We start from the raw sequence: 72,089 nt of genomic DNA, 5'->3' as shown, positions 1-72,089 counted from the left end.
AGAAGTGAAGCTTATGAAAATGCTAAACTCTTTAAAGAGAAAGTTAAGAAATGGCATGATAGAAGGATTATCAAAAGAGAATTTAATATTGGGGATAAAGTCCTATTGTATCGGTCTCGTCTCAGATTCTTTGCAGGGAAATTACTCTCGAAATGGGAAGGACCATATGTTGTTGAGGAGGTGTATCGTTCAGGAGCAATTAAAATTAGATCTCTCCAAGGCAATGCCACACAAGTGGTGAATGGACAAAGACTCAAGCATTATATCTCAGGTGATTCTTATAATGTAGATGTTGATATTATTCGAGTGGAAACACCGGAAGCTTTCATCAAAGGTCAAATTGACAGTCCGCCAGAACTCGACTTTGAATAGGTAACAGTACTGGTAATAAAAAGTTCGCGATTTACTTTCCGAACAATGTTTTTGCTGTTTTTGGAAAATATGAAAAATTACGAGATCGAAACGTAGTGGAGGAGACGCACGAGGGCGTGCCCCCATAGGCCGGCGCGGCCAGGCCTTGGCCCGCGCCGCCCTATGAGCTGGCCGCCTCGTCGCCCCTTTCCGACTCTGGTTCGACCTGGTACTTTCCTTTTGACATAAAAATTCCTGCTATATAATCCCCCAGACCCCTGGAGGTTCGTATATCGTTTTCTCGACTAGTTTTGTTTCGAGTTGTTTCTGCCAGGATTTGCTTCTGATCTAGAGGTATCATGTCTTCGTCGGAAACTCCGAAGGACAGCTCCTGCAAGGACGTCGACAACTTGTACATGAACGAGCTGAGGATGCATCCCAAGGAGTTGCTGCTCGTTGATGGGGAGTTGCAGATCAAAGATGTCCAGGGGCCTAAGGGAGAAGGAAGCTTGGAAGATAGGATGGAGAAGCTAGAACAAGAGGTCTTCAACTACAAGAAGATGGCTAAGCGTGAGGTGGATATCTTCCACAAGATTGTGTCTGAACTCATTGCTGAACACGAGAAGGAAACTGCAAAGCTATGGGGTGACATCCTCTCACTTCACGACACCACCAACAAACTCCAAGCTCAAATCTATGACGTTCAGAATCAGAACTGTGAGTATGAAAACAGGTTTAAACACATAAGCCATGCTGCTAGTTTCAGGATTCCCGAGACCAAGATGGCGTTTGTTGATGGAGAGCCTCTTCCTTGGAAGTCTGATGACGGGAATTCATCACCACCATCGCCGAAGGAGTAATTCATCATCGGTATTGGCATCCCCTTGGTTTGTTCCAAGCTTGGGGGAGTGCCGCAGTATCACATCATCACTACCTTTTACTTTTTACTGTCAAGTAGTGTGATATCATGAGTAGGGAAATTATCATATAAGATGGGTTGCAGTGTGGAAGTATCTCTCCTTTAGTTGGTTGTCTATGTATCCCTTGGTGTGAGTTATCGTTATGAAATATTAATGAGAAGTTTTATCATTTACATATTGCACATCTTATTTTAGTTTGCAATCCTTATTATATGATTGATCTTGTTATTAGTATTGGTATCACTTTGGGAGAATTGAATAAATATATTTGGTTTTGGCAAACTTAGCATTGGTCAATAGCAACAAAACTTTGAGGTTTAAGTAGAAAAGAGAAATACATGTAGTTGTTTCATTGTCTTCCTTTCTTGCTAGCTCATAGCTTATTATTCTGAAGTTCAAATCGTTTGTGCTTACAAGAAAGATGCATGATTGTTTCTATCACATGTATATTTGTTTGTTTCCTTCAACTCTTGTGCTTGCTAATTAACCTTGCTAGCCAAAGACCTGCACTGAGAAGGAATGCTTCTCGTGCATCCAAACCTCAACCCAAACCTATGCCATTTGTGTCCACCATATCTACCTACTACATGGTATTTCCTGCCATTCCAAGTAAATACTTCGTGTGCTACCTTTAAATAATTCAAAATTTACTATCTCTTATTTGTGTCAATGTTTTATAGCTCATGAGGAAGTATGTGGTGTTTTATCTTTCAATCTTGTTGGGCAACTTTCACCAATGGACTAGTGGCTTCATCCGCTTATCCAATAATTTTGCAAAAAGAGCTGGCAATGGGATTCCCGGTCCCAAATTAATTAACCTAAATAGACAGTCCTCCATGGTATGTGATTGTTGGACGGCACCCGAAGGATTCGGTTAGCCATGGCTTGAGAAAGCAAGGAGGGGAGGAGTGTCATCATAATAAAACTAAAATAAAAAGGCACTCCTTCATGGTATGAGATTGTTGGCAGGCACCCGAGGATTCGGTTAGCCATGGTTTGTGAAAGCAAAGGTTGGAAGGAGTGCCAACCCAAAATAAAACTTTATGGGAGCCGCTCTTCGAGGGTTTGTCTGGCAAGGGGGTTAGAGTACCCGCTACCAGTCGTTGACAACAACAAACACCTCTCAAAATGTTACTTTCATTCTCCTTATATGATTTCAAAACTGAAAAAGCTCTAGCACATGATTTAATCCCTGCTTCAATCTACGAAGGGCCTGTCTTTTACTTTATGTTGAGTCAGTAAACCTATTTCCCTCCATCTTAAGCAAGCATTTGAGTTGTTGTGATCAAACTACTATATTGTGATTTATCTCATCATGTCTTTTACTTTTCCTTGTTTAGTACAAGTTTTATCTGAATGAATATAGCTTTGAAAGTTATCAATGATCATGAGGAGATTATTATGATTGAGTATGCAAGTTGTGCCATATAAACTTTAACATAAGAGCGCTGCTCGATAGATAAGTATAACCTGTTAACTGTTCTTTGACCAAGAACGAAGTTTGCCATCACCAACTATGATTTCTTATGCACCTTTATTTGTGATTACCTTATACTTGTTTCAAGTTGAGTTATATGAGGAAGTTGTTTACTAGAATGTCTTGTGTGAATGAATATGATGCTTCTTGTCCGTATTTTATTTATCGACTCTTCACTCCATAAACATGTGGTCCTATTTACCGAGTTCAGTTTCGCTTGGGGACAAGCGAAGTCTAAGCTTGGGGGGAGTTGATACGTCCAATTTGCATCACTATTTTATATCATAATTTGCTGTTATTCATTGATATATTTCATATTTGGAGATAATATTTATGTTATTTCATCTATTTTGCATGTTTCATGATTATTGGAGGATCGAGCACCGGAGCCAGGATTCTGCTGGAAAAAGCGCCGTCAGAATGCAATATTTCGGAAGATCGACAGTTGACGGAAATTATATGAAAAATCCTATTTTTCCAGATGACGAAGGGAGACAGAAGGGGGAGCCGAGGGGACCCGAGGTGGGCCCACCTCATAGGCCGGCGCGGCCCAAGGCCTGGCCGCGCCGCCCTGTGAGGAGGGGGCCCACAGCCCCCTCTCGCCTCCTTTTCTTCGCGTATGCCTTCGTCCCGAAAACCTAAGCTCCAGAGGGTACCTCGCAAAGAGACACAGCTGCCTCTGCGGGGCGGAGAACACCAGAGAGAAAAGAGCTCTCCGGCAGGCTGAGATCCGCCGGGGAAATTCCCTCCCGGAGGGGGAATCGACGCCATCGTCACCGTCATCGAGCTGGACATCATCTCCATCACCATCATCATCATATTCATCATCATCACCGCCGTCTCCACCGCTGCACATCGTCATCGCTGTAGCAATTTGGGTTTGATCTTGATTGTTTGATAGGGGAAACTCTCCCGGTGTTGATTTCTACTTGTTATTGATGCTATTGAGTGAAACCGTTGAACCAAGGTTTATGTTCAGATTGTTATTCATCATCATATCACCTCTGATCATGTTCCATATGACGTCTCGTGAGTAGTTCGTTTAGTTCTTGAGGACATGGGTGAAGTGTAAATGTTAGTTGTGAAGTATGGTTGAGTAATATTCAATGTTATGATATTTAAATTGTGGTGTTATTCTTCTAGTGGTGTCGTGTGAACGTCGACTACACGACACTTCACCTTTATGGGCCTAGGGGAATGCATCTTGTACTCGTTTGCCGATTGCGGGGTTGCCAGAGTGACAGAAACCTAAACCCCCGTTGGTATATCGATGCAGGAGGGATAGCAGGATCTCAGAGTTTAAGGTTGTGGTTAGAATTATCTTAATTACTTTCTTGTAGTTGCGGATGCTTGCAAGGGGTATAATCACAAGTATGTATTAGTCCTAGGAAGGGCGGTACATTAGCACAGGTTCACCCACACAACACTTATCAAAACAATGAAGATTAATTAACCGTATGTAGCAAAAGCACTAGACTAAAATCCCGTGTGTCCTCGAGAACGTTTGGTCATTATAAGTAAAGAAACCGGCTTGTCCTTTATGCTAAAAAGGATTGGGCCACTCGCTGCAATTGTTACTCCCGCACTCTACTTACTCGTACTTTATTCATCTGTTACATCAAAACTCCCTGAATACTTGTCTGTGAGCATTTACAGTGAATCCTTCATCGAAACTACTTGTCAACACCTTCTGCTCCTCGTTGGGATCGACATTCTTACTTATCGAAGATACTACGATACACCCCCTATACTTGTGGGTCATCACACTGACCCAAACGGACGTCCGTTTCGGGTCGTTTGGGTCGCCGCGCGGACACGCGGATGTCACCCGGACACCCACACACATCCGGCTACATTTTTAATCCCCAACGCTACATACGACCCAAACCCAAAACTAGAACGGTGAGGTGGGCATGGGCATGGCGAGGCCGGCGAGGGCGTGGGCGCGGCCGGCGCTGCACATGTGCGAGGCGGGCGTGGGCGTGGCGAGGCCGGCGACGGCGTGGGCGCGGCGCGGCCGGCGACGGCGAGCCCCGCGCGAGCCCCTGCTCCGCGAGCGAGTGCAGCGGCGCGGCCGTACGGCGTGGCGGGCGAGGCCGGCGAGTCACGTGCGCAAGCACATGCGAGTCCCTGCGCGGCGTCCGAGCGCAGCGGCCCCGGGCGCGCGAGGCGCGGGCCGTGGCACGCGGCGCGAGATGGCGCTGGCACGGGACGGCGGCGGCCCGAGGCGCGGCACGGGGTGTTGTCGAGGCCAGCGACGGGCGGCGTCGAGGCGCGGCACGGCGCGAGCCTGCGTGGCGTGGCGAGGCCGGCGACGGGGCGAGGCGGCGCGGCCAACCCCGTGCCCGCGCGGCCGGCGCCCGCGGCGGTGTGGCGTGGCGCGGCCGGCCTGGCCCCACGCGGCGTTGGCGAGGCGCGGCCAGCCCGTTCCCGCGCGGCCGGCCCTGGCCCCGCGCGACGTTGGCGAGGCGCGGCCAGCCCCGTGCCCGCACGGCCGGCGCCCGCGGCGGTGTGGCGTGGCGCGGCGGCGTGGCGTGGCGCGCCGAGGCGGGCGTGGGCGTGGTGAGGCGCTCGCGTCGTGGCGAGGCACGGACGGGGCGGCGCTAGGGGCGCGGGCGAGGCGGCGACCTGGCGAGGGCGGCCAGGACGGCGTGGCGGGCGGCTCGGCCATGGCGGGCTCGTCGGCATCCAGTCCGGCGGCACGACGTCCATTTCGGCTCCGGCGACTTCCAGCGGGGATAAAAAAAGGAGGCGGCGGCGTTGAGGATCTCCAGGCGAGGACGACGGTGAAACCTGGCCGAGCGAGCTCAACTGCGGCGAGCAGCCATGGATACTTTCATGGCAAAAAGCAAATAGAGAAGGCAGAGGAGAGAGAAATTGTTGGGGCTTTTTTTGTCACTGACAAATGGGCCATGAACGGATATGTGCGGATGAAAAAGGACGCAACGCTTGTCCGACTCGCCCCAAAAGCCACACAAATTTGATCCGGCTTTGGGTCGTTCCGGACGCGGCAGGTGTCTGTTTTTAGTTTCGGTCCACGCGTTGGGAGCTGGTTTTACCCAAACGGACCAATCTGACGTCCATTTGTCCGTTTGGGTCTCTGCATTGGAGATGCCCTAAGGGCTAGACTGCTCGCAGACAATCAGATTCAAGAATCGCCTATCAACGCTGAAGTTTAATCCGATGACGAAGACCTTCGAGGCAGGTCAGTATCTCAGCCTCTTCAGCACTGCTGTATAAAGGGACAAATTTCCACTCAGCGACTATAACGGTATAACCTGTCTTGCCTGCAGCGTTCCACCATGCTTGCCTGCAGCGTTCCAACCAACGTCGACGTTGGCTTTAATTGTTCCTTCGGAGGGAAACATCTCCACCTATGTTGTACGACAGGTCGACACATGTCAACCACACGGTTTGCGAGACCGCATGAGTACGCACTCTCAATCGCGTCTGCACGGCGCGTACGCCCCGCATGAGTACACGATCGAGTACGCCCGCCCATGCACTAGCTGAATAGCCAGCTCGTGTACTCCCGCACATGCACTAGCTGATTAGCTAGCTCCATCGAATACATCTGCATACATCGATCGGTGCTTAGCTAACTAGCTAGCTCCGGTTCGCTTTTTTCTTAAAAAGTACTACCGAAGCATACCAATCAAAGTACAACCAAAGAGAACAACTACAAACAAATCTGAAATCCAAGTACAAAGCTACGAGTACCCATGAGGAAACAACGCAAGTACGTTGCGTACAAAGCGCAGGTACAGTTACATATAGTGTACGAGTACAAAGAAAAACGAGTACCATTCACTGGATACGCGCGTACAGTTGCCTATGTAGCACGAGCACGTACAGTTACAGTCACGGAAAGCAGTCGAGCAAGTACAGTTGCCTATGTAGTACAAGTACAACTACGCACGAGCAAATACTGTTGCGCACACGAGCAAGTACAACTATGGAGATACAGTCGCGTACACGAGCAAGTACTAGTATAGAAATACAGAAGCGCATACGAGCAAGTACAGGTACATAAACGCACACGAGCAAATACAATTACTGAATAAAGGAAAATTGCACCAAATACAGTAAAAACGGAAGTACTTATCAGTTTCAAGCACAAGTACAATTAGGTACATTGAAAGTACGGAGAAAAATATCTCGAAACCTATCAACATGAGATCTAGTTTTGAAGACCTCGGCGCGAGGATCTCAAAATTGAAAACGGATCGTAATTTGGACTTACGATTCTCAAGCTATTTCATTTTGAAAAAATGAATCTTAGAACAATTCTTAAAATGGAAGGGAAAAATAAGGACATCCTTAATGCTAGGTTGGACATCGGGAAGCATAGCTTGAATGTTCTAAAACATCTACGATTGGAAATTGGAAAAGGAGAAAGGGAAAGTCTACTATGAGTGGCCAGAGGCTCCATATGCTTTTCTCGAGAACTTACGCGTGCATTCTGTCAATTCCTACGGGAGTTGAGGTTTTCAGATGGATATGCTTCGAACTTTGCAAAATGTGTAAATTCTGATGGGACCAAGGTACAAGGCCTAAAAACACATGTTTATCACATTTTTTTGCAAACCATCTTAGCTGCTAGATTGTGAGGACAAGTAAGTAAGGATATATATGATGAAATTGCTCGGTTAGGCAGGTTTTTCAAGGTACTGTACATCAAAACTATAAACAAGACCATGCTGAAAGATCTAGAGGTAGAGATCCCTGAGATCTTGTGCATGCTAGAGTGCATTTTCCCCCAGCTTTCTTTGATGTGATGGTGCACCTAGCAGTACATTTACCTGAAGAGGCACGCCTAAGAGGTCATGTGCATTATGGGTGGATGAACCCAGTTGAAAGGTGGTTGTACACTTTGAAGCGCTATCTGAGGAACAGGGCACAACTAGAAGGTTCTGTTGCTGAGGGATATGTTGCCGATGAATGTCTCACATTTTTTCGAGATACATGGATGATGTCGACACAGTGTATACCAAGGAACCAAGAAATTTAGCTTTTGAAGATCTCGATACCTATGATGTTCAAGTTTTTGGGCACGGAGTTAAATTTATTTCGGCGTGCGATTATGATGGGGAATATGAAGCTAAAAAATGGTGTGGTACGTTTTGCACAACTGTGATGAAACGGTCGAATATAGACGGTATGTTTTCACATATTAGCTTGCCTACTTTTATACATTCATACTTAACTATGTCTGGACAACTGACTTTAAAAAAAACAGTTGATACAGAAATGAATTAACCCAGCAAAGGGTTCGAAACATTGACAGAGCAATGAGAACAGGATTTGCGGACTGGTTCGAGAAAGAAGTTAGTTTTCCCTCTTCGTTCACGTGTTGCTAGATCTATTTTGATACCTATTGTCACCGCAGATTTGTCATATATTTATTTGTTTGTGGTGTTGCAGCTTAAGGAGGAGATGAAAAGAGGAATTAATGTAAATAAGGATCTCTTCGCGTTGGGCTGTTCTCCGGATTTCAGGGTCAAGAGATATACAACGTGCATAGTTAATGTGGTTTGATTTAGCACTACCAGCCCTGATGCGAATAAGAAGACACGGAACAGTGGAATCATGTTACCCAGTGCCGTAAATCCCACAAACAATGATTATAGTGATTACTTTGGAACCCTTAAGGACATTATTTATTTAAAATACCATGATAATAGCCGGTTGTTATTTTTAAAGGTGATTGGTTTATGCAAGGCAAAGATCGGATCAAAAATGATGGGTACTTCAAGAGCATCAATGTGGGAAAGCTTGCTAAGACGAATGATGATTATATTCTGGCTACTCAGGCTAAAAAGGTCTTTTGTTTGACTGACAGAGACCTAGCTAATAAGGGTTAGAAAATTATCCAAACATACGACCATCGCCATCTCTACAATGTTAGTGAAAATGAAGGTGTCAGATATGATGCAGATGCCCATCAAGAGCTGGAACAAGCTGGTCGGCAACAAGGACATGACACATACGCTGTAGGAACAGAACAAGTCGTACCTACTGCAAATTTAAGTAGGGATGGACCCCGCCATATTCCAGCGGCTCTGGTTGAAAACCTGATGAACAATACTGAAGCCCTTGAAAATGACAATGGAGATGAATTTGATGACGCATGTGACAATTACGTAGATGAGCATGATCTTTTTCCAGATATCGACAATGATGAGGAGTAGCTTTTCCCATTGTATAAGTAATCATCTTGTTGCAATATGGCTAAACTTGATTTCTTACTATGTCTAAAACTTATATAATTTCCCTTATGATGCCTGAAGCATGTGAGACTAGATAATTTCATATGCTTATCACACAGTATGATGTCTTGACCTGATGCATTGTCGCATTGAATGATCATCAATGGAGGTTCGAACTTGACAATAGTGGTGAAAAATACTACCCCCGTCCAATTCATAGGGCTTGCATGGACAACAGTTGATTGCTATCATACAGGACCATAATGTTGATATTGCCTAGTGCACGAAAGCTTGACACAATATTGTAGCCATGAGATCTTGAGTACTACTGCCTCCATCCCAAAGCTTAAGGCATTTTAAGTCAAACAAAGTAAAGTTTGACCAAACTTTTGGAAGAATATGTCAACAAATATAATATTTTGTAGATACCATACGAAAATATATTGCATTATCTATCGAATGCTATTGATTTTGTATTTTGCATCTTAATGATTTTTGGTAAAAACATAATCAAACTTGATATAGTTTGATTTTTCTTAAAATAGCTCACCTTTGATTCATATGATAGAAAAATCATTTTGATCATTAGATCACGTGTCCAACAGATGATGTATTTGTCAAAAAACAGTCATATAAATCACATGAACCCAAAAAAAGAGCAAAAGCAGATGATGTAATATACAAAACGTCTCCAAAAAAATTACATTTGCGATGTATAATTTGCACCACGTGATGCAAATATACATCACCTGCAACGCCCAACCACCGGGCCGATTCCGGCTCGCCTCCGCGCCCTGCTGGCAGTCAGTCTGCGTGGCTGACGCGACACCTTCGAGCTTAGTTCTGCCTGCCACGAGCTCCCACGCAACCTGTGTCCGGCCAGCCTGTAGCCGACGAGTTCCAGGCTCCACAGGACGTGTTTGACAAGGGTGTATAATTGCGTAGGAGATGTACATCATCTGAATTCCAAAAACAAAATCAAGCGATGTGAAAGCCGAAAAAATTCCTAAACAGGTGATGTATAATTGCTTTGGTGCTTCTCTGCGCCATCCTCAATGTCTTTTCTTTTAGAGTTTGCCCTTCCATATTTGATGCATATGCTCATTATTAAACGTGTCAAACATGGTTACACATATACGTACGTGACTATTAGTTTTTTATTAAATCCTATCCGAAAATTATAGATCTAATAGTTAAAATAATTCCGATAATATGGATTAACGTGGTGCCTCTATTTTAGACCTCTGTATTGTGTTTTTAGTCTATAACAGATAGATAGATAATAGATAGAAGATTTCAAAGTCAGATGTCATATATTGGAGGCTATGCAAAAATAATTAACTCTTTCAGATTTAATCATTTTTTGCACAGCCTCGATTATAAGGTATTTTGAGTTTAATGTTTTTATGTTTACATAGCACAATATTTTCAACACCTAGATTTATTTTCATATCTATTTAAAACTTTAACGTACCAATTTTAATTTTTTTCAAAAAATAAGTTACATATAGCTCGGGCTAAACTTGTGGTTTCCGGGTCTTAAAGCCAAAAGATCGCCAACAGCTCGTTATTAGGTGCATGTTCGTCACGAGGAAACTTTTGTCCTCTTATAAACATTCTTGTTCTTGTTTGTTAGAGATCGGAAAGTTACTAATCACAGCCATATAGTTATTATTTTTCTCATTTCTCTATGATATCTAAGTTGTTGATCCGAATTTGGCAACCACATGCAGTAATTTCTTTTATATGAAACTGGTATAAGAATGGTTAAAAAAATATTAAAGGGAGGTTAAGGTAAGGAAACTAGCTATTATATGAAGGGTTCCCGGATGAGAGAGAATTGACGTGTGCATCTACCAAATTTAACTCTTTGTGGAAAATACTAGTCTTTCACCCAACAAGTATTTATCAATCTGAACCATCGGATCTGCCAGGCTGAATGATTGACATCTATCCATCGCTACCGTAAAAGCCTCAAAAAAATTACCCAAAATTATGGTTAAACTTGACCTAGTATCCCTTGTGTAGCAGTACTCATCCCTTTTGCAGCAGTACGCATCCCTTGGGGAGAAATGCACATCCCTTATTCTCTTGTGTAGCAGTACAACACAAACAGTTAGACTGCTTTTTATATAGAATCAACTGTTGCGATTTTTATTTAAGCCTCCATAGAGATTAAAAGAGTCCTTCCGCAGATATTGAACAGCTATGTCCTCCTTTTGTTATCGACTTGGACATTGCCGTCGATCAATGCGTGGGCAATTTTTGCACAGGAAGAATACCTCACCCATCTACAGTTTTGTTCCTCCTAGAAACCAGAACTCCAACTAAATAACCCAATTGTACATTTTGCACTTAACGATGAAATGATCCTGTAGAAGCTTGTCATCAAGCTTTCATCTCTGCATGAAGTGTGGGTGTATTAGGACTTTTGCCATCTAGAAATTGTACTTTGGCAACTAACCGCATCATGGAATATTGTGCAGGCGATGTGTGATGTCGTCTCCATTAACAGGATTTGCCAGGAGAGGTTTGGGAGCTAGGATTCACAAAAGAAAAGGTGGTTGAGAAAAGAAAATGGTGCGGATTGGAGGTACATAACTACAACAGAGTAGAACGTAGTGTTATGTTGCATAAATGATGGTAGCAACAAATCTAGCAAATCTGTTCCTAACCACCGGATTCATATCCAATGGCTCAGTGCCAGATAACACGATCGGATATCTCATATCCACCCACCGATATAAAACTCAGGACAGTGGCAAACGAAAACGGCATTAAGAACACCCTAGTTTCAGTACAACCTGCCAACACTTCACAGCAGCATCCATCGGATCACATAACATCAGTACACATAATCAGCGCAGGTCAAGTAGTTCAGATGAGACTAGCTCCAGCAAAATGCACTAGGCAAAATCATTTCCCGTTGGCCGCTAACAAAATCAACATGTCCCAAAAAAATCTACTCCCATCATCATTTCATCTCAAGCCTTCAAGGTCCCAGAGGCCGGCCTCCTGGAAAAAAGAATGAGAGAATTGCTTTAGCAAATTAAGTCGGCAAAGTTATGAACAGCTTGGTAATAGAAAGAAATCTAATGAGTGAATGCAATCTCATGATTTCAAGAAATTTAGAGAAAAATTTGGCAAGTTTCTGTGTCATTTATTGTCTGAACTTCTATTTTTATACCATGTGTAGAAGTCAACCATATACCAAGCTTAGATAATTGTAGTAGTACTAAACAACAAGAAACGGGGTACACATGACAGAGCGGTGCTATTAAACAGCAGTGGTTCTTACATTCAACATACTCCCTAATTGAACTAAATCTCCAACATTTATTATGAATCGGAGGGAGTACTAATCATAGATCATTGTGGTGCTACTAAAACAGCAAGAAACAGCGGTGCTGCTAAACAATACTTGTGATTACATTCAACACACTACTTATACCATGGCAGTGCTACTAAAACAGGAAGAAACAGCAATGGTACATACTGAACCTTCAATCAGAAATTGGACAGTATTCAAAAAACAAGTATTGGTATCATGGATGGTATCAGCAACACTAACTATTCAGTGTTACTATTTACTACACAAAAATCCACATAATCAAATGTACAGTATTACACCAAAATACATACTGTGTGATACAAGATTTACACCATCTAAGAGTACAGTATTACCCTGGTTTTGGGGTAGGTACAAGATGGATGGTATGACGAGGAAGGTGATTCAAGAGACCCCATTTTTAACCTTAAAACACTATGATGTCCTTATACTACATAATACAAACCAAGTGATTCATGGCGGTATCTTCTGATATTAATATATTCTCTTTATCGAAAAAAAATGATTCATGGCAAGTCCTATTTTACGGCACTACAGCAATCAACAGAAACGAAATACGGAAAGCAAAAAACGGCCAGGATGCCAAATGGAACAAGCAATGCACAGGCAAGGCTACTATCCATGTCGCACCTGCAGAGGTATTTTTGGCGAAAATCTCCAGGCAAATTTGGCACGGGCTAAATTGACACCAACAACCATTTGAAATTTGGAATAACAATAACATGTCTAACAAAGCTTAGTTTTTTATCGAGCGATATGCTTGATGAGCAACTCAAAACAACAAACAAAGCTTAGTTTTCCACCATTGTAAAGATGGAGAAGCCCATACACATTACACGGACAGATCCACTAGAGAGGGCATGTGCTGCTAATTGTAGGATACCCACAGACTAACCTTCAGGTGGATTTTGAGAACTTTTTGCTTGGCTCCTCTTTGCAAACCTTGCACAGGTGGAGGTCAGGTGCCTCCGCGGTAAACTTCAGGCAGTGGGCACACAGGCAGCGGTGGGAGCCCTTGGGCTTCAGAGACGTTGTGGCTTCATTGCCTTCGCAAATGAGGCAAGCAATGGCTCCTGGGGAGAGGGGGGACTTCGGGGCAGAAGATTCAGGAACCGGCTGGCGGTTGTGCCTGAGACCCTGCAGCACGGCGTCCGCCGTGATTCCGCGATCAAGTGCAGACCACGCAGCTCTAAGGCTGAAACCTAAATCTAACGGTGGCTCGGGAGCTGTGTAAGAATGGCAATCAATTAGATTTAGGTACGTCCTGTTAGTGTGTAGATAAAAGGGACGGTGATTACCTTCAACACTGTCTGCGACGAAACCCCCAGTAGACCCCTTCCTCTTCGGGTTCTCCCCAGCTGCAAAGCAAACCAATTTCTCTGAATCTCTGATACCCAATGGGCGATCTAGTAAAAAAAAAAAAACTAGACATGTATATACTACCTAAGCGAGGCAGCTTTGGAGCACTCCCTCCTGATGATTCCTCCGCCTCTCTCTTCACTGTTGGCGCTGGAGGTGGTGCGATTCCCGATTGAACTGAAAAGGATTAACGAACGGATTTACTCCATTAATCAATCCCGGACTCCCGCTACAAAGAACTCCAAGAAAAAAAGAGCCTTTTTTTGAAGCATCCTGCGTACCTGATTCCTCACCATCAACGATGTCGAATCCCTTGTTGACCACTCCTTCAGCATGCTCATCCTTCTTCTCCTGGAGCAAGCCTGCCGAAGGAACAAGGGATTTCTATTTTCGTGCCCCCGCTTCGTTAGTTGTACTCAGTTTTTCGCAGCCCCTTAGTTTTTCCTCAGTTTTCCCCAAGCCTATGTCTGAAACCCGCAGAAGGAGCTCAGACGGAAGGAATCCGTCTATTTGGACGTTCTGTGCTGACGTGTTGCGCCACGTCGTCTGTGGGGCCGCGTGGGGCCGCGTCGCGTGGGGCTGGTAGAAAGGGACCGCGTGGGACAGGACGAGAAGCGTTTGGTTGCACGTGAGCAGGAGCTGGGTTTTGTCTCTCGGTCCAAATTGGCATTTTTAAGAGCACCTTTTCCCCTCTTTCTCTCTCTCTGTATTTTTCACTAAATTAGTATCAAATCTAGAGAAACTTCTATTTCTGTCTTTCTTCAATATGGTAGCAAATCTAGTAGCAAATCTCTGGGGTTATTTATGCCTTTTGGCCCTCGTTTTTTGCCCAATATGGCAGCAAATCTAGAAGCTAGTATATGATAAATTCACAACAGCATAATCAGAAAACTAAGTATAATACATAAACTGCATACAGCAGCCAAAAGCAGCCAATAACGTTGTTAATGCTAACGACAAACTAAACTGAAAAATATACAAGACGCACGCAATGTATGGACAACAAGAAGATTAGGATAGGGACCCCAGGATGAATGAATTTGTTCTTCATTCCTCCCCATATATTTCTTCCTCCCTCCATTCGTGCATTACCACAAGGAAATATGCATTGAACTCCTTCCGTCTGCAGTGTGAGGCCAATACATCCTCCAAACGGTATGGCCTGTGTTCATTTCTCAAACCGTAGAGTCCTATTCTATCCACACGTAGTGGCCACTCATCCCAGGCATTTGTATCATGAGAGTACTCTCTGATATAACCCAAATCCGTGTAGTAGATGCTGCCAGGTTGAAGTGTCGGGTACACTCTGGTGTCGACGGAGATACACCGGATATAATTCATGAAGAAGGCATTACTGCCAATGTTACTGACCGGATGGAGAGAGCGGCTCTGAGTGTCCACACGGTACACCAATGGTTTGCCCGCCAAAGCCTCGCTGACCAACAACACAAGCAGCAGATCACCATCCGACTTCACAAGGTAGAACTTCTGACGTTCAAGTTCTGGAAATGAAATTAGTGTCTCCATCTTGACGGTCGCGCGCTGCTGCTGTACATTGGTGCACACTATTCTTCCGATCTCAAAATTGTCATGACTCTGCATACAGTTCACCATTGAACGGGGTAATGCAACGCAAACAATGGTTCTTGATCGAAAATCTTCCTTCTCCCCAATCTTCATTTATATCCTTAGTTGGAGTGCTCTCATCGCCCCAACCAATTTCCAGTGGGTAATTTGCGGCAACGAAGACCATAGTCGGGGATTTGATAACAGCGACTGATTTCAGAAAAACAGATGGCATCTGCGCCTCAAACATAGTGTTCGATTTCTTTGTGAGTGGGTTCAGCAGCCGTATCTTGTGCGGCGGGTTCTTCTGGGCAAGCACGATGATGCCACGGCAAAAGCCGACGAAGTAGTATCTAAAATATATTGATGAAGATAACATTCAGCACTAAGATGTTTAAGATTGAAAATAAAAAGGTAGATATGGAGGAATTTGAACCTTGTATGAACTTCCGATAGATCTATGGTGGCGTAGCGTGATGTGCCGAGTTGGAGTGCGGTGACCCAGCATACCACTGCATGTTGTAGTATACAAGTCGTTGATATGATCTTTGCGAAGGGACTTCTTCACAATTTGCCATATCCCTCAGAGTGGTACAACAGAAACATTGCAGGTCATAACACTCCATACTTTATTACAAACATTGCCTTAACAAGTTGGTATTCTCACAGGTCCTATGAGAACACCCTAAGATACTACTTAAGTACGATTACAACTCATAACCAATATAAAGAGCTCAACAACTTATTTAGGTAAGTTCTACGTTGCTCGGCTCTATGATGCTAGGGTATGTCACTACTCCTCCACCTCCGTGTTATCTGGTCCGTAGACTATCCCATAGTCTACGCCTTCCACTCCGCCTGTAAGATCAGGTTCTTCGTAGACCAGCTCGTAGCTTCCTTCTGGTGCTCCATCGTTGATAGCCTCCACTTCCGGATCACAGTCTAGCAAGGGTGTCGAAAGAAAGTGAGTACAGAGGTACTCAGCAAGTTCTAAAAGAATAAAAGGTGTTTGATGCACTAGCTACGACCATTGATCAGGAAATCGCAGGTCAATGCATGTTTTGAAAACATTTCTTCAAAAGGTTGCTTTTATTATGAAAACTATGCCCGTCAGTCTTCACAGGTTGACCAGAACTTCGTGGAGTTCCTTTCCTGCCGCGTTCGCAGTTCCCTTCCCGGAACAAGGAGTGACAGCCACAATTTGATACACTCTGCAGAGGTGCGTTACTTTTCCCACAAGAGATCTCACCCTTTTGGCCATCCGCAGGGACTTGCCCCCGTTCACACTTCCTTTGGTGTGAGGCCAGGTATAAAGATCCAAGCCCACACCGCCTTCTCCGCGACTGCAAACCCACCCTTTTGTCCACCCGCACACCTCCAGTAGACTTCCCCCGATAATACGGCTTTACTCATGGTGTACTTTGGACAATCCTTCATAGATCGTAGAGCCATCATCACTAATGGATGGGGATTTAAAAGGCTATCCCAACCTACGGCGGTGCCTCCGGCACCCGCCGGCTCTACCAATCCGTTGGCGTGCGAAGGGAAAAGATACGGTGGCTTTTCGAGCCATTATAGATCTCATGGTCAACGCGGTTTGTACGGCGCTAGAATCACTGGACGGCATTGGTAATTTAATCCTAGGGTGATATAACCCATTGCAATGGAACCTCCACCATATCAACACATACCATGGTTCCATTGCCAGCCACATAGTCATATTCATAGTTGGAAAATAACATTTCATTTGCGATGCAGGAATGATAAGTATATAGCTTTGCATTAAAGTAGTAGAAAATAATCAAGTTGACATGAGCAAGGGTGAACTTGCCTGTGGACTGCGAGATAGTGCAGTTCAATGCAGTTGATGGAACCTGGACCTCGGGTTCTGTAAGAAGCATCATTGTCCGGTAAGGACAATGTTATAAAAATCCAAATAATGCAATCATGGATGGATTATTTTATGTTGAATCCCTTTACCCCAATGAGTTATTACAATTTAGGGTTGTATTTAAGATTTATGTCTTTGACGGTAATTTACAATTGATTTAAAAGTATTAATCATTGTGATTCACACAAAGTACAACAATTCAAAGTAAAATGATTTTACTTGATGATTACCTTAGTTATTCCAAAATAATTTGAAATTATAGAGTGAACTTTATAGTTTTTGGAATAAAAAGGAGTATAGTATTTTTTTCTGGGAAAAATACCCTCTTTCAAAAGAAATGACTTGGAGTAGTAGAATTTCATTTTGAAATGTTTGAAAATAAGTATTTGAACTTATTTGAGATTTTTCCTTGAATTTTAATTACAAGGAAATAATAATTTTAAATTCCACGTTATTATTTAAATTCTGAAAATTCATAATTTTGAATTTGTTTCATAAATTCCATTTCATATTTTATTCTTGTTAAGATTTATTTTTCATTCATAAATCTTATTTTTATTGAATTTTTAGAGTTGTTTATGATTTATTAAAATTTGGTAAAGTTTTGATCTTTGATTAAATGTAAAAAGACCAAAGTACCCCTCTGGACCCCTATTGGGCCCAGCCCAATAACTTAACCCAGGGACGGCCCAATAAGGCTGGCCCCCTTTTGGGTTCGGTGGCGCCGAAGCGGCCCACCTCACTCTCCTCACTCGGCCCTCTCACTCGCTCGTCTAACCCTAACCGTCTGGCGACTCCCGTGGCGATGGCGTCGCCGCCATGGCCGCCGCCCTGCTCCGGCCATCGCCGGGCTCCCCCGCCGTATCCACCAACCGATCCTGAACCGCCGTGAGCAGATCTATCGATCTGTCCGTGTAGTTTCTCCCTTCTCGTCCTCTCCTGGCGAATCGCCTCCGATCTGGATCCACTGGAGAATCGCCTCGGACGATTTGGTGGTTCTCCGGCGAACTCTCGTCCTCGCCGTCGACGTACGCGCCCCCTGAGACCGACCTGGTGCGGTGTTGCTTGCAGTACCAGTGCCGTCGTCTCCGTGCCGTGCTGCTGTGGTGGTGTTCGTGCTCGTCGGTGTAACGCCGGCGCCTACCCTGGGTCTTGCAGCTGCTATGGCCGCGCGAGCACTGCCTCGCCATGCCATAGCCTCTGCCACCAGGCGCATGTAAGTGTTCTGCTCCTCCTCCTTCTCTTCTCCATGCCTGTGCTCCTCCCAAGCTACTGTGCCTCTTCTTCCTCCTGTTTTACTGCTCTCTGGTGATCCTGTGATCACATAGAGCCTTGCCATGGCTGCCTAAGTAGCCTGTGCTTCCATTTTTCTGCAAGCTATGGCCAATCTACCAATTTCTGGTACTGGCCAGTGCTGCCTTGCTTGCTGTACATGCCAGGTGGTAATTATCTATTGCTTCTAGCATGCTCTGACCTTGCTATGCTATGCTGTGCTTGTTTATGGCTTGATATACCCTGCTTTTCATGCTTATGGGCTTGCTATGCTTACTGGTCTATCATGCTTGCTTGCCTAGGTGTACTTGTGTTGCATCTGTGACACTTGTGTGTGTGCCAGTGGTGCCTGATATGCTCCAGTACTATCTCTGTAAGCCAATGATCCCTTGGATCATTCCTTGCTTGTTGGCTAACTTCTCTATGTAACTTGGCTTGCTCTAATTGATCCATTTGATCAATTGATTGTCAGTAATTGCTTACTGTCTAATACTGTGGCTATATGAGTTAATTATCTGGTGATGCTGATGCTCAAGCATCACCGTCTTTATTGCTTACTTGTCTTGTTGCTTATCTTAGCTACCTAGACTTGTTCTAGTGGCTATAGATTAACTGTGTTGCTTAACAAAGGTGCTACTGTCATGCTTAGCATGGATCTGTGATAAATTCATGCTTGTATTACTTAAATTATGATGAACTGCTTATGCAGTGATGATTAAGTTACTTGCTTGCAAATGATTTGACTGTTCATGATTATCTAGCAAGCAAAATAGAATCTGAATCCATTTCTGGATAGTGATGTGATATATTTGGCTTTCTCTTATTTGGTGCTAAGTGTGATGTGACCTCAGTAACCTTGCTACTGACTGGTTGCTCACATGATTGGTTGGATCCTGTTGGCTACTCAACTTTGCTTGCATATTTGGGGATCATACTAACTATGAATGCCAATATGCTTGCCTGTGATGAAATCTAGGGTTTTACTGATGGTTATGTGCCTAGGATTTTCTGTGTAGTCTATACTAGCTGCTATTTATTGCAATACATCTACTGGTGCTATACGTGCATCGATCTTGCTTCAGGCACAAGATCTGTATCACGGATGGTGTCTATTTTGGTGGCTTTTTAGACTAGCAGTGATCCTTGGTGAAAACCAAGTGATGATTCACCCTGTTGAGCATCTGCTCAACCCCATGACTATGTCATGCATATGATGGATTAGATCCATTGGATCTTCTCCAGGAACTTGGTATACCTTGTTCCAGCTCCTAGAAAGAAATGTTTTGTTGATGCAGACTTGGGTTTGTTCACAGCCCTTCACCTCCAGGTCTAGTTGATCTTCTAGGTCACCATGATTTCTGGTGGCTTAAGTGGTTGTGTGGTTTGGTTCTGTTCTTGCTCAAGATCTGGATGAACTGAGCTTGTTCTTGCTTCACCCTTACCTGGTGAATCTTATCTGGTCGACTGGTTATGATTTCTAGGGTTTGTGCCCCTTTTATATGAACCCTGCTTCTATCCTTGCATTGACACACAAGCCTGGCTTGCTTGGTGACTATGCTGCTGCATGGCCTTGCTGTTGCTGCCTAGCACACTTGAGCTGTGTGCTCTCATATGCTGAAACTTGAGCCCCTGGTGTGTGCTCAGGTTTGGTCTGCTGCTGCCCTTATCTTGTGCTGTCCATGGTTTTGGACAAGCACAAGTGTGCTGTGATAGTTTACACTGTCCAAACTGAATCTTTGGCTAACACTAACATTCTGGCTAGTGTTGATTCTTTGTTTTGCAGGTTTGAAGATGGACATGGCTATGAAGAAATACTTCAAGTCATATAGTCTAGGTTTTAGTTTTAGGAATAATATTGTAATCTTTATTTTCATTTCTGTTTATTATTCACCAATTCTTGTATCAAGAATTTTGTAAAGACAATGTAATTTGTGTTGTGATATCAATAAAGCCCAAGTTTTTGTTTATGAGCTTTTGATTTATGTAATATTTATATTCTGGAATAAATATTGTATTTATGATTCACTTTGAAATTCAAAGTTGTTTGAATTCATAAGTTGTGTTTAAATTATGAATTCCATTTTATATTGTTCAATGCTTATTGTTAATTGTATTAACACTTGTCAAATGAAATCAAATCCCCAAATCAATCAAGATACAAAAGAGATCATGTCGAAATTTCCCTAACTCACATTGCCTAACCCTAAGTGCAAAATGAGAGAGAACCTCGATCCCTCTTAGGTTTAGTTGCAATAAAGCGCGAAAATTTCCCCCGTTTTGCGATGAAATGCACATCCCATTTCTAAATCTACCCTTCGTTGTTCCTATGTTCTGGGTTATTACAGCCTCTCCCCTTAACAGAAACTTCGTCCCGAAGTTAAGATTGGTACCTGAACATCTCGGGGTAAGACTTCCTTAATTCTTCTTCCGTCTCCCAAGTTGCTTCTCGCTCAGGATGATGTTGCCATTGCACTTTACAATATTTGATTGCCCTGTTCCTTAACTTCTTCCACTGTACTTCCAAAATCTTTTCCGGTCTTTCCACATAAGTTAGGTCAGATTGCAATTCTATTTCTTCATATGTGATAGGATCATCCGGTGCCTTCAAACACCTTCTGAGTTGTGATACATGAAATACATTATGAACTTGACTTAGTTGTGCCGGTAACTCCAACTCAAAAGCTGTTCCTCGATTCTGACTGATTATCTTAAATGGTCCAATATATCGAGGGCTTAATTTTCCTTTTACTCCGAACCTCTTAAGTCCTTTCATTGGGCTAACCTTCAGATAAACCATGTCTCCCACTTTCGGTTCCCAATCTCTTCTCTTTAAGTCAGCGTAACTCTTCTGACGACTCTGAGCTATTTTAAGTCTATCCCGGATCACCTCGATGACGTCTTGTCTCTCCTTGATGTAGTCCGGTGTAAATTCCCTGTTCTCTCCGGTTTCATACCAACAAATTGGTGATCTACACTTCCTTCCGTACAATGCTTCGTACGGTGCCATGTGAATGCTACTCTGATAACTATTGTTATATGAGAACTCCGCTAAAGATAAATGGTCCTCCCATGAGCCTCCAAAGTTCAGAGCACAAGCTCTAAGCATGTCTTCTAGTATCTGATTGGTTCTTTCGGTTTGTCCTCCGGTTTGTGGATGATATGCTGTACTGAAATCCAACTTGGATCCCAAAGATTCTTGTAGTTGTTTCCAGAATGCTGATGTGAAAATCGAACCTCTATCTGAGACTATCTTCTTTGGTACTCCATGCTTACTCACAATTTCCTTCACATAAATATCCACAAGCTTTTCTGCAGTATCTTTTGTGTTTACGGCTATGAAATGAGCACTCTTGGTGAGTCTATCCACTATTACCCATATCATATCCTTCCTCTTACTAGTCATTGGTAAACCAGTAACAAATCCATTCCTATTTCATCCCATTTCCATTCCGGTATCTCTAGTGGTTTGAGTAATCCCGCAGGACTCTGATGCTCTGCCTTTACTCGTTGACATGTATGACATTCCGAGACATATTGTGCTATTTCTCTTTTCATGTTGTTCCACCAGAACATCTCCTTCAAATCCATATACATCTTAGTACCTCCCGGATGTATTGAATACGGGGTTTCATGTGCTTCCTTTAATATGATTGACTTTACTTCTGGATCATCTGGTACACAGATCCTTTTCTGGAAGTATAATGAATCAAAATCCCCTAGATGGAATTCCGATGGTCTTCCTTCGCCAATCCTCTTGATTTCCTCTTGGATGAACAAATCATCCGCTTGCTTTCGGATAATCTCATATTTCAAGTCTGAGTACATCTCATCCATAATCCTCATGGTTGCTATACTTCCCTTCTCATCACCTTGAATAAACAAAATCTGAGCATCCTCTAACTCTTTCCGAAGTTCCTTTGGAATCTCCCATTCCGTAGGTTGATTCTCCGTACTCTTCCTACTTAGAGCATCTGCTACTACATTAGCTTTGCCTGGTGTATAGTTGATCTTAAGATCGTAATCCTTAATCAACTCTAACCATCTCTTCTGCCTCATGTTTAATTCTTTCTGGGTGAAGAAATATTTCAAGCTTTTGTGATCGGTGTATAACTCACACTTGGATCCATATAGAAATTGTCTCCAACTCTTCAAAGCATACACAACTGCCGCTAATTCGAGATCATGTACTGGGTAGTTGTGTTCATGTGGTTTTAACTGTCTTGATCCATAAGCTATTACTTTTTGATCTTGCATAAGAACACATCCAAGTCCATTCTTGGAAGCATCACAATACACCGTGTAATCCTTTCGTGTTCAGAACCTGCTAACACCGGTGCTGTGGTTAACTTATCTTTGAGTGTTTGGAAGCTGGCTTCACACTCATCTGTCCATACAAATGGAGTATTTTTCTTGAGTAACTTGGTCATTGGTCCTGCAATCTTCGAAAATCCCTCTATGAATCTCCGATAATAGCCTGCCATACCAAGAAATCCTCGTATTTCTTTAGCATTTTTAGGTGATTTCCATTCCAATACGGACTGAACCTTGCTTGGATTCACCGCTATGCCTTCTTTGGTTATAACATGTCCAAGAAATTCAACACTATCTAGCCAAAATTTGCACTTGCTAAACTTCGCATATAGCTGATGTTCTCTCAAAGTTTGCAGAACTATCTTCAAATGCTTGGCATGTTCTTCTTTATCTTTAGAATAGATTAAAATATCATCTATGAACACTATCACAAACTTGTCCAAGTACTTCATGAATATCTTGTTCATCAAATTCATGAAAATTGCTGGTGCATTTGTTAGTCCAAATGGTACAACAAAGTATTCATGGTGTCCATACCTTGATACAAACGCTGTTTTTGGTACATCTTCCTTCTTGATCTTGATTTGATGGTATCCTGACCTTAAATCTATCTTCGAGAAGACTCCCGCTCCTTGAACTTGATCAAAAAGATCTTGAATTCTAGGTAAAGGATACTTGTTCTTGATAGTTACATTGTTCAAATTTCTGTAATCTCCACACATCCTCTTTCCTCCATCTCTTTTATCCACAAAAATAACTGGTGTACCCCATGGTGACACACTTTCTTGAATAAATCCCTTCTGTTCCAGTTCATCTATCTGAGCTTTCAGTTCCACTAACTCCTTTGGCCCCATCTTATATGGTGGTTGTGCTATTGGTGCTGTGCCTGGAATCAGATCGATTGTGAATTCTATCTCTCTATCGGGTGGCATTCCCGGTAGTTCCTTAGGAAATACATCCTTAAACTCATTCACTACAGGAATATCTTCAATTCTCACTTCCTTCAAGCTATTGAGTTCCAATCCGATCTCCAACTCACTGTACTTGTCTCCTTGGAACACTATTCGACCTCCTATGGAGTTGCGAAGTGATACTGTTTTGTCTCCACAGTTAATCACCGCTCCATTTTCTGTCAACCAATCCATCCCTAGGATGACTGATATGTCCTTCATGGGTATGATGAATAGGTCCGCGAAATACACACAGTCACATATGGTTAGGACTTGTGCTTCTTTCACGTGGGTTACTAAGATCGTTCCCCCCGCAGATAGAACAGTTATAGGGGTTTCTAACTTAGAACATCTAAGCCCGAATTTTTCCACAAATTCCAATGCAAGAAATGATGTGGTTGCTCCAGTATCAAATAATACTTTGCCAGGATGAGTAAGAATGCTTAGCGTACCTAAGACTGTTTGATCCGACTCTTCCGCTTGTTCCAAAGATGTGCAATTCAGCTTTCCATAAGGCTTTCCCTTCTTGTTGTTGTAGTTGTAGTTGCGGTTGTTGTTGTTGTTGTTGCGGTTGTTGTTGTTGTTTCCACCTCGTCCTCCAGAGCTCTGTCCGCTCCAAGATGACTTGTTTGGACACTCCGGCTTGATGTGTCCTTCCTTCCCACAACCATAGCAGATGATTCTGGGTTTCTGACAGTCCTTCTGCAAATGACCCTTTAGGCCACAATTGTTGCAGATGATCAGGTTGATTGGGTTCTGACTCTGACCTCCCCGGTTGTATTGATTACCAGTAGTAGGTCGGTATCGGGGTTTGAAACTCCGATCAGGTGTTGGTTTACTGATTGGGTACTTTCTTGGCTCTATACGAGCCCTCTTCCTCCTGTCCTCTTGGACTTGCCGGTAATCATCCTCGAAAGTGATTGCCGAGTCAATCAGTTCCTGGAATTCAGCAGTCTGTGCCAACCTCAGTTGCATCTTCATGTATGGATTCATGCCTTTCATGAACCGCTTCTTCCGCTTCTCCTCTGTATCTACATCCTCAGGTGCATACCTGGATAACCTATTGAAATCCCGAACATACTGCATAATTGGTGCAGTATTCTGTCTTAGTTCTTCAAACTCCCTCTTCTTCAGCTCCACCACGCTGTCCGGAACATGAGCATCCCGAAACTTCTTCTTGAACTCCTCCCAGGTGAATACCTTATCTGGAGGGTGTACTGCTACAAGGTTCTCCCACCATGATGCTGCTGGTCCTGACAACAGATAAGTGGTGTATCTAATCTTCTCCTCATCGTTGCAACCAACGGTCTTCAACTTCCGTTCCGTATCCATGAGCCAATCTTCAGCGTCCATTGGTTCTGGAGCTGATGTGAATGGTAGTGGTCTTGCATTTTGGAAGTCCGATAGTGTTACTCCCTTGCCTTCATTACCCCTATCATTAATGACATGGGTAAAGAAATCCTGCATGTTCTTGCTCTGACTTTCCTGGTAACGCCTCCTATCCTCCTCCATTGACCTCATATACTGTTGGAAGTCTGGGTGCAACATTGGGTGTGGTGGTGGTGGTGCATTCTCTGCTCTAGCTGCTGCATCTGCCTCCTCTTTCTCTCTGGCTTCCCGCTCTCTGCGAGCCTCTTCGGTTTCTACTAACGCCATTTCCCCCTAGTCCTGTAACAAAGAGCGATTACTCATAATTACACCATGCGAATGTTTTCTGAGCTCAACTCATTGCCCAGAACTAGTCACACAATAAAATCAAGAAGCAAATCCAAAACAAACATTTATTATGTATATACACCGTATAATACATAACACACTCACAAACTTATATTACATGTGGTATATATAAACCACTTATTTGGCTCAAAGCCCAAGCCAACGGGAATTTAAAATACGTTCTATTACAATACCACCTAGATTACTGTATTCTTCCCTGGGCTCTACTCCTCATCGTCTTCATTCGCCTCCGCATACATTCCTGGGGTCCATCCGGTACAGCGGTCTGTCCTCCGAAGACCGTCCGGAATGAAAGTTCTTCCCGTAGGTATGTAGTCTGAATCGGACGAAGTGCCGAGACAGAGATCTGTCATGCCAAAGTAACTAGATAAAGACTCATACATATCCCCAGTGGAATACAGCTCCTCTTCTCCAATCATCCATGGAGGATTCCTATTCACTTGACCCCTCATCTTCTTCTTCTTCTTTTTCTTGTTTCCAGAACTCTCACCTACGACGTACTGGGATGTTTTGGGTAACCCCATCTCCAAATCTAACGAAATGGAGTTGGTGTCTTTCTCTTTCTGCCCATAGCTTTGGTTAACATTCTGGTTAACCGCATCACTCTCATCTCCTGTATCACATGGAATTGGCTCCTCCTCATCACCGAAAGGTTCCCCGAAACGCCAACCCGTCGAGTTCTCGATCGGTGACTCCGAGCAGTTTATGTTCCATGAATGGTCTCCCCCATATCCAGTATCATATGATGCTGACACGTGTGGATAGTGCGGGACAAAGATAGGTGTAAGTGGATCTCTTGTAAGTGGATTTCTCTTGGACCACGGGTCACTCAAATCTACATTGATGTCTGGGTTAAAGAAAGGTGTAGTATGTTGTGGTTGTGCCCTCAAATCACGCATCCGAGTTTGGACTTTATCAGGGTCCGTGAACTCAGCTAGCATGTGGTCAATCTCACCTCTCATCTTCATGTGTAAAAGATACATCGTGGTCAATAAAGACTTACAGCTATCCATGTGCTGTGCTGCAGCTTCAGGACTTCTGTGTGCTAACACCAAATGATTAAGAGTGGGATCCTCATCTTCCTCGGCATGAGGTATATGAGAAAACTCTGAACATAGCAGTTCTACTGACTTGTGCTGCCTTATCTCAAGGATTGCCTTGAATAGGCCCATATGGTAGGCTGTGGTGATAGTTTTGGCTTCTCCGTATGGCATTATACGACTCATCAGCAGTTTTTCCGGTAGTTGGACCGATACTCTGCACTTGGCTAGGATTTCCCCATCATAGTAAGTATACTTGATAACAGGTATCCGTGGATCACAATGAAATTCCTTCAGCATCCCACACAGGAGAGCTGTTATTGGTCCATCATAATCACCAAGCCAACCCTCAACCTTCCTCAAAGTCCTCTTAGGAAAAGTATTCGCCATTATGGCTGTATACAAAAGCAGAATATTAGTGGTGATAATGCAGCATAATAGCTATAATAAAGAATTATCGCACTAAAATATATGGTTTTGCTATTCTCAAGTGAATAATCACCATATTTCTAGAGAATCCTTTACCATTTCTACTAGACTCCTACAGGTTTCTTCCCTATACTAGGTTTTTCCAACCTAAGGTCGCAACATTTGCTCTGATACCAGCTGCGGTGACCCAGCATACCACTGCATGTTGTAGTATACAAGTCGTTGATATGATCTTTGCGAAGGGACTTCTTCACAATTTGCCATATCCCTCAGAGTGGTACAACAGAAACATTGCAGGTCATAACACTCCATACTTTATTACAAACATTGCCTTAACAAGTTGGTATTCTCACAGGTCCTATGAGAACACCCTAAGATACTACTTAAGTACAATTACAACTCATAACCAATATAAAGAGCTCAACAACTTATTTAGGTAAGTTCTACGTTGCTCGGCTCTATGATGCTAGGGTATGTCACTACTCCTCCACCTCCGTGTCATCTGGTCCGTAGACTATCCCATAGTCTATGCCTTCCACTCCGCCGGTAAGATCAGGTTCTTCGTAGACCAGCTCGTAGCTTCCTTCTGGTGCTCCATCGTTGATAGCCTCCACTTCCGGATCACACTCTAGCAAGGGTGTCGAAAGAAAGTGAGTACAGAGGTACTCAGCAAGTTCTAAAAGAATAAAAGGTGTTTGATGCACTAGCTACGACCATTGATCAGGAAATCGCAGGTCAATGCATGTTTTGAAAACATTTCTTCAAAAGGTTGCTTTTATTATGAAAACTATGCCCGTCAGTCTTCACAGGTTGACCAGAACTTCGTGGAGTTCCTTTCCTGCCGCGTTCGCAGTTCCCTTCCCGGAACAAGGAGTGACAGCCACAATTTGATACACTCTGCAGAGGTGCGTTACTTTTCCCACAAGAGATCTCACCCTTTTTGCCATCCGCAGGGACTTGCCCCCGTTCACACTTCCTTTGGTGTGAGGCCAGGTATAAAGATCCAAGCCCACACCGCCTTCTCCGCGACTGCAAACCCACCCTTTTGTCCACCCGCACACCTCCAGTAGACTTCCCCCGATAATACGGCTTTACTCATGGTGTACTTTGGACAATCCTTCATAGATCGTAGAGCCATCATCACTAATGGATGGGGATTTAAAAGGCTATCCCAACCTACGGCAGTGCCTCCAGCACCCCGCCGGCTCTACCAATCCGTTGGCGTGCAGAAGGGAAAAGATACAGCTGGCTTTTCCAGAGCCATTATAGATCTCATGGTCAACGCGGTTTGTACGGCGCTAGAATCACTGGACGGCATTGGTAATTTAATCCTAGGGTGATATAACCCATTGCAATGGAACCTCCACCATATCAACACATACCATGGTTCCATTGCCAGCCACATAGTCATATTCATAGTTGGAAAATAACATTTCATTTGCGATGCAGGAATGATAAGTATATAGCTTTGCATTAAAGTAGTAGAAAATAATCAAGTTGACATGAGCAAGGGTGAACTTGCCTGTGGACTGCGAGATAGTGCAGTTCAATGCAGTTGATGGAACCTGGACCTCGGGTTCTGTAAGAAGCATCATTGTCCGGTAAGGACAATGTTATAAAAATCCAAATAATGCAATCATGGATGGATTATTTTATGTTGAATCCCTTTACCCCAATGAGTTATTACAATTTAGGGTTGTATTTAAGATTTATGTCTTTGACGGTAATTTACAATTGATTTAAAAGTATTAATCATTGTGTTTCACACAAAGTACAACAATTCAAAGTAAAATGATTTTACTTGATGATTACCTTAGTTATTCCAAAATAATTTGAAATTATAGAGTGAACTTTATAGTTTTTGGAATAAAAAGGAGTATAGTATTTTTTTCTGGGAAAAATACCCTCTTTCAAAAGAAATGACTTGGAGTAGTAGAATTTCATTTTGAAATGTTTGAAAATAAGTACTTGAACTTATTTGAGATTTTTCCTTGAATTTTAATTACAAGGAAATAATAATTTTAAATTCCACGTTATTATTTAAATTCTGAAAATTCATAATTTTGAATTTGTTTCATAAATTCCATTTCATATTTTATTCTTTTTAAGATTTATTTTTCATTCATAAATCTTATTTTTATTGAATTTTTAGAGTTGTTTATGATTTATTAAAATTTGGTAAAGTTTTGATCTTAGATTAAATGTAAAAAGACCAAAGTACCCCTCTGGACCCCTATTGGGCCCAGCCCAATAACTTAACCCAGGGACGGCCCAATAAGGCTGGCCCCCTTTTGGGTTCGGTGGCGCCGAAGCGGCCCACCTCACTCTCCTCACTCGGCCCTCTCACTCGCTCGTCTAACCCTAACCGTCTGGCGACTCCCGTGGCGATGGCGTCGCCGCCATGGCCGCCGCCCTGCTCCGGCCATCGCCGGGCTCCCCCGCCGTATCCACCAACCGATCCTGAACCGCCGTGAGCAGATCTATCGATCTGTCCGCGCAGTTTCTCCCTTCTCGTCCTCTCCTGGCGAATCGCCTCCGATCTGGATCCACTGGAGAATCGCCTCGGACGATTTGGTGGTTCTCCGGCGAACTCTCGTCCTCGCCGTCGACGTACGCGCCCCCTGAGACCGACCTGGTGCGGTGTTGCTTGCAGTACCAGTGCCGTCGTCTCTGTGCCATGCTGCTGTGGTGGTGTTCGTGCTCGTCGGTGTAACGCCGGTGCCTACCCTGGGTCTTGCAGCTGCTATGGCCGCGCGAGCACTGCCTCGCCATGCCATAGCCTCTGCCACCAGGCGCATGTAAGTGTTCTGCTCCTCCTCCTTCTCTTCTCCATGCCTGTGCTCCTCCCAAGCTACTGTGCCTCTTCTTCCTCCTGTTTTACTGCTCTCTGGTGATCCTGTGATCACATAGAGCCTTGCCATGGCTGCCTAAGTAGCCTGTGCTTCCATTTTTCTGCAAGCTATGGCCAATCTACCAATTTCTGGTACTGGCCAGTGCTGCCTTGCTTGCTGTACATGCCAGGTGGTAATTATCTATTGCTTCTAGCATGCTCTGACCTTGCTATGCTATGCTGTGCTTGTTTATGGCTTGATATACCCTGCTGTTCATGCTTATGGGCTTGCTATGCTTACTGGTCTATCATGCTTGCTTGTCTAAGTGTACTTGTGTTGCATCTGTGACACTTGTGTGTGTGCCAGTGGTGCCTGATATGCTCCAGTACTATCTCTGTAAGCCAATGATCCCTTGGATCATTCCTTGCTTGTTGGCTAACTTCTCTATGTAACTTGGCTTGCTCTAATTGATCCATTTGATCAATTGATTGTCAGTAATTGCTTACTGTCTAATACTGTGGCTATATGAGTTAATTATCTGGTGATGCTGATGCTCAAGCATCACTGTGCTGTTGCTTACTTGTGCTGTTGCTTATCTTAGCTACCTAGACTTGTTCTAGTGGCTATAGATTAACTGTGTTGCTTAACAGTGTGCTACTGTCATGCTTAGCATGGATCTGTGATAAATTCATGCTTGTATTACTTAAATTATGATGAACTGCTTATGCAGTGATGATTAAGTTACTTGCTTGCAAATGATTTGACTGTTCATGATTATCTAGCAAGCAAAATAGAATCTGAATCCATTTCTGGATAGTGATGTGATATATTTGGCTTTCTCTTATTTGGTGCTAAGTGTGATGCGACCTCAGTAACCTTGCTACTGACTGGTTGCTCACATGATTGGTTGGATCCTGTTGGCTACTCAACTTTGCTTGCATATTTGGGGATCATACTAACTATGAATGCCAATATGCTTGCCTGTGATGAAATCTAGGGTTTTACTGATGGTTATGTGCCTAGGATTTTCTGTGTAGTCTATACTAGCTGCTATTTATTGCAATACATCTACTGGTGCTATCTGTGCATCAGATCTTGCTTCTGTGCACAAGATCTGTATCTGGATGGTTTCTATTTTGGTGGCTTTTTAGACTAGCAGTGATCCTTGGTGAAAACCAAGTGATGATTCACCCTGTTGAGCATCTGCTCAACCCCATGACTATGTCATGCATATGATGGATTAGATCCATTGGATCTTCTCCAGGAACTTGGTATACCTTGTTCCAGCTCCTAGAAAGAAATGTTTTGTTGATGCAGACTTGGGTTTGTTCACAGCCCTTCACCTCCAGGTCTAGTTGATCTTCTAGGTCACCATGATTTCTGGTGGCTTAAGTGGTTGTGTGGTTTGGTTCTGTTCTTGCTCAAGAACTGGATGAACTGAGCTTGTTCTTGCTTCACCCTTACCTGGTGAATCTTATCTGGTCGACTGGTTATGATTTCTAGGGTTTGTGCCCCTTTTATATGAACCCTGCTTCTATCCTTGCATTGACACACAAGCCTGGCTTGCTTGGTGACTATGCTGCTGCATGGCCTTGCTGTTGCTGCCTAGCACACTTGAGCTGTGTGCTCTCATATGCTGAAACTTGAGCCCCTGGTGTGTGCTCAGGTTTGGTCTGCTGCTGCCCTTATCTTGTGCTGTCCATGGTTTTGGACAAGCACAAGTGTGCTGTGATAGTTTACACTGTCCAAACTGAATCTTTGGCTAACACTAACATTCTGGCTAGTGTTGATTCTTTGTTTTGCAGGTTTGAAGATGGACATGGCTATGAAGAAATACTTCAAGTCATATAGTCTAGGTTTTAGTTTTAGGAATAATATTGTAATCTTTATTTTCATTTCTGTTTATTATTCACCAATTCTTGTATCAAGAATTTTGTAAAGACAATGTAATTTGTGTTGTGATATCAATAAAGCCCAAGTTTTTGTTTATGAGCTTTTGATTTATGTAATATTTATATTCTGGAATAAACATTGTATTTATGATTCACTTTGAAATTCAAAGTTGTTTGAATTCATAAGTTGTGTTTAAATTATGAATTCCATTTTATATTGTTCAATGCTTATTGTTAATTGTATTAACACTTGTCAAATGAAATTCCCCAAATCAATCAAGATACAAAAGAGATCATGTCGAAATTTCCCTAACTCACATTGCCTAACCCTAAGTGCAAAATGAGAGAGAACCTCGATCCCTCTTAGGTTTAGTTGCAATAAAGCGCGAAAATTTCCCCCGTTTTGCGATGAAATGCACATCCCATTTCTAAATCTACCCTTCGTTGTTCCTATGTTCTGGGTTATTACATGGAGGAAGGTGAACTCAGCGACGCGTGGAAGGGCGTGGTCTAGCATGATCCATTCATCCAGGTGCACGTCGGGCTCAGGCAAACCTGAGCGCCAATTTCTACAGACTTGCCTCATAGCAGAGTAGGTGTCGGTGTACTCCTCGTTCGCCAGTAAGCATTCGCCGATCTTGTGAAGTGGTCCATCAGCCGAGAGAGAGGCCCAGTTCATGGAGGCGCCGCGCTTGGATGCGCCGCCCTCGGCGGCGACGCGCTCGGCGGCGACGGGCTCGGCGGCGACGGGCTCGGCGGCGACGGGCTCGGAGGCGACGGGCTCGGCGGCGACGGGCTCGGAGGCGACGGGCGCGGAGGCGACGGGCTCGGAGGCGACGACCGCCGGCGCATTCTTCTTCTCCATCGCCGGCAGGGTAGCGTGCGTACGGCGGTTGGGGTTTTTTCGATTTGGAGAAGTTGATGGGACGTGAGGGGTGGTTTCGTGCGTGAGCGAGAATGAGACGACTGTGTGCAGAGGGAGGGAGGGAGGGGCTTACGCGTCCTAAATGCGACCCGCGTCCTACGCGTCCACTATTTGCACGTCTGCACCGCGACACGCGTCAACAATGGCACGTCTTCCACTTCTGCATCGCAACACGCGTCCTTGGGTCTAACCCTGGAAATTTAGATATACTCAGGTATACCCTCGAGTCATATACTAGCATTTTTTGTGTGCTCAGTTTTCCCCTTGAGTGCTAATACTGGCTAGTGCAATATACTCAGTTTTACCCTCAAGTGGCTGGTCAACAGAGAGTCAACAAATGGGATTAACTAGTTAAATGAGTTATTTAATGTGCAAAAAATTCCGAAAAAGAGTGGCACTTACTCATTGAGTCTTTACCACAAATTGCCACTTCTCAAATCATAGATAAATCAAGTTTCACCACAAATTGCCACTTCTCAAATCACCTAGTAGCTATGAAGGTGCATGGTTTTCCATAATAAGCCCTACCCAAAACAGCTTTCCCCAAAACATACTTTGTCTGAATGAGGCCATAATTTTCACACTCATGTAGATTTGTATTGCAAATAGTTTGAGGTAGGCCAAGATGGGTTTCATTGTACAAAACACGCATTTTCCATTTTTTAAATCTCATATTTGAATCCCTTAGTCTATTTACTACTCACTTGCCCTTGGTCTCTTGATACTACTCAGTTTTGCCCTCTCCCTTCACAAACTCTCACAGACGCCCAACATTGCCCTGATTGGTCTAGCCCATGTCACGCGGATCGTGCCCGCCGACCGTTGATCGTATGATCTAACGGGCAGGATAACCCCTATCTCTCTCTCTGGTGGGGCCACCACCCTCTCTCTCTCGTCGTCCGGTTAGCTTCACGCAAAGTTTGGTTTTCTGCATTATTTTTCACGAGCTAAATTATAAACTCTTTTTAGGCATTACGTTTCACGCAAAAAATGATAAACCATCACCGATTTGTTGTAGCCATTACTTTTCACGCAAAAAAATGATACACCATCACCGATTTGTTGTAGCCATTACTTTTCACGCAAAAAATGATAAATCATCACCGATTTTGTTGTAGCCATTACTTTTCACGCTAAAAATGATACACCATCACCCATTTCTTGTAGCCATTAATTTTCACGCAAAAAACGATAAACCATCACCGATTTTGTTGTAGCCATTACTTTTCACGCAAAATGATACACCATCACCCATTTCTTGTAGCCATTACTTTTCACGCAAAAAAACGATAAACCATCACCGATTTTGTTGTAGACATTACTTTTCACGCAAAAAATGATACACCATCACACATTTCTTGTAGCCATTACTTTTCACGCAAAAAACGATAAACCCTCACCGATTTTGTTGTAGCCATTACTTGTCACGCAAAAAATGATACACCATCACCCATTTCTTGTAGCCATTACTTTTCACGCAAAAAATGATAAACCATCAATGATTTGTTGTAGCCATTACGGTAAATGATAAACTATCACAAATTACCATTTCTTTTAGGCATTATTTTTCACGGTAAAATGATAAACTATATCACGAAGTTCCATTTCCATCAAGATATTCCGCATTACTTTTTAATTTTGTTGAGATATATACCCCCACAACGGTCGTCTCCTCCTTAATTTGTTGTGTAAACCCCCACAACGGTCATCTCCTCCTTAATTTATTGTGTAAACCCCCACCAACGTTCACCTCCTCCTTATTTTATTGTCACTACAACAGGACCCTACCTACAGCAACAGATTTATCTGTATCTAAATGTCAATATAGGCGTTGCTAGCGCCTCTACCAACGGATAATGATGCGTTGCGTTTTTGGGTGTTGCAAGGGTACAATGCAACGCGTATTGGTCCGTTGGTAACCATGGGATAGAGCGTTGCAAAGTGGCAACGAATGTTGAGCAACGCATATGGGTCCGTTGGTACATAATATATGTGGATTGAATAATTTATTTTGACACAATTTTTTTTTGGATTGGGTGGCTTTGTAGCTTCATATATTGCAGTACTTGTTTCCTCGAGAGAATACTACTTAATACATATATTCGGCAGCACACAAGTATAGAATATTAAAGCATTGCATGAAGAAACATTTCTATATTTATAATTAAAATCACCATCCATACATGAAAATAATCTTAAGAGTACACATCTTACAATCTCACATAACAATATGATATTCTAACTAATTCTATATATATATTTCTTCTCGTGCTCCGCCTTCTAATGTAGCATTTGAATTTGGCAGGCCTTGCTGATAGTTTGCTCCTGCAAAAAGGAAGTCCATATTTTAGAACGGACGTTGCAAAAAAACAGTAGGCAAGGGTATAGTAATTTCTACTATATATTTGATCCAAAACATGTAAAAAGGGTATTCTTACCTATATTAGATGTTACAAGATATACAATTCTGCAACATTGATATCTTCACGTTGGCAAGCACCAACTTGCATACTGGTTTCCTACAAAATTCAGTAGAGACATCAATTTAAATAATACTAGGAAATTGTTAGTAGGCATGTACATGTAGAGCAAAGTCTAAACACTTAATCCTACGAGCACAAGTAGAAATGGTCACATCGCTCACATAAGATAGGAGAAGCTCTGTGTGGAGAACATTACAAAAATCACAAAGAACTGCCCACAGTTTGCATTGAAATAAACAAAGGTATATAGTATGATTTGGGAAAAAATAGTGTACTCAACCAATCGATTCAAAGGCCCTTGAGTCCCAGTTTAATAGGGATTCAAAGGCCCTTAAGTCCCAGTATAATGCGTCCTTGAATGCAGTGAACCTTCTCATGAAAAATATTTCAAATTTCAGTAGAGAAACAGACTCAATTCTGTAGTTTTGCTAGTATATAAACAATGGAAATTAGTTTTCCTCGGAATTTTTTCCAGATCACTTGACCTCCACTTCTACCCATTCAGAGTGTAAATTTTATCCGCGAAATTCTACACTGATACTCCAAATTAAGTAGATGAGGGGAAATCATGAATATGCTAGCTATGCACATGGTTCCACCAGCTTTGGTAGGCACAACATGAATTGATATATTGTCACATTAGAGGTACTTTACCATAATTTTAAATTTCGTGGCACATGTGTTGTTTTCTTGGTAGTGAGGGCCTTTACCTACAAGTTATTGGACTTTTTAGTTTCATGCGGTTACAGCCTAGAAAGTTCAGAAGCTGAAAGGAAAGTAGTAAAGTACCATAATAGGTGCATAGTTTTTGTACGCATAAATGATCAGAGTAACTACAAAGATATAGATAAGATTGTAGTGATTGGCTGATACCTTGACTTGTTCCTTTCAGCCCTGCCACACATACGCATTGTAGCAGCCCTCTTTGGAGCCTTCTACGAGATTTTGAACTGATTTCCATCAAAATTTGACCTATTTATGCAAGAACACCACAGTAAACCAAAGTTGCATTAGAAATGAAATAAGGTAACTTATGAAACAAGCGACTTGGAGCGACAGAAAATACTTGTCTAATAGATTATTTGGACTAGATAAAACGCTCTAACTTTGTGTTCTCTTTAATTATTACTACCATCCCATAAGGGACGCTTGCTTGTCTGTGATTATAAAAGGTATGAGCTAATTATCAATACATGGCAGTGCTTTTACCAATGTAAGGAAACGGATGCACTGCAATAAATTATAATGCATACCTGATGTTTAGGGGCTTCCTTGCCTGCAGGAATTGTTTCTTTGACATCTTAATAATATCCTTTGTACAAATGCAAATTAAGAAACCACGAGATATATTAACTCAGAGATATGAGCAGTACTACAATAGTGACTGACATCTAGTCAATCCAAACAGGAAAAGATGAAAAGATTTTTACCTGTCTATGTTCATTATCCATCTCCATTGTTAATCTGACGTGCTTGCCACACCTCTGAGGCTATGGCGCAGTAATAATTCTGCAACAAATGCAATGCCTGTGCTTATTTATATATATGGGAATTCAAAACGCAAGAAGGTTCCAGTTTGACAAGAACTAGACGAGCCGGCCGGTAACCAACTATACTGAGTTGGAATCATGCGCAGTCTAAATATTAAACAAGCTATCTTGCACTAATTACGGATTTGATATTATCCAGGGACCCAAATTCAACCAGATCGTTCCATCAACAAAAGATGTAACCTGAACACCAAGTCACTTTAACTAAAACAGACCCTGGACAGTACAAAATTGTACACATCAGTGAACAACAAGCGGTTACCACACTTGATCAGCGGGCATGTCAAACTAGAAAGTATAGTAAACCGATCAAGCCAAGGGGAAATTAGAGGATGAATCGCACACCTGACCTCTGCGCACAAATCCAGCTCTGGGAGGATTTCGCATAGATCGGATCTCGTCTGATACGAACAGCAAACCCAAGTCAAGGTCGAGGCAACCCTTAGGCTCCGACAGGTACTCCTCGGCCAGGCTGTACTCTTCATCATCACCGGGCCACCTGACAAGAAGGCAAATGGAACGGGGTAGATCGCTGATGCCGGTCAACAATCTAGGGTTACGTCAGTGATATTTTCTAGGAAATGAATACAAGATATTGTAATCCGAACGGAGAGGTAAATCAGAGAGGAGGTAGGATCTGGGAGCTTCAGCGGCGGACCTAGCCGGTAGCGGCGGCGGGAGGAGGAAGACGATCAGGCAGTGGGATACGAGGGAGGAGATGATACTGTTTTGAGATGAGGAGTAGAGAAGTTTATGCCAAGAGAAGAGGAAAAACTGGTGGGACGTAGAGGAAAACTCGCATGCCAAGTTACCAAAATAATCCATGCAAAAAAAAAGGTACCAAAATAATACACACAGTATCCCCGCGCATCTCACACTTAGCGCGAAAAAACAGATTTTCATGCGCGCGCAGTAGACCAATTATTTTCACCTGCAACGGATACAACTGCACCACATATATATGTATCTACAATGAATACTTACAACGCATATGAAAATGGTTGTAAAGTATGTGTTGCAATATGATGGCTCCTCTTGTAGTGTGTGTAAACCCCTACAACGGTCATCTCTCCCTTATAAACACCCACACGGCCATCCCTTGTGTCAATAGGTTCTGCCTCTCTCTTCTTCGTTCACATACACTTGATCCATTGCCATGGCTTCCACGTCTCGGACGCGGACCGGAAGGGGAAGGGGAAGGGGAAGGGGAAGGGGAAGGGGAAGGGGAAGTGGATCATCATCATTGCCACCACCACCGTCAACACTGCCATTGATCATAGAGGAGTTCTTCATCGTCGTCTATGAAGACCCTTTGGTCAAGAAGGTACGTACGCGTTCCCACATATATGATGCATGTGATTAATTATGGGCATGTTCTAAAAAACCTTTAATTTCAAACGATCGGCGCTCGATCTCTTTGCAGGCTCTCCCAAAAAAGTTTGCGGACTATCTTGACGGCCAGGAGCCAGCTAAGGTGTATCTGCGAGCAGCTGACTGTGGTCCTCGTCTCTGGACCGTGGAGGTCCTATTTGACGGTCAAGGCCGGATGTACCTCGACAAGGGCTGGGAGAAATTCGCCATCGCGCACGGTGTGGATTTCGGCTGCTTCGTACACTTCAAATATGAAGGCGATGATGTGCTCACAGTGAAGGTGTTCGACGGAACAATGTGCAGGAAGTACTACTACTCGGACGACGAAGATACTGACGATGAAAGCGACGACGACGTGAAGCCATGCATCCATCCCCTTTAGATAAGGGGATTATGACCAAGAATATATATGTAGCTTCATATGCATCGATTTAGAGATCTAACTATTTTCTATATATTATGCACATGTAAAAGATAATGTCGCATTTCCACTATTATTCGAGCACCACATCCTCCAAACGATGCCGATGCCGATATCGGCATGGTCAGAACGGCTATGCTCGCCGCCACTGCTAGGTCAACGTCGGGATGCACAATGTTTAGCATAAGAGTCACTTTAGATTAAGCTGCGAAAATAGTCACCTGCCACAGTGGTCATTGGCTGCGGAGGCCCCACAGAGTGGCAATATAATTTTCTATAAATAAATAGACGACCCACTGGTCATTGGCTGCGGCAGCCCCATAGAGCGGCCCCATTTGTCATTGGCAGCACCGTGTATACAATCAGGAAATAAAACAATCCACGCGTCAACGGTAGATGGATGGCTACCCGTCAGCACGAGACGGTCAGAGAGGAACTGCCCTCTATGCAGCCCCACCTCTGTGCAGCCCCACCCGTCAGATTAACGGTAACGGTAAGGCCTCTGACCTGACGGCAACCCGCGTCTTCGAGGGGTTTCAAACTAGAGGGAGGGGAAAGCTGAGGAAAAACTAACGAGCTGGGGAAAACTGAGTACAACTAACGAAGCAGGGGCACGAAAATAGAAATCCCAAGGAACAAATACAAATTTAGTACGGAAGTTGTTATAGAAAGTGGGATAGGATGAGCTCATGAGAAGGTTTGGGGTCTCGGGCTCACAAAGGGTGGTATCCAGGTGCTCCTTGGACTCGGAGAGCGGCTCCTTCCCCTTCCCCCCGACCTGACCGCGTCCACCTTCCCCGGCCATGGTTCTGAGTTGGGAGGTGAGAAGGGACTAGAGAGACGAGAGAGAGAGAGAGTGGGTGACAGGCAGAAGAACGGGGTGGCTTGTTAAAAAGGAGGAGGGGCAAATTTACGCAATGATCCTTGTGGATTCCGAAAACAAAATTTTGCCACATAATTGGGTGTTGTTGTTTGGCCATTTACACATAAGTAACCCTTTTCTGGAACTATAGCACAGACTGACCTCCCGGAAAAACTATTTCACCCATCTAACCCTTTTGTGTGGCGCCCCACACATCGGTGCCACACATCATTGTGTGGCGTCCGTGCCTGCGGCGCCACTTGCCCATCCGACGTGGCGCGGTCGGCACTGATGTGTGCTCCGCTCCGACGTGGCAGGATGTGTGGCGCCGCTCCCATCAGCGCCACACAGTGAAAATGTGGCGCCGCTCTGAAGGGGGCCACACATCCACTTATGTGTGGCGCCCGTGCCCGCCCCAGCCCGAGCCTCTTCTTTCTCCCCTCTTCTCTTTTCTCTGCTCGCTCGGAACCACCGCCTTCGGCCGCCTCTCCTCCGTCCCCCTACCAAATCCTCCACGGATTCGATAGATCTAACCGGCTAAATCGATCCCCATCCAATCCTCAAGGTATTCCCCTTTGTTGCCCTTTGATTCATCCAAGATTTGCTTCGATTTATACATGGAACCTAGATTGGAAATGTTGGTTGTTAGAATCTATATTGATGTGTATGTGTTGAAATTGATAGCCTCATTGTATGCATGTGTTTGAACCATAGATTTGCTGGAACCATAGATGTGAAATTTTACATGTATGTATGTATGTGTTGAAATGGCTATGTATGTTGAAATGACTAATTTTTTGCTTAGCAAATGCATTCAAATTTGTTACATATGCCTAGTATTTGCGATGGAATAACTCACATTTGTTAGGAATGTCTCATAATATGGTGTTTTATGTAAACATGTAGGATGGTGTATCTCATAGATAATGAGTATGACAAGGATCACCGGGCTTTTCATATGACGGAGAAGAGAACGGTTCTTCACCCTTTGAAGATTCGTTACCATGGCATAGTAGATATGGCGTATGATGAGAGGTACACAGAGTTCATCCAGCCTACCGGTCTTCTCCCGTTCATCTCGCTTGTAAACCGGGGGGCGAACATGAACGCCGCGGCACTCACCGCCGTTGTCGACCGGTGGAGGCCAGAGACGCACACATTCCACTTGAGGGCCGACGAGATGACCCCTACTCTTCAGGATGTTTCCATGATACTTGGACTTCCTATTCAGGGCGACCCACTATGTATGAACACAACTTCTGATGGGTGGCGCGGACAGATGGAGGACCTTATTGGCATGGCTCCTCCGACGCCAGAAGATCCAAAGGAGAGAACTCCCGCCGGCGCATCTTTCTCTTCGATCAGGACTAACTTTGGAGAATGCCCACAAGGGGCCAACGAGGACACTATCAGGACATACACCCATGTGTACTTGTGGTACATGCTTTCGAGGACTCTCTTTGCTGATAGTGGTGGGAAGTTGGCCCATTGGTGTTGGCTCAAGGCGCTTACGGTGTTGGAGCACCGGTGGAGTTGGGGAACAGCGGCACTTGCCTACCTCTACCGGCAGGTGATGATTTGATGTATGTACTATTCTTCTATAGTAGTGTGCTAGACAAAGTACTGTCTTATTTTCGCAGTTGGATGAAGCTTGTCGCAGGACTGGGAAGGGCAGTTTTGGTGGATGATTGCTCCTACTTTCCGTATGGAGCTGGGACCGCCTATCAGTTGGGCGGCCCAGGATACTCAACGAGAGGCCATGGCCTCATCACCGGAACAACCCTGATCGGGAGCCCACTTGGGCATACCTTTGGGACGATGTCTCGGAGATGACGAGCGATCCAATGGTCATGTACAAGCACTACACCGAGGAGTTGGACACTCTTACCTCTGAGCAGGTAACCGATTTTAAGCCATCGCTCTTTTGCTGTCCTATTTCATAAGTTTTATTGCCATGTTGTAAAGTTTGAAATATTTGTATGTTGCAGGTGGATTGGGAGCCATATGGTACCTATTACCGTATTGGCTCGGCGATGCCTGACCTCAACCCCAAGTGCTTGGAGGAGGCGCGTTTCTGGCGTATGTGGTTCCCACTCGTATGCATGTGGCTTGTTGAATACCACCAGCCGCACAGAGTGATGCGACAGTTCGGGTTGTACAAGGAGTGCCCACCTCAGTAGGAAGACACGGACCACACGCTCCACAGGTAAACTTCTTGAATCATGCGATAAAAACTTGTTGATCATAGGTACCGATAGAACCTAAGTTTATCCGTTGTGCTCAATATCTTGCAGGCTTGATAGGAAGCGGCAGAGGAAGATCACGAATTGGCCTGTCCATCATAGGATTCACGTGACAGTGTTCCAACACTGTTTGGAAGCAACACGGAATGCAGGACATGTAGTGATTGTCCCTCATGACTTGGCCGCTTTCAAGAACTATCTCCAATGGTTTCATGGAAGCACGCGTATCGAGTTAGTGAACCATGTGTATGATGAAGACATCTTGGACGACCCCATCGCACTGGATGAGGTTGCGCAAAGCCAGTACGACAGGACTACTTGACGGGGGAGATCGACTTCTATTGCTTCCTCACTGAACTACGTGGTAAGCCATTCTCTCATTAGCTAGTACATCATCTATATTGGCATGTGCTCTCTCAAATTGTGTATAATATGTTTGTCACAGCGGACCGAGATCAAAAAAATAGCTGAGGAGTGCGAGGTTGTTTGGGATCAGAGCCATAGAGATGAAAAGCCTATCAGACCGATGTGGCATTTCATTAAGGTATGATCACCAACTTTGAATGTAATCTATTATGTTTGGGTGGCTTTGTAACCATGACTTCCTTGACGCAGAACATTGCAAGGAAGATGCGGCGGTTAGCCAACTTGCTAGGTTGCCGCGAAGGCGAAATTGTGTCATCCTCTTCTGAAGAGGCGGAGGTTAGGACTATTTTGTTACCCTCAAACATGTGCATAGTAATTTCAACTTTTGCAATCTCATGTGTTCATGTTTGTGCAGATTCCTGACGACACCATTCTGAGTCAAAGCATTAGTCGAGGGAAGAAGCAAGGCACACGGTCTGCGTACCAGCTGAAGCCGAGGGGCAAGGCTCCAACCCGTTACACTCCGGACGATTATGTCAACCGAGGAAAGAAGGTTGTGGTTGAGTCCGATGAGGAGCCGGCGCGGAGATCCGATTTCAGGAGCATGAGGAACGATGAGCCGTCATCTTCTGGGGAGGAGGAGCAGGAGGTGCAGCAGCAACAAGAGCAACGGCAGCGGACGAAAAGGATGGCCGTCCGGAAGCAGCCGTGAGGAGGGGACGTCGAGGATAGATGGATTTGTGTTGTGAACTCTATCTTCATTGCTACATGTTGTGAACTCTATGTCATTGCTACATGTTGTGAACTCCTTGTCATTTTGAACCATGTCATCATTGCTACGTGTTGTCTGAATCTATGTGCTACGTGTGAGCTATGATGTGTGTATGAAATTACTATTGTTGTATTGAAAACTGTTGAAATAAGGTAGGACTTTTCATGGTTTAGCAAAAGTCAGTGTGTGGCGCCGATGACATGGGCGCCACACTTCACAGTGTGGCGCCGACGACACGGGTGCCACACATTGCAACTTATATGTCGAAAACATCCAGGGGCTCCGGACGCTTAGTCCTTAGCCGTTTTGGCGAGTCTGTTTGTGTGGCGCCGCTGGCATCGGTGCAACACTGTGAAGTGTGGCGCCCGTGGCATCGGCGCCACACAAAAGGCTTTCCAAAACGGCTAAGTCCCAGGCGAATTGTCTTACAGTATGTTTTGGGCAATTATAAGTGGATGTGTGGCGCCGATGGGAGCGGCGCCACACATCCTGCCACGTCGGAGCGGAGCACACATCAGCGTCGACCGCGCCACGTAGGATGGGAGAGTGGCGCCGCAGGCACGGGCGCCACACAGTGAGGTGTGGCGCCGATGTGAGGGGCGCCACACAAAAGGGTTATATGGGTGAAACAGTTTCCCCGGAGGGTCCGTCTGTGCTATAGTTCCAGAAAAGCGTTATTTCTATGTAAATCGTCTTGTTGTTTGAATATACGAGGCACAAGGCACGCCAGTGCGACAACTCATGCGAGGTACGGAGGAGGTGGCGGAGCTGCGGCCGGTGCTGTAGCACGTGGCGAGCAGCTGCACTACAACAAGTATTTATTAGGCACACCTTAGGGCATCTACAACCCAGATGTTAAAGCGGCGCGATGCAAACGGATCGATTAGTGTGGATCGATCCATCCATTTCATATTTGGGATTTCGATGCGTCGGGCAGGAGAATTCGCGCGGACTCCTAAAAGAGCATGGTCCCTTCCGCTAGTGGAGCACAATTCCCTGCAAAAATCCTACCACATAAATTCGACCGACGGGAAAGCCAGCGGGAGCGATGAATTCCGTCGCCACGCCTGCCACGGCTACCTCTTGCAAGAAGCGGACGAAGGGGAAGAAGCCCGACAAGGATTTGACGCCGGAGGAGCGCCGAGCCGAGTCTGACAAGCGTGCAGGTCGGAGAGAAGCCCATAGAGCTCAAGCGGCCACCACCGAGCTGGAAGAAGAGCAGATCAAGGCGAACGCCCGCATCATCAACTAGCGTGAGCAGGCCAATGACGAGTTGATGGCTCAGAAAGCCACCTAGCAGGCCATTATGGTGATGAAGTAGGAGGTGCTCAAAGTGGCATTTGGCCTGGCCGGCGTGTCATCGACGAGCTCCGTCACGTCAACGCCAAGCGGCCAGCCTCCTCTTTGACCCATGCCGCTAGGTCCGCATATGCCATCCCAGGGCTGCGGCCATGGTAGGGCTGGATGCGCATGGTCCCGGCTAGGTGATCCGCACGCGGCGGTGGGTATGTCCGGCCAAGGAATCGACCTCGACCGCACTCCTGGCCATGGGCAATCATCCCTGGCAGGGCTGAAGAAACAACGGCGAATATCTGCCGCTGATATGCCACCACCAGCCAAACTGTTCGACAGAGTGACTGGCGAGGTCCCACCACCAGCCAAGATGGTAAAGTTCTTGCCTGTTTCTTGTAATTGTTTTGCACTTCTACTTGGTCCTGCCCGCGGCTTGTCATGGCCCAACATGCGTGTAGGGATATATGGACATGAATGGCGAGGCCATCATGCATGACATGATCAACAACGGCGGCGAGCAGGAAGATGCCGACTACGATCAATATGAGGAGGCTTGGTATGAGGATGGTTACGATGGCTACTCAATTGAAAACTAGCCATTATTTGGAAACGACGGCTTCACCCAAGCCCTGGGCAAGAGCATCACCCAAGACATGGAAGAGGAAATCACCAAATGCACTACGGCGACACTGGGCGAATCACTCGCCACCACGGTTGCCAATGGTAAAAAGTAAGCCAAAGGATGTCGAGCTACACCACCGACAGAGACAAGTTGATATGCACCGCTTGGATTGAGATTTAACAAGATCCACTTTGTGGTGCCGAGCAAAAGGGATTCGCTTATTGGGACCATGTGGGTAAGTTCATCCATGAGCATAGGAAGTTGGGGCAAAACCCCATCCATAGTAACCGTAAAGATCTCTCCCTTTCAAAGAGGTGGAGCTTCATCCATGTCGAGTGTAGTTCCAAGGCTCATACGAGACGGTGACCGGGAGGGGAATAAGCAATGCCTTGCTCGTTAATTTGGTAACCCCTTCCCCTCTTCTCTATGTTGCTAGTACATATGTGAGCACATATCACTGCTTGTTGTGTGTGTAGGTTGTTTATGCTTTGGGGCACTTCAAGTCAACCTACGACAACAAGGGCTTCACATTGAACCATTGTTTGATGGTGCTCAAGGACACGAAGAAGTGGGAAGCAAGCTACGCCCTTTGCACTACTAGGAAAAGGCCTATAGCTACCAGTGTTACTGCCGGCGCACCATGTTTTGACAGCGCCGGTGGTAAATACTACCGGTGCACCATGTTTTGACTGCGTCGGTGATGGCCCAATACATTCGGCGCAACAAAAATTTAGTGCATCGGGGATAAAGTTAGAAGAGGTTCGGGCCAGATCAAACATTCGAGCTCCCCTTACCCCCCCCCCCCCCGGCGCGCCTCTATGGTGGTGCGCCGGTAGTAAACAATGTACCACCAGCGCACCACCATAGAGGTGCACCGGGGGTAAGGGGAGCACATATTTTCTCTCCACCCTCCTAGATCGCCTTTTCAATTTTAGAAAAAAATAGAAGAAAATGGTAAATAAAATAAAAAAATAAAATCCTTTGAGATGCCCATGTGTTGTACTATCTAGTTTTTAGTGAAAATTGGAAAACATGATTTTCGACATATTATGCAAAATGGCGTCATCTTTCGGTAGAATAGGATTTCTGGTTGCATAAGACCTCCGATGAAAAACTTTTTTATATCAAAATCTATCTACGCGAAATTTCCTATCCGGTTTCAACCACCTATGGTCGTTTCGAAAAAAATTGGTTTCATCAAATTCAAAATAGAAACATGAATTTTTTGAGGTTTTAGATTTGGGCGAAAAAATAGGAAAAATTATTGCCGGCGCACCACCATATTTGGTGGGCCGGTGGTAATATATGCTATATATACTAGTGACCAGCCCGCAGTCCTCACTTTCCCCTCTTCCTTATCTTTTCCTCCTCATGCGCCCCCTCCTATACACCGATGGTCTCCACCGGCTGCTGCTCCATCAACCTCCGCCGACTCCTTTTTCTACACCGATGGACGTCTCCAACTGCTGCACCGTCGACCTCCTCCACCTCCTCGGCATGGCCTCCTCCTACAACTACAGCCACAACCTCCTCCGGCCTCCTCCACCTCCTTCGGCATACTCCACCTCCGGCCTACACCTCCTCCCTCTCCTCCTCCTACACTCGCGCGGCGACGAGACCAAGAACACAACCACGTTCTCCGCATGCACCTACTACATCGGCCCAGAGATGACACCACAACCACAACTCATCAGCTCGATCTAGATATAGATATAGATTTGAATTTTTTGTTTTCTGGTATAACTTACCACCAGGCGCACAAGGCAGGTACGCCGGGGATAATTCGCGTTACCGTCAGCGCATCAGCTGGTGCGTTGGCGGTAATCCATTACCACCGGCTTGTTCCCACCGGTGGGCGCTGGTGCGCCGGTAATAACCATTTTTGGTGCGCCGACAATAAGGCTTTTCCTAGTAGTGTTGGAGGAAACTCGAGATCACGAAGAAGGGCAATGGCAATTCGTCAACGGACGGTACCATCGACCTCGAATACGATGGCCCAAACCTTGGCGTCCCTTCAACCGAAGAGGTGGGCAGCAGTGGCCGTGCCAAACTCTCAGTTGCACTGCTACAAAAAGGCCTAGCTGTAGGATCAGTAACAGAGGCGCACCATGCTAGTGGTGCGTGATGTCTACGCACGCTTCTATTCCTGTAGACAGTGTTGGGCCTCCAAGAGCAGAGGTTTGTAGAACAACAGCAAGTTTCCCTTAAGTGAATCACCCAAGGTTTATCGAACTCAGGGAGGTAGAGGTCAAAGATATCCCTCTCAAGCAACCCTGCAATTAAGATAAAAGAAGTCGCTTGTGTCCCCAACACACCTAATACACTTGTCAGATGTATAGGTGCACTAGTTCGGTGAAGAGATAGTGAAATACAAGTAATATGGATGATTGTAAGTAGTAATTGCAATCTGAAATAAAAATGGCAGCAAGCGAACATGTAACAGAACTTGTTGGAAATGATGTTTCAATGCTTAGAAACAAGTCCTAGGGATCATACTTTCACTAGTGGACAGTCTCAACAATGATCACATAACTGAATAAATAAATGCTACTTTTAAACACTCTCTTGTTGGATAACAAACACCATTCATTGTGTAGGGCTACAAAGCACACCTCAAGCCGGAGTAAACAAGCTCCACAACTTCATAAAGGAATCACACACGATACGCACACTATCACCATCACACCGTGGAGAGTGAATCCGGAGTTCATATTAAAGTAACATCTAGAGTGCATAATAGACCGTTGCAATTTAGACCGGGTACTAACATAGCATACACACTATCACCAATAGCTATGAAAGGGGAATAGATCACATCAATACTATCATAGTAATAGTTAACTTCATAATCTACAAGAGATTACAATCATAACCTACGCCAAGTACTACATGATGCACACACTGTCAACTTTACATCATGGAGGAGGAATAGACTACTTTAATAACATCACTAGAGTAGCACATAGATTAATAGTGATACAAAGCTCATGATCACATAAAGATCACACCATGGGAGAGAGAGAGATGAACCACATAGCTACCGGTAGAGCCCTCGGCCTCGGGGGAGAACTACTCCCTCCTCATCATGGGAGTCAGCAACGACAATGAAGATGGCGATGGTGTCGATGGAGATGACTCTGAGGGCAATTCCACGTCCCGGCGGTGTGCCGGAACAGAGATTCTGTCCCTCGAAACTTGTCTTCGCGATGGCGGCGGCTACGGAACTCTTCGTGGAATATCGTCGGTTGTTTTAGGGTTTTCACATCTGGGAGCATATATAGGCGAAGGGGCGATGTCGGTGGAGTCCCGAGGTGGGGTCCCCACCTGGTGGCGCGACCAAGGGGTGGCCCGCACCCCCCTATGGTGTGGGCTCCTCGTGGCCCCCCTTGGTCTCTCCTTCGGACTCCGTGAAGCCCCTGGAAAATAAGAACGTGGCCTTTTGTTTCGTCCAATTCCGAGAATATTTCCTGTGTAAGATTTCTGAAACCAAAAACACCAGAAAACAGGAACTGGCGCTTCAGCATCTTGTTAATAGGTTAGTACCGGAAAATGCATCAAAATGATATAAAGTGTATATAAAACATGTGAGTATTGTCATAAAACTAGCATGGAACATAAGAAATTATAGATACGTTTGAGACGTATCAAGCATCCCCAAGCTTAGTTCCTACTCGCCCTCGAGTAGGTAAACGATAACAAGGATAATTTCTGAAGTGACATGCTACTATCATAATCTTGATCAATACTATTGTAAAGCATATGAGATGAATGAAGTGATTCGAAGCAATGGTAAAGACAATGACTAAACAACTGAATCATATAGCAAAGACTTTTCATGAATAGTACTTTCTAGACAAGCATCAATAAGGACCTGTTTGTTTGGGCTGTGGCTGGCTGGCTGTATAGGGAAAGCTGCTTTCCAGTCAAAGCTGCTGTGCAGGGAAAGCTGCTGTTCCGACTTTCACTGTTTGGCAACTTGGCTAGCTGTTTGGCTGTGAACAGATGAATTGTCTCAAATACCCTAGAGTTTCAAAAACATGTATAACAGTTGATATATGTGTTACAAATAACATTTTACTAAAATGTGCGACACATATTTAAGGTTAGAAAGTAGTTTTTTCATATCTTTGATAATACCACATATGCACACAAGATTGCGACACACATTTAATACCACGTATGCATACAACTAGGAAGCGTTGGCGCGGCGACACGCCGCGCCCGTTATCATAAATGTTTCTTGCGGTACTATGCGATATAAGCACAAAGGAACCCTTTGGACTTTTGGCCTAACTACTTACTTACGTACACTTGTTCCAATGAATAAAGCGTGCGCAACTTGTATACAACGGAAAAAAACACCTACAATGCTATCAAACTTATTCATGACTTATTGAAGACAACATTGTCATCATCGCCAATACACCCAAAGAAAAATTTGAATAGGCAAAAATGTATCCTCTCAGTTATATATTCAGTCATCCTCTTGAACTTGAACCTCTTCCTCGTCACCACCGGGAAAGTCCTAACGGTGACATATCATAGTATCCTGTTAGTAATTCCTACTTGTTCATTCTTCAGCTTATGAGTTACGATGTAGTTTTACATACTTTTCTTTACATGCAAAAATTCATCTCATCAAGCCAAGATTACATGCCATCCATCCGTTTATTTTATGAGCCCGCTATACATGTTGAATGGCCTCTTTGGATATTTTTATTTGACTGGAAAAATATCTGAAAAGGAGGTGCAGATTGAGAGGGAAAAATCGGTGTGTTACCAAGAGAAATTGTTCCCCTTGTGAGTCGTCGCACATATATTAGATGCATACCTTCTCTCTTGAAAAATCTAAAAGCAGGAAACTGCTTACTGCATTCAGCAACTGGAAAAAAATGCAAAATCTGCAAAATATTTATCAGCACTAACTGTAGATAGAAGATCCACAGGACGTCCTATAATATACACATATTTATGTATCAGAAATGAAAATACGTCACTTCCATGTCCTCCAAAATAGAAAGGTTTTCAGTCAAAACAATATATTTTCTGGCTAGAGTCTTGATGAGTGCTAAAATAGGTTTGATCTAAGCATGTTGTATTCATGTACAATATAGCTAGACTTGCATCGATTTTTTTTTATGCTGAAGCAGTATGTATGAATAAGCTTAGACAATGAGGAAATCTGGCTTACTGAACTATAACTTCGAAATCGTTGAAAAAATAAAGTTAAGGTTGTGTTATTTAAACGTAAAATGCAGCTCATAAATTTCTATTTTAAGACCGAGAAGCTAAGTGAAATGATATCTCAATGCTTGTATTTATCTGAATATTCATGTGATAGGTTTATTTTTCATGGTTTGCTACTTATTTACAAATATGTTTCTTATGACATGATGCATGGTCAGCTTAGTTGACAATTCATAACTATGAAGCTCCTGGAGAAGGAAACTGGAGCATAAGAAATAATGAACTGCTTCTCTACTATCCAAATAAGTCCACAGTTTCATGTTTCTCATTTGACATTTAGGTAACTCTGCCCTGTTTTTAGCAAGTGTGGTCTATCAGTTTCTCTGAATACCTGAATTTTAATGTACCTAGCTTTCATAAATAATATTTTCCATATATAAATATATCCAGAAGCAACATACAATAAGAATAACAATAATCACCTGATAGAATGTTAGCACTATCAAACTGTGTTGAAGAACTTCAGCAAACATCAGGTGACAATACCAACAGGGCGACAGGGTTATCAAAACCAGACACTCCTGAAAATAAAAGCGAAGTGACAACAGAACATGAAGCTACTCTTGAAGGCAAACATTCCCAAATCAATGCAAATATTATGCTAATTAATGAAGGGTGCATTTAGTCTATAAATGTTGTATGGACCCTCACCCAGAGGTGGCATACCTGACAAATGGGCAACACTCATGCCTGCAAACAGTATTGCAATGCTGTCATCATAAGAGGATTAATGAAGAGCAACCGCATGAAAGGTTTCTGCATGTTCTCGCCATAAAGTAACAATAGCACAGTTGCCACTTGGTTACATAAATTACAATGTCAGTGCATATGGATCTTCGGTAGGAGGTAAGAATAATCATTCATGGTTCTTGAAGAGATGAGACATAGTACATTTATGCCGAAACTCGATGTCAGCTATTTCAGAATACATGCAGTTTTTGAGAGAATCTATGTATTTTACACCTTTATCTGCTAAAGCAATGGATGCAAGAGAACATGTTCAGATCATGTGAACACTGAATACATGAGAATTAAGGCGAAATTCATAATTATGACTTGGTAAATCCATTGTGTACTAAACTACAATAGGACAACAGAAGTACATACCTGATTTATAATTTTACACCTAGGTCTTATGTATGGCGCATCCTAAGGCTTGACTAAGCGTAATTTTGTTGTTGTCAAACCTGAGGCTCGACTGAGTGCTCATCTTGTCATTTTTTTTATTTTCTGGACAGGGCTCTCGTTGGCCAGAAAAGGCATGATGTATTAACTATATTATATCAAGTGGAAATAAATAAGGGGTAGTTGATGGATGAAATAGAGTACGGATTTTACTAAGTAAAAGTGCTAAATCTATGCTGCCACGCAAAAACTGCCCTGATGCAGAAGCGAACATACCATTACAACCATACGACCGTGCTCCATGTATAAATGTAACAATCATACAGACTGAAAACTATCTATCCAGTTCCTGAGTTGATGTTAAAAAAAACTTGATATAAATATCTATTTAGGAACGTACACGGAATGCATACCACATGCGTCACAATAATAGCAAAATTTGTTTAGGCAAACTGTAGGAGAGTTCCAATCTTATCATGCTAACCAACTACAAAAGAATGCCAAACAAAAGCTTGTCATGCTAATCTGCTACATAATATATACTAACAAAGATGGTTTGAGCCTCCAGCTCTGAGAATAGGAGTTCATAACTCCGTGCATCTACAGCTAGCTCTTCTAGGTAGGAGACTTACTTTCATCCTACGTGCATCTACAGCTAGCTCTTCTAGGTAGGAGACTTACTTTCATCCTACGTGCATCTACAGTTTTTTGCTGCGGAATTTTAGCACTTATTGTCAGATGCTATATTACTGAAGCACACTCAAATACATTGCAAGTACAGTTTACATTTCGTTCCAATTCAGATTATCCTAAATATGAATAAATGATCATGGCAATAATATGGTAATGTCATATTGTAGATGATCAACCACCATGTTCACACAGGTCTGAAAAGCACTGAGAAACTGAATAAATTAAAAGACATGTTAGACTGCAAACCTGTTGAGAAAAAAATTGAATGTGAATCATGTCAATGAATTATAACCCTCCCTATTGTTATAACGCAAAAAAATCACCACTGACCTACAGCCAGGCATAATATCACTAAGATATACCACTGAACCTAGAGTTCTAAATAGGAACGACTAAACCAATCCTTATCAAGCAACACAAATATAGAAGCTATTAGGAAATGCATATTCACATTCAAGATCAAAATCAAAGGATGGATAAAGGTTTATAGCATCCTCACATGCATAAACCAAACCACAGATTTCTGCAAAGCATTTTCTATCCACAATTTTCTAGTATAAGTAATGCAATTCTTATTACATTAGCATTTGTGGCAAAATAATAAAACAGAGGAAGATTCACCAACAGCAGGGACAACCACTGAATCCTCCTGCACCAATGATGGCCATTGTCACCACCAGCGTAGGAATCTCCCGCAACCCAAATCCAAACCTTAAAAGTAAAACCTGAACATGTGTAAAGCGGTCAAGGGGTCAAACAGAGAGAAAAAAAGTTTGCAAATTGGAATCATATGAACATCGTAAATCACCTGTCAGGTCCATGAAAGTGCTGCACCCAGATCAAGATGAATCCATCTACAAATCTAGAAAGAAAGAGAAGGGTAGGACGGAATCACATCCTGGGATAAAAAAAGGGAAGAACACAATACCACAAGGTAACATCTCAGATGAGGACGAATCCATCTAAAAATCTAGAAATAAAGAGATACCTCTGGTAGCGATGGAGTCCACGAACAGCAATATGGTGATTGCTTTCCCTACCGGTGAATCTGCTGGACGGCCAAACCCTAGCTGCAAAATAAAATTGAGGAGGAAAAGGAATCATAAAGAGGAGCCCGTTTAAAAAAAACCACCTCATGCAGCCCAGGCGCAGCCCCTGCCGTCCGCGAGCGACCAGCCGTTCCCGTCCTGAGGCATTTTTTCGAGCACCACACATGCACACACAGAGGAGCCATACCTGGCTCGAGGGCGTTGGTCGCCGGAATCGCTCCGCGAGATTCTGGCGCTGCTCGTCATGTTGGCCCTCTTCCCCACCATGCACATTCGGGTGCTGCGAAATCGAATAAAAGGTTCTACCTTTTTTTGCTGCAAGAAGAGTTCCTCATGGTCATCGTTAGATTTCTTGCAAGCAACCAGCAGAAACCAGCAACAATCAACGAATCGGGTGCGTATGAGAGTATATAGGGGCGGGGACTCACTAATCGGAGGAGGTGGCCGTGCCCTGATGCACTGTCGTCGAGGCCCTCCGTCGCCATGGAGGGCCGTCAAGGTCGTCTCCGTCCCGGCCTCGCAAGGGCCTCCGCCAGCGCCGGCACGCGTCTCTCACCGATCTGCATTTTGCTCCGCTGGGCCCTGCCTCTCCGCCCCGTCGTGGCCACCGCCGGACCGCTTCTGCCCCGCCCCGACCTTGCCGCCGCCCACCAGAGAGCCCGCTCCGCGGCCGCCCGCCTGTATGAGGCGTCGCCATCCCGCGCCGCCGCCAGCACGCCGCGGGGCACGGCCGGCTCCGCCCGCGCTGCCACACAACCACCGCCTCCCGTGCCGCCGGCATCCCGCGGCGGTCGCAAGCACGCCATCACGCCGCGGAGCACGGCCGCCTCCACCTTCCCGTGCTGCCCGCCGTGCGCCGCGCACCGCTTCCCCCCGCCGCTTTACCAAGGAGAGAGAGGCGTGGGGACCGCACCCATTCGCAAGTACTCCTGAAGCTTCCACGCTGCCAACTCCTCCAGCTAGCTTGTCGTCGACGTCATCCTCATGGTGGGGGAGGAAGAAAAGGGTAGACAGTTTGGGGAGGCGGCGCGATGTTGGACTGGTGGATGTTAAGAGAAAAACCTGGAGACGCGCAGGGGTTGTTGAGCGGTGGGACGTAGGAGAGGTGGCACGTGGACCGCACCGATTGGCTACAGGGTGACACGTAACAAACCGCACTGACCACCGCTTTGACCGCGCCAGGAAACGAAGAGGCTCTCGTAATTGTTTGCCGGTAATTCACCCACTCAAAAAAAAAAAAAACACATCAGGTGAGAAATAAAAGAGGATGGGTACATGTCGCTAGCTAATTGGAGGAATGGAGGGATAAATAGCTCATCTACAGTGTCTCAGCTAATCTTAGTGCACTAAATTGATCAACCTTTATATAGTGTATAATATACTTCTTCTCACGTGTAATGGCAGTGCTCACGTATCAGTTTTTATCTCTCTACGCATATTTTGCTCACAAAGAAACACACAAGTGAGAAGAAGAATATTCCATCGCACATGAACGAAGTGGATCAGATCATACAGCCAGACGGCAGCAGAATACTACGGAGTAGTAGCAGTAGCACGCAACAACAATCAAACGCGGGCCGGTCGGCGCGGCACGCGGGTGGGACGCGAGCGAGCCAGCCGGAGGACAAACAGGGAACGACTGGTGGGTCTCGATGGCAGTTGAAGTAAATAAGCAAAACAGTTAGGGCAAAGGATTGTACCGGTTCGGCTTTAAGTGGTAATAAATCTGCGGGAAGCCGCGCGAAGCACGTCCGGACGTGCTTTTTCTTCTCTGCCTATTTCCTTCCGTGGCTTTGGCAAAGCCCGCAGCACAGCACACCCGTTTGGTTCGTTTGGGGCTTTTTTCATTGGAAAGTCAGAAAAAGCCCAAACAAACATCCCCTAAGTCTTGCATAAGAGTTAACTCATAAAGCAATAGATTCTTAATAGAAGGTTTTGAAGCAACACAAAGGAAGATTTAAGTTTCAGCAGTTGCTTTCAACTTTCAACATGTATATCTCATGGATAATTGTCAACACAAAGTAATATGATGAGTGCAAATAAGCAAGTATGTAAGAATCAATGCACACAGTTGACACAAGTGTTTGCTTCTAAGATAGAAAGAAGTAGGTAAAATGACTCAACATAAAGTAAAAGAAAGGCCCTTCGCAGAGGGAAGCAGGGATTACTCATGTGCTAGAGCTTTTATTTGGAAAACATGGAAACAATTTTGTCAACGGTAGTAATAATTCATATGTGTTATGCATAAAACATCCTATAAGTTGCAAGCCTCATGCATCGAATACCAATAGTGCTCGCACCTTGTCCTAATTAGCTCGGATTTCCATGGATTATCATTGCATTATATATGTTTCAACCAAGTGTCACAAAGGGGTACCTCTATGCCACCTGTACAAAGGTCCAAGGAGATAGATCACATTTGATTTCTCGATTTTGATAGATCTCAACTTGAGGACGTCTATACCGGGACAACATAGAAAATAGATAATGGACTCATCTTTAATCCTTTAAGCATTCAACAACAGATAATATTCTCATAAGAGATTTGAGGATTAATGTCCAAGCTGAAACTTCCACCATGATACATGGATTTGGTTGGCGGCCCAATGTTCTTCTCTAACAATATGCATACTCAAACCATTTCATCATGGAAAATCACCCTTACTTCAGACAAGACGAACATGCATAGAAACTCACATGATATTCAACAAAGGTGTAACAGTTGATAGCGTCCCCAGAAACATGGTTACCGCTCAACAAGCAACTTATAAGAACTAAGATACATAAGCGACATATTCTTTACTACAATAGTTTTTAGGCTACTTTCCCATGAGCTATGTATTGCAAAGACAAGGAATGAATTTTTAAAGGTAGCACACAAGCAATTTACTTGGAATGGCAGAAAAATACCACATGATAGGTAGTTATGGTGGACACAAATGGCATAAGTTTTGGCTCAAGGTTTTGGATGCACGAGAAGCATTCCCTCTCAATACAAGGCTTTGGCTAGCAAGGTTGTTTGAAGCAAACATAAGTATGAACCGGTACAGCAAAACTTACATAAGAACATATTGAAAGCATTATAAGACTCTACACTGTCTTCCTTGTTGCTCAAACACTTTTACCAGAAAATATCTAGACTTTAGAGGGACCAATCATGCAAACCAAATTTCAACAAGCTCTACAGTAATTCTCCACTAATAGGTTCAAACTACATGATGCAAGAGCTTAAACATGATCTATTTGAGAGCTCAAAACAATTGCCAAGTATCAAATTATTCAAGATAATATACCAATTACCACATGAAGCATTTTCTGTTTCCAACCAAAAAGCAATAAACGAAGCGGTTTTCAACCTTCGTTATGAACACTAAAAGTAAAGCTAAGAACACCAGTGTTCATATGAAAAAGCGGAGCGTGTCTTTCTCCCACACAAGGAATACTAGGATCCGAATTTATTCAAACACAAACAAAAATAAAAACATACAGACGCTCCAAGTAAATCACATAAGATGTGATGGAATAAAAATATAGTTTCACTAGAGGTGACCTGATAAGTTGTTGATGAAGAAGGGGATGCCTTGGGCATCCCAAGCTTAGATGCTTGAGTCTTCTTGAAATATGCAGGCATGAACCACGGGGGCATCCCAAAGCTTAGAATTTTCACTCTTCTTGATCATATCATATCATCCTCCTCTCTTGATCCTTGAAAACTTCCTCCACACCAAACTCAAAATAATCTCATTAGAGGGTTAGTGCATAATCAAAAACTCACATGTTCAGCAAGGACACAATCATTCCCAACACTTCTGGACATTACCCAAGGTTACTGAAATTTAATGGAGCAAAGAAATCCACTCAAACACAGTAAAAGAGGCAATGCGAAATAAAAGGCAGAATCTGTCAAAACAGAACAGTCCGTAAATACGAATTTTTTAGAGGCACTTAACATGCTCAGATGAATAAGCTCAAATTGAATGAAAGTTGCGTACATATCTGAGGATCACTCATGAATTTTCGCAGATTTTTATGAGTTTCCTACAGAGAGACCTACTCAAATTCGTGACAGCTAGAAATTTGTTTCTGCGCAGAAATCCAAATCTAGTATCAACCTTCTATCAAAGACTTTACTTGGCACAACAATGCAATAAATAAAGATAAGGAGAGGTTTCTACAGTAGTAACAACTTCCAAGACACAACAAATCAGTAGCAAAATAAAAACATGGGTTATCTCCTAAGAAGTGCTTTCTTTATAGCCATTAAGATGGGCTCAGTAAATTTAATGATGCACTCGCAAGAAATAAGAGTTGAAGCAAAAGAGAGCATCAAAAGTAAATAAGATACACTTTTAAGTCTTTCACTTCCTATGAAAAGTAATCTTGTAAATAGACAAGTCATGTAAGCATAATGCAACAAGCATAGAAAGGCAACACAAGCGCAACTTCAAGATTCTCAACATACAGAGGGGAAACTTAATATTATTAAGATGCATATAACCATGTTTCCCTCTCTCATAATAACTTTCAGTAGCACCATTGATGAAACACAATATAACCATCACTTAAAACATTCTTATCATGGTTCATATGCATAAAAGTATTATTAATTTTGGCATAAGAAGAACTCTTCTCATTAATAGTAATTGGAGCAGGATCATTATCAAGAATTTGAACATGGTAAACAAGTTGCATACTAAGGGAATTGTTTTTGGCAATCCCATCATAACTATGACAAGTTTCATAAGGATAATTATAACCTATGTCATAGCATTCTTTATAATAATTATCAAAGATTGGAGGCATAGTGTCATCATAAGAAATAGAATAGTTATCTTCCACAGTGTGTTCATCTGTAATCATACCACCATTGTTACTAGAAGGAGATGTATCAAACATATAATCATCAGTAGCAAAAGGATTTTCAAACACCTCATCCCCAAGCTTAGAGCTTTCTATATCATTATGGGAAGAAGCATGGATAGTACTAATACTATGGCAATTATTAACGTCATCATTTTCAGAATTAGTTTCCCACAGATTTTCAATATCAAAAGTAGTGTGCTCTTCTAAATCATGATCACTAATGTAGGTAAAGGGCATAGGAAGATCATTGTACTCAGATTCATTATCATAATAATCATTAGGAGCAACATACTTACGGTTACCTATCGTTATCTCATACACGCGGGGATATGTCGTTACCTCTTTCTTTTTATTCCCCCTCTTCTTCTTCGTTTCCTTCTTCTTCTTCTTCTTCTTTTCCTTCTCCTCATTCCCTTCTTTAGGAGGAAGAGGCTTGAAGGGAGGCTTCTCCACATAACCTGCTTTATTTCCAGAAACAATAGAAGAAACTTGGGAGGGTTCCTCCTTTTCATTAATAAGTTCAAAACACACAGCGGTCCTATCATATTTTGGCAAAGTGTCATCTTCTAAATTATTTTGTATTTAAGTATTTGTATGGAAATTATCAACGCAATAAGAAAGACACCCATGCAGGACACTATTAATATCAAGAGCACTCATATCCACCAAAGAAGTTTTTCTCAATAACTCTTCACACTCCAAAAATAATGTAAGTTCATCATGCTGATTAGGAATGATTTCATCATCACAATATAAATTTGCAGCCATTTAATTGAATCTTTCTAGGATTTTTTGAAAATAAATATAGCTCTAAAAAAATAAATAAAATATGTAAACATCTTAGAATAAAATTCTCTATCATAATAAAATATAAAATGGAAATTTTGAGACAATTAAAAATTAAGTCATAATTAAATGCAAAGAATAAATATTTTAATCATTAACAATCACCCTTTATATTTTTAATGATAAAATAAGTCCATAAATTCATTTGGACTTAAAAACACCTTGGCAATATTCCAAGGTAGTAATTTACTCTTAAGGAGTCTTATTGAAATTGATCTTATTAACCATTTCTGATATGAAATGATCAAACACTAGGGAGGGGAACCAAAACCTAAAACTGAAAAGCATGCATATTTGCTTCTTTAACCATTGCCCTTATCGGACAATGATGCTATCTTTCAGAAACAGAGGAAAAGGGCCAGTCCACACCTTCCAACTGCAACACTTTGCAGTCTTCAGGCAAGTTCATCGCTTGGTCATGTCATTTGAGTATTTTTACCAAATTACTTGCAAAGTACTATGATTATCACTCTTGCATGAAAAGCAAAAATACTAATTTCATAACTATGAATATGACTATGTGGTGGGCAATGGAACCATGGTATGAGTATGGTGGAGGTTCCATTGCAAGGGTTTGTATCCATCTAGGATTAACAACAAATGTCGTCCAGTGATTCTTGTGTCGTAATACCCATGTTAAGCATAAGATCTGGAGTGGGACGGAGTAGTCAAGTGTGTTCTCTCCTCTCATTCATCAACGGATGCGCTTACCGTAGAGAGTTGATCCAGTTAAGGACAAGTGGTAGGGTGGGGGTCCCGTTGAAGTCCCCACGGTAATGCGGTCTATGATGGGTTGCAACCGCCGGCGTACGAATTCAGGGAGAGTCCTGAATTGTCGTCGGGGTAGGAGGCTATCCATAGGGGTATGCTCTCTGGCGTGGACCCAGGGTTGGAGTTGCAACAAAGGGTGGGTGTGCGAGGTCGCGGGAGAATGCATTTTGGCTAAGACCTTATACCGGGCCTCACACCACGGAAGTGTGGATGGGAAAGCTGCCCGGTTGGCACCAAGGTAAAGATCTCTTATGGGTAAATCAACACACCTCTGCAGAGTGTAATAAATCGTGACCTGTCACTCCCTGTTCCGGGATATGGAACTGCGAATGCTGCCGGAAAGGAACTCCATGAAGTTCTAGTAAACCAGTGAAGGCTGACGGACATAGTTCTTCTGAATAAAAGAAATCTTTTGAAGAAATGGTTATGAAAACATGCATTGGTATTAGACTTTCTGGTCTAGTATCGTAGCTAGTGCATTACACACCTCTTTCCTAATATGAACTTGTTGAGTACGCTCGTACTTATACCTCTTATAATCCCTTGCTTAGAATGTCTGAACCACCTCGAGGAGACAGCTGATGGACAAGGTGGAGCCGAGGAGATCTACTATGAGGAGCCTTACCTCTCAGGCGGCATAGAAGGCGTAGACTATCTTATCGTCTATGGAAACAGGGAGACATCCGAAGGAAACCAAGCCTGAACTACCTTAGTGTTAGTGGTAACCGAGCAGTGCGAACTCCTTAGTATTTAGCTGCTCGGAAGGAATAAATGTATAACCTGCTTAGACTCTTATATTGTAAGATAAGTTGGGTTCACCTCGAACCCAGGAGTATTCCTCTCTGGACCCAGGAGGAACTCCATGATGATGTATATCTTTGGTTTATAATAATATCGGAATGAGTTGTGGACCAGCTATGTTCTGTTGTACTACTCTGAGGGATGTAATATTTGCGGATTGGTACTTCGCGAATGTTATATCAACGACTGGCATACTACAACATGCAGTGGTATGCAGGGTCACCACAACCACTCATCCTGTGCGCAGCCCCATCATCAAGACTCACTCCAAGCCAAGGTTTGGCCCCGATTCCTCAAAGGACAAGGATGAGGATGAAGAGGAGGCTGATAGTGATGACTCCGACTATGTGCCGCAGTCCATCAAGACCAAAGGGTGGTTCAAGAATCTCACTGCACGCCTCAAGAAGTCCTTTTGCTTCAAGGAAGATCTCCAAGACCGGATGTATGATGCCCAATTCCAAAGCAAGAAGATCCGTCAACGCCAAAAGGCCTTGATGGTACATATGAACATCCCCGTCTCCGATGTTTCCGAGAACATCATCACCCCTCCGAAGGAGTGAAAGTCCAAGCACAAGTGGACAAGCTCCAAAGACTCCATCACCGAGGAGGACCGTTGGGGCCACGCTTCTCCACCACCTCATGCCAAGGCTCAAGTTGAAGATGATGAGGATGTCGTCATGGGGAAACAACATATGCCATAGGATGGCTTAAGTTGGGGACGAATGTGCGCTAGAGGATCCGCGGGAGGGTTTGGTTAACAGGGAAAGAGATAAAAGAAACCAGTATGTATTGATGAACTTGGCCCTTGGCCAGAGGTTGAAGATGTACAGTACAAGATTTCTCCTACCTACTCCTGAATAGCCTAATTTCTCTCTGGATCGATCTCTGTCTGCCTCGTGCAGGGGGTGCCCCCTCTCCTTATATAGGGGAGAGGGTGGCTTACAAGGGAATAAACCCTAATGGAATATTCGATGAGCTAAGCTACTTTATAAAGCTACTTTGGCCCAGTTGACATCGGTTCTGTCTTTAATCAGGGGCTGATGACCTCGTCCGGTATCTTTTACATCATCTTCTGCTTTGGCGCCAGGGCTTCGATTAAAGTTGAAGTGCTTCGCTCATCCTTGTCCTTTAGTCCTTGGTGGAATCTTTGACTGAAGTGCCGACAGGCTACAGCGATCCGGTACCGGCTTGCCGGTACCTTTACCTCTGAGTTCCGGTACCTTGGTACTTAGTGATACAAACTCCTTATTCCCCGTACTCCGGTATACCCCTCCCGGGATACCGGTTTGTACTAGCTCCGCTTAGCTGAACTTAACTTTAGAATCTAGATCACTCTTTGATCCGGTTTACTGCTACCATATTATGGTTTATTTGCCATAGTCTTGGCCTACCGGGGGCCATCCCCCCGACATTATTCCCTGAAGTTGGTATAGTCCGGCGGATTCTATCCGACGGGCCATGCCAGGTTCCCTCTTCAACCGTACCAGATTAATCCTTCTGGTTTCTATTTAACCGCATCCGCCCTTTTGCCGGTACCACTTTTCCAATCGGCCTTGATAGAACATTTCCGGCTTCTTTTGCCGGTTCCTTTGTCATTAACACTCACCTCGACGGAGTCGAGAATAACTTGAAATATGTGCTTGTCAGAGACATGCGCACTGTGCCTGACGCGCCAGTGTCAGGCGTCAAATCCCTCGTCTCCGGCGAAGCTCCATGGAGACGCATTGCGGTGCCCGGGCCCTCTTCCTCGCCAAGCTCGCACTCCGCCATTCTCCCTCTACCCAGAGACGCACCATCTTTCTTGATCTGCACCTCCATTCGCCGCCGTCGTCCTCCTCTCCGACGAACTCCGACGAACCCTCAACTCCGACGGTCCTAAGGACTTCCGCCGCTGATCTCTGGTTAGTACTCCTAGATCTGGTTCTCTCCTCTTCTTTTTGTTCTTCACAGGCGCGGTAGGAGTATTTACTTCCTTTTTCTTTACGTTTTTTCTCTTGGCTAGATCCTCGCAAAGAAGTAGATCCGGGGAAAACTGTTTATAGGTAGTCTCAACAATTAGTAAAATATGTCATCCGAAGAAACCTGTGGGCAGCTTTCTGGAAGCACCCAATTCGGCGAATTCCCTGAGATCTTTTTGGGGGAGGAGCAGTCCATAGCACAAGAATCCGACGGGTTCAAGGAGGACCTCGCCCAGATGGATGAAGAATCCGGTGCGCCAGATGAAGAAACCGGTAAGCGGGGCGAAGAGGCCAGTTGCTCTGGCCAAGCTTCCGGCGTGAATCTTACGGCTTACTCCCGCGGGGCCTGTAAGGGCTCCGATGTAAACCAGGTGGAAATCGATTGGCTCTGCCGGTCCAGGAGGATAAAGGAAGAGGTGTTCAGCCGGATTCCCGGCGAAGAGCTGGAGCCCGTGCCCGAGCCGGGCGAAGTTGTGGTCTTCGCCGCCCATTTTGAGCGCGGCTTCGGCCTACTGATACGTCTCAAACGTATCTATAATTTCTTATGTTCCATGCTAGTTTTATGACAATACTCACATGTTTTATACACACTCTATGTCATTATTATGCATTTTCCGGCACTAACCTATTAACGAGATGCCGAAGCGCCAGTTCCTGTTTTCTGCTGTTTTTGGTTTCAGAAATCCTACACAGGAAATATTCTCGGAATTGGACAAAACAAAAGCCCAGGGTCTTATTTTCCACGGAGCTTTCCAGAAGACCGAAGGAGATACGAAGTGGGGCCACGAGGTGGCGACACCACAAGGCGGCGCGGCCAAGGAGGGGCTCGCGCCGCCCTATGGTGTGGGCCCCTCGTGCACCCCCCCGACTCTGCCCTTCCGCCTACTTAAACTCTCCGTCGCCAAAAGCCTATCACCGAGAGCCACGATACGAGAAAAGTTACTGTGACGCCGCCGCCGCCAATCCCTTCTCGGGGGATTCAGGAGATCGCCTCCGGCACCCTGCCGGAGAGGGAAATCATCACCCGGAGGACTCTACATCACCATGATCGCCTCCGGACTGATGTGTGAGTAGTTCATCCTTGGACTATGGGTCCATAGCAGTAGCTAGATGGTTGTCTTCTCCTCATGTGCTATCATGTTTAGATCTTGTGAGCTGCCTATCATGATCAAGATCATCTATTTGTAATGCTACATGTTTTGTTTGTTGGGATCCGATGAATATGGAATACTATGTCAAGTTGATTATTGATCTATCATATATGTGCTGTTTATGATCTTGCATGCTCTCCGTTGCTAGTAGAGGCTCTGGCCAAGTTGATACTTGTGACTCCAAGAGGGAGTATTTATGCTCGATAGTGGGTTCATGCCTCCACTGAATCTGGGATAGTGACAGAAAGTTCTAAGGTTGTGGATGTGTTGTTGCCACTAGGGATAAAACATCAATGCTTTGTCTAAGGATATTTGTGTTGATTACATTACGCACCATACTTAATGCAATTGTCTGTTGTTTGCAACTTAATACTGGAAGGGGTGCGGATGCTAACCCGAAGGTGGACTTTTTAGGCATAGATGCATGCTGGATAGCGGTCTATGTTATTTGTCGTAATGCCCTAAGTAAATCTCATATTAGTCATCATGATATGTATGTGCATTGTTATGCCCTCTCTATTTGTCAATTGCCCAACTGTAATTTGTTCACCCAACATGCCATTTATCTTATTGGAGAGACACCACTAGTGTACTGTGGACCCCGGTCCATTCTTTTACATCTGAATACAATCTACTGCAATCATTGTTCTCTGCTGTTCTTCGCAAACAAACATCATTCTCTACACCATACGTTTAATCCTTTGTTTACAGCAAGCCGGTGAGATTGACAACCTCACTGTTAAGTTGGGGCAAAGTATTTTGATTGTGTTGTGCAGGTTCCACGTTGGCGCCGAAATCCCTGGTGTTTTGCTGCACTACACTCCTCCACCAACAACCTTCACGTGGCCTTCATCTCCTACTGGTTCAATAACCTTGGTTTCTTACTGAGGGAAAACTTGCTGTTGTAAGCATCACACCTTCCTCTTGGGGTTCCCAACGGACGTGTGCTTCACGCGTTATCAAGCTCTTTTTCTGGCGCCGTTGCCGGGGAGATCAAGACACGCTGCAAGGGGAGTCTCCCACATCCAATCTCTTTACTTTTTTTGTTGTCTTGCAGTACTTTATTTTATTTTCTGTTTTGTTTGCTTTCTTTATATCAAAAATACAAAAAAAAATTAGTTACTTGCATTTACTTATCATGACTAGTCCTGTAGCTGTTACTCTGTCACCTGAGGAGTTGATCTTTACCTTTAAACCAGGGGATGAGGAGAGTTTTAAGGGAGCTTGGTCTAGAATTTTTTATTCTTATGGTAAAAATGAACCTAAAATGACTCTAAGCCTGCTTCTTAGTAACTTTTATCTTGGGCTTATTCTTCGCTATATATATGCCTTGGATTCTGTAGTGGGAGGAGATTTCCTTCATTGCGATGGGGATCAAGCTTTTAATGCCATAAAAAAATTGGTTGCATCATCTCGCTGGTCTAATAATTTTGAACCATCACTTGCTAGTATTTATAATAGATTAAACACTCTCGAGACAAATATATCTTGTTTAAAAGAAGGGTATAGTAAGATTCGTGAGCATTTTGATTATGTTCCAGTAAACTTTGAACCTTCAATGTGGGACCCTACTATTAAAGTTGCTATTTGTGGTGAAACTTTTTATGCCCGCTGTGATATTATGTCTGAGTTTTGCCTTATGCCTAAAAGTATTTATGAATCTTTGACACTTTGGGGACTTACTGAAGGAGGAGAAGGAATAACTCTTACTGATAACTCTGTTACAATTCCTGAGGGAATAGCTGAAGGTGTGTTCACAACCATTCTTGGAAGAACGGTATCCACTGATTATCTCGTTATTGAATGTGTAGGGATAGGACAAATCACACTTGGAAGATCCCTGCTGAAACTCTTGGGAGCAATCATAGATGTGGGGAAAGGCACTCTAAATTTTACCTCTACACCCGGATGCGGTCATATATTCCCTAAACCAAAGAGTAAGAATAAGAGTAAGAAGGGGAGGCGTAAAGCCCCTGGTAATAATGTTTATGCTTCATCTCTTGATAATACTTGATTCACACTTTCTGCGCCTAGCTGAAAGGCGTTAAAGAAAAGCGCTTATGGGAGACAACCCATTATTTTACTTCTGCAATTTTGTTTTATATTTGTGTCTTGGAAGTTGTTACTATTGTAGCAACCTCTCCTTATCTTTATTTTATTGCATTGTTGTGCCAAGTAAAGTCTTTGATAGTAAGGTTGATACTAGATTTGGATTACTGCGCAGAAACAGATTTCTTGCTGTCACGAATTTGAGTAGGTCTCTCTGTAGGTAACTCAGAAAAATCAGCGAAAATTCATGAGTGATCCTCAGATATGTAAGCAACTTTCATTAAACTTTAGCTTCTTCATCTGAGCATGTTAAGTGCCTCTAAAAAATTCGTATTTACGGACTGTTCTGTTTTGACAGATTCTGCCTTTTATTTCGCATTGCCTCTTTTGCTATATTGAATGGATTTCTTTGTTCCATTAACTTTCAGTATCTTTGAGCAATGTACAGAAGTGTTAAGAATGATTGTGTCACCTCTAAATATGTGAATTTTTGATTATGCACTAACCCTCTAATGAGTTTGTTTTGAGTTTTGTGTGGAGGAAGTTTTCAAGGGTCAAGAGAGGAGGATGATACAATATGATCAAGAAGAGTGAAAAGTCTAAGCTTGGGGATGCCCCCGTGGTTCATCCCTACATATTTCAAGAAGACTCAAGCATCTAAGCTTGGGGATTCTCAAGGCATCCCCTTCTTCATCGACAACTTATCAGGTCACCTCTAGTGAAACTATATTTTTATTCTGTCACATCTTATGTGCTTTACTTGGAGCGTCTGTATGTTTTTATTTTCATTTTTGTTTGAATAAAATCGGATCCTAGCATTCTTTTTTTGGGAGAAAGACACGCTCCGCTCGTTCATATGAACACTGGTGTTCTTAGCTTTACTTTTAATGTTCATGGTGAAGGTTGAAACTGCTTCGTTCATTCTTATTTGGTTGGAAACAGAAAATGCTTCATGTGGTAATTGGTATATGGTCTTGAATAATTTAATACTTGGCAATTGTTTTGCTCAAATAGATCATGTTTAAGCTCTTGCATCATGTACTTTGCACCTATTAATGAAGAACTACCATAGAGCTTGTTAAATTTTAGTTTGCATGATTGGTCTCTCTAAAGTCTAGATATTTTCTAGTGAAGTGTTTGAACAACAAGGAAGACAGTGTAGAGTCTTATAATGCTTGCAATATGTTCTTATGTAAGTTTTGCTATACCGGTTCATACTTGTGTTTGCTTCAAACAACCTTGCTAGCCAAAGCCTTGTACTGAGAGGGAATTCTTCTCGTGCATCCAAAACCTTGAGCCAAAACCCATGCCATTTGTGTCCACCATACCTACCTACTATGTGGTATTTCTCTGCCATTCCAAAGTAAATTGCTTGAGTGCTACCTTTAAAATTTCATTCCTTGTCTTTGCAATACATAGCTCATGGGAAAATAGCCTTAAAAACTATTGTGGTAAAGAATATGTAGCTTATGTATCTTATTTCTTAGAAGTTGCTTGTTGAGCGGTAACCATGTTTCTGGGAACGCCATCAACTATTACACCTTTGTTGAATATCATGTGAGTTGCTATGCATGTTCGTCTTGTCTGAAGTAAGGGCGATTTATCATGATCAAATGGTTTGAGTATGCATATTGTTAGATAAGAACAAATGGCCGCTAGCTAAAGCCATGTATCATGGTGGAAGTTTCAGTTTGGACATTAATCCTCAATCTCTTATGAGAATATTATATGTTGAATTCTTATGCATTAAAGAGGAGTCCATTATCTGTTTTCTATGTTGTCCCGGTATAGATGTCCTTAAGTTGAGATATATCAAAAACGAGAAATCAAATGTGATCTATCTCCTTGGACCTTTGAACAGGCGGCATAGAGGTACCCCTTTGTGACACTTGGTTGAAACATATGTAATGCAATGATAATCCATGGAAATCCAGGCTAATTAGGACAAGGTGCGAGCACTATTGGTATTCGATGCATGAGGCTTGCAACTTATAGGATGTCTTATGCATAACACATATGAATTATTACTACCGTTGACAAAATTGTTTCTATGTTTTCAAAATAAAAGCTCTAGCACAAAAATAGTAATCCCTGCTTCCCTCTGCGAAGGGCCTTTCTTTTACTTTATGTTGAGTCAGTTTACCTATTTCTTTCTATCTTAGAAGCAAACACTTGTGTCAACTGTGTGCATTGATTCCTACATACTTGCTTATTTGCATTCATCATATTACTTTGTGTTGACAATTATCCATGAGATATACATGTTGAAGTTGAAAGCAACTGCTGAAACTTATATCTTCCTTTGTATTGCTTCAAAACCTTCTACTAAGAATCTATTGCTTTATGAGTTAACTCCTATGCAAATCTTATTGATGCTTGTCTTGAAAGTACTATTCATGAAAAGTCTTTGCTATATGATTCAGTTGTTTAGTCATTGTCTTTACCATTGCTTCGAATCACTTCATTCATCTCATATACGTTACAATAGTATTGATCAAGATTATGATAGTGGCATGTCACTTCACAAATTATCCTTGTTATCATTTACCTACTCGAGGGCGAGTAGGAACTAAGCTTGGGGATGCTTGATACGTCTCAAACGTATCTATAATTTCTTATGTTCCATGCTAGTTTTATGACAATACTCACATGTTTTATACACACTCTATGTCATTATTATGCATTTTCTGGCACTAACCTATTAACGAGATGCCGAAGCGCCAGTTCCTGTTTTCTACTGTTTTTGGTTTCAGAAATCCTACACAGGAAATATTCTCGGAATTGGACGAAACAAAATCCCAGGGTCTTATTTTCCACGGAGCTTTCCAGAAGACCGAAGGAGATACGAAGTGGGGCCACGAGGTGGCAACACCACAAGGCGGCGCGGCCAAGGAGGGGCCCACGCCGCCCTATGGTGTGGGCCCCTCGTGCGCCCCCCGACTCTGCCCTTCCGCCTACTTAAACTCTCCGTCGTGAAAACCCTATCACCGAGAGCCACGATACGAGAAAAGTTATTGTGACGCCGCCGCCAATCCCATCTCGGGGGATTCAGGAGATCGCCTCCGGCACCCTGCCGGAGAGGGGAATCATCACCCGGAGGACTCTACATCACCATGATCACCTCCGGACTGATGTGTGAGTAGTTCATCCTTGGACTATGGGTCCATAGCAGTAGCTAGATGGTTGTCTTCTCCTCATGTGCTATCATGTTTAGATCTTGTGAGCTGCCTATCATGATCAAGATCGTCTATTTGTAATGCTACATGTTGTGTTTGTTGGGATCCGATGAATATGGAATACTATGTCAAGTTGATTATTGATCTATCATATATGTGTTGTTTATGATCTTGCATGCTCTCCGTTGCTAGTAGAGGCTCTGGCCAAGTTGATACTTGTGACTCCAAGAGGGATTATTTATGCTCGATAGTGGATTCATGCCTCCATTGAATCTGGGATAGTGACAGAAAGTTCTAAGGTTGTGGATGTGCTGTTGCCACTAGGGATAAAACATCAATGCTTTGTCTAAGGATATTTGTGTTGATTACATTACGCACCATACTTAATGCAATTGTTTGTTGTTTGCAACTTAATACTGGAAGGGGTGCGGATGCTAACCCGAAGGTGGACTTTTTAGGCATAGATGCATGCTGGATAGCGGTCTATGTTATTTGTCGTAATGCCCTAAGTAAATCTCATATTAGTCATCATGATATGTATGTGCATTGTTATGCCCTCTCTATTTGTCAATTGCCCAACTGTAATTTGTTCACCCAACATGCTATTTATCTTATTGGAGAGACACCACTAGTGAACTGTGGACCCCGGTCCATTCTTTTACATCTGAATACAATCAACTGCAATCATTGTTCTCTGCTGTTCTTCGCAAACAAACATCATTCTCTACACCATACATTTAATCCTTTGTTTACAGCAAGCCGGTGAGATTGACAACCTCACTGTTAAGCTGGGGCAAAGTATTTTGATTGTGTTGTGCAGGTTCCACGTTGGCGCCGGAATCTCTGGTGTTGCGCCGCACTACACTCCTCCACCAACAACCTTCACGTGGCCTTCATCTCCTACTGGTTCGATAACCTTGGTTTCTTACTGAGGGAAAACTTGCTGTTGTACGCATCACACCTTCCTCTTGGGGTTCCCAACGGACGTGTGCTTCACGCATTATCACCTGCCGGCGTCGGATTTCTTCCGGCGCTTTCTCGACTTCTATGAGCTTCAACCCCACCATCTTCCTGGCAACACCATCTTTTACCTTTGTTCCTATGTTTCTTTCATGGAAGGCTTCGTCGGTGTTCTTCCCACCATCGATACTTTCGCTCACTTCTACAATCTCCGGATCAACTCGATCCAGGATAAGAAGCTTCCGCTCCCCAAGCCAATTGTACAGTGTGGGGCGTGCATACTTACGCCCCGCAAGGGGAGCACTTTTTATAAGTTTTCCGGCTTGGAATCCTGCCGAGCCTGGCAACAAACCTTCTTTTATGTTAGGAATTCCGGCTCCGCCGACCTCATCAATCTGCCGGCATACGCTCCCGGTGCCCCCTCTAGGGCCAATTGGAAATTTAATACGAAGGATGGCCATGTGGAGACTAACCGGATTCTCCAGCATGTAAAGGATCTCAACGAGACCACCAGCATCAACTCTGACGATATAGTGTGCGCGTTCGTCTCGCACCGGGTTCTGCCCTTGCAGCGCCGTGCGCACAAGATAAGCCAAATGAGCGGCCGCCGGGATCCAACAAGGATCACCACTTTTGGTTTGTGCAAATCTGACGTGGTTCTCAAGGCCAGGCAGATTTGTAAAACTAAGATGCTGGTGGACTGGAAATGGGGCCTGCAACCCCTCAGCCGCAAGCGCCCCCCCCTACGCTCAAAGTAAGACCTTGGGCCATCCGGAATAGTATTTCCGGTATGCTTTTAATATATAATCTAACTTGCTTTTTTCCAGGTACAGGAATGCTTCCCTCGCATCCTTTCTGATGTACTGGAATCCTTTACGCCCAAGCGTCTCTACCTGGATGGCGAGGATCCGGATCCTTACGTTGTTGGTACGTCCACAAGATGGGTCCGACGCACTCCCGGCGCCCCGGTAACTTTTCTGACCAGAATCCGGCAAACGCTTCCGACACTAACGACGATGTTGTTGTCCTTGAGGTACTTGATCCGCTTTCTTTAACTTATGATTTTTCTTTGTGACGCCACTTCAAGCTGACCAGAACCCCCAGGTGATGGAACATGTGACTCCCCTTGCTGCGGAGGTGGGCAATCCTCCGCCTCCTAGAGTCCGGAAGACACCGGCTTCAGATGCCGGTCCCAGCGCCAAGCACGCGCCCAAGCGCCAAAAGAAGGGAAGCACCAGGCCTTCCAGGAGGAAGCGCAAGCACGACATTCCGGTCTCCTCTGGGTAAACGCTAACTTCATATCTTTCCGGCTTACCTTTGTTCTTGTTCGTTTTCGCGGCTAACTCTTTTTCTTTCTTTTTACAGAGCGCCCCTGCAACTTACCAGGAGTGCGTCTGGTATGATGTCGGAGACCAACCAGGGCGCCGGAAGGGCCACACCTCCTCCTCAGCAAAGTCCAGAACCGTCCGGTGCCGGCAAAGCTCCATCCTCCCCTCGGGGAGGTAAAGCTAGTTCGGGGCGCGCGACCCCAAAACAGAAACACCCCCGCGCGGAGGAGGACAATTCTTCCCCTCCAGACTACAAAGACACCGGTGCCAGCAACATGGGAGCCGGCTTAGAAGAAATCGGGCGGCCGGAACCTCGGGTTCCGCCCGTCCTTGAGAAGACGAAACAAAAATCTGCCGCTTCGCCCTCTAAGACCTCCTCATCTGCACCACTTCCAATCTCTCCACCGGCCAAGGACGCTCCCGTGCCCCCGCCGGCCTCTGCCCCCAAGCCTCATCCTGCTCCGCGGAAGGGCTCCCGGAAGGGCACAGAAGTTACCGCCGAGCAGCTCTCCAGGCTGTCGCTGCCGTGGCGGCTCCATGAAGGAGATATGCCCTAGAGGCAATAATAAAGTGGTTATTATTTATATCTTTATGTTTATGATAAATGTTTATATATCATGCTATAATTGTATTAACCGAAACATTAGTACATGTGTGATATGTAGACAACAAGAAGTCCCTAGTATGCCTCTTAAACTAGCTTGTTGATTAATGGATGATTAGTTTCATAATCATGAACATTGGATGTTATTAATAACAAGGTTATGTCATTGCATGAATGATGTAATGGACACACCCAATTAAGCGTAGCATAAGATCTCGTCATTAAGTTATTTGCTATAAGCTTTCGATACATAGTTACCTAGTCCTTATGACCATGAGATCATGTAAATCACTTATACCGGAAAGGTACTTTGATTACACCAAACGCCACTGCGTAAATGGGTGGTTATAAAGGTGGGATTAAGTATCCGGAAAGTATGAGTTGAGGCATATGGATCAACAGTGGGATTTGTCCATCCCGATGACGGATAGATATACTCTGGGCCCTCTCGGTGGAATGTTGTCTAATGTCTTGCAAGCATATGAATAAGTTCATAAGAGACCACATACCACGGTACGAGTAAAGAGTACTTGTCAGGAGACGAGGTTGAACAAGGTATAGAGTGATACCGAAGATCAAACCTCGGACAAGTAAAATATCGCGTGACAAAGGGAATTGGTATTTTATGTGAATGGTTCATTCGATCACTAAAGTCATCGTTGAATATGTGGGAGCCATTATGGATCTCCAGATCCCGCTATTGGTTATTGGTCGGAGTGAGTACTCAACCATGTCCGCATAGTTCACGAACCGTAGGGTGACACACTTAAAGTTGGATGTTGAAATGGTAGAACTTGAATATGGAATGGAGTTCGAATATTTGTTCGGAGTCCCGGATGAGATCCCGGACATCACGAGGAGTTTCGGAATGGTCCGGAGAATAAGATTCATATATAGGATGTCATTTTATGTGAATTAAAATGATGCGGAAGGTTCTATGGAAGGTTCTAGAAGGTTCTAGAAAAGTCCGGAAGAA

General features: G+C 43.8%; 2 protein-coding genes and 1 pseudogene across 9 annotated transcripts; 1 reads left to right on the top strand and 2 right to left on the bottom strand.

Annotated features, from left to right (window-relative positions):
* Positions 1-13,559: 13,559 nt before the first annotated feature.
* On the bottom strand, positions 13,560-39,155 carry LOC127292058 (uncharacterized). Its single transcript, XM_071828903.1, has 5 exons — positions 39,052-39,155; positions 13,947-14,027; positions 13,750-13,842; positions 13,605-13,664; positions 13,560-13,570 (listed from the first exon to the last, which is right to left on the bottom strand). The coding sequence occupies exons 1-5, from the start codon at positions 39,137-39,139 to the stop codon at positions 13,560-13,562; spliced, it is 333 nt and encodes a 110-aa protein (XP_071685004.1). The 5' UTR covers positions 39,140-39,155.
* A 948-nt stretch (positions 39,156-40,103) lies between these two features.
* LOC139838889 (serine/threonine-protein phosphatase 7 long form homolog) lies at positions 40,104-43,363 on the top strand (annotated as a pseudogene).
* Positions 43,364-47,286: 3,923 nt separating this feature from the next.
* Positions 47,287-53,611, bottom strand: LOC127292057 (uncharacterized). Of its 8 annotated transcripts, none has more exons than XR_011742420.1 (8): positions 53,035-53,608; positions 52,794-52,921; positions 52,546-52,627; positions 52,366-52,419; positions 50,406-52,282; positions 50,162-50,260; positions 49,273-49,444; positions 47,287-49,017 (listed from the first exon to the last, which is right to left on the bottom strand). XR_011742420.1 is itself a non-coding variant. In XM_071818526.1 (8 exons), the coding sequence occupies exons 1-5, from the start codon at positions 53,089-53,091 to the stop codon at positions 52,270-52,272; spliced, it is 330 nt and encodes a 109-aa protein (XP_071674627.1). In that variant the 5' UTR covers positions 53,092-53,610; the 3' UTR covers positions 47,287-49,017; positions 49,273-50,260; positions 50,406-51,119; positions 52,179-52,269. The 8 variants fall into 8 exon arrangements, 2 of the variants coding, with proteins under 2 accessions (XP_071674627.1, XP_071674626.1); XR_011742421.1 differs by having other exon boundaries at positions 49,273-49,393; XR_011742422.1 differs by having other exon boundaries at positions 49,273-49,354.
* Positions 53,612-72,089: the final 18,478 nt, after the last annotated feature.

The sequence above is a fragment of the Lolium perenne genome, chromosome 4 (genome assembly GCF_019359855.2).
Source record: "Lolium perenne isolate Kyuss_39 chromosome 4, Kyuss_2.0, whole genome shotgun sequence".
NCBI lineage: Eukaryota > Viridiplantae > Streptophyta > Magnoliopsida > Poales > Poaceae > Lolium > Lolium perenne.
This window is presented reverse-complemented; position numbering and strand designations above follow the sequence as displayed.

Coding starts and splice junctions, on each gene's coding strand:
- LOC127292058 (XM_071828903.1), bottom strand. CDS start 39,139: ATGGCCGGGGAAGGTGGACGCGGTCAGGTCGGGGGGAAGGGGAAGGAG. Junction 14,028..39,051: donor GCACCTGGATACCACCCTTT/GTGAGCCCGAGA, acceptor TTCCTTCGGCAG/GCTTGCTCCAGGAGAAGAAG. Junction 13,665..13,749: donor TCCAAAGCTGCCTCGCTTAG/GTAGTATATACA, acceptor TTTGCTTTGCAG/CTGGGGAGAACCCGAAGAGG.
- LOC127292057 (XM_071818526.1), bottom strand. CDS start 53,091: ATGGCGACGGAGGGCCTCGACGACAGTGCATCAGGGCACGGCCACCTC. Junction 52,922..53,034: donor ACGGCCACCTCCTCCGATTA/GTGAGTCCCCGC, acceptor CTCTTCTTGCAG/CAAAAAAAGGTAGAACCTTT. Junction 52,624..52,793: donor GACCAACGCCCTCGAGCCAG/GTATGGCTCCTC, acceptor TTTTGCAGCTAG/GGTTTGGCCGTCCAGCAGAT.